Here is a 71225-nt window from a genome sequence, read left to right on the forward strand (position 1 = left end):
ATGTCACATTTTTAAGCAGCCTTACTTTTCTCTGCCTATCACATAACATCCCTCCAAAATGACTGGGCAACATTAAGTAGCAATGAAACAGGCATCCATGAACGTACCTTGTTTTGAGTTGTAGAAAAAATGAACACATTTCTCTTTTTACAGGTTCTAATTGAATGATGGGGTTTGATGAATCCTGGTTATTTGACTTTTTCTTCGGGGCATGTGGGCACTCATCAAGCTGAGTCTGGAAACCTTTAGAGCGACCGTTACGATCAGTCAACCTTTGCTCTCGTGTAACTATTGATTTCCAACTCAGTAAATCTGAAGGTACTGGAAGGCGGGCCGCTGTAATCCGCTCTACGTGCTCCCCCTTCCTCCATTTGTATCAGTCTAAGAACTGCATTATTAATGCGGCTATATTGTCTACAGTCTCCACTCCGACAAAGCTGCAAACACAAGCCGGAGCAGCTTTGAGCACAGCTGCTCTGCCGGAGTCTCTTGTGCAGATGTTGAATTGGACAGACCACCCTGAAGCACCGGGGCAAACCAGAACCACGAGCCCCGTCGCCACCAAACCCGTCGTGATGGATCGGCCCGCTCTCATGCCAGCTTCGACGAGCAAGAGGCGGCCCCGCTCCCATTGGTCCGACTCCAAGCGTTAATGGTTGTTCCCAGATTGTAGCGTGAAAAAGGCCCTTTAGCTGCTCTCATAAATATGGTAAAGAGGTTTGTAAAAAAGGACGGGGGTGGCGGGGGGTTTTCACACACAGGCTCAACAACAAGCCACTGATGATGTTTTTAAGGATTGTTGTATTGTTTCAAGTAGATTTTGCCATTTAAAAAAAAAAAAACAAAAAAAAAAACCTCTACCGCCACAGTGATGAGTGTACATCAGCCAGTTTAGCTTCCTGATCCGGGCCTTTTCAAGGGAAAAACTGTCAGCCGGCATGAAAACAGCCATAAACCAAGCATTGTTCAGAGGTGTTTTTCCTCCATTTTCAGATGCCAGATGCTGCATGTTATATGAAATGCCCCCGCCGTATTTTTCACAGTGACAGCGTCATAGCTTAGTCTGAGGGGACCGGGGTTAGTTTATCCTCAACTGGTGTATTACTCTTTGAATGTCTCTAAGTTAAACTGCTGGTGACAGCTTATCAGTCAATGTAATGCACAATGCCTCTATGTGAGCAGAGCAGGGGAGTAATTCAATATCCTTATATGATTCAAGGCAAAAAGGAGGGGAGAGGAGGAAAAAAAGAAAAACGAGATTTATGCCTCCTACGGTGGCAGGAGACATTAATGTTGGCGGAGTCTGAACTTCCCGCAAGAAAAATCTATCCCAGGCAACAGTCTTCCATTTGTAATTTATTCTAATATTAAATTGCTTTTACCAGCCAAGACAAATGGCGGGACTCGAGGATGCAAATCCAGAAAAGAGCGGGGACAAAGAAATAAGGACAGTAAATATTATTTGCATTTTTACTACTGCATTGAGCTTTTCTTCTCCTTTTTTTCCTCCTGGTTTCTTGTTTTGCTGTATTCCAGGACTTTCTCCCCTCCGACTCACCGGCAGACGGCGCGGTCGATTTCATGTTTTCCTCTGATGTTGTCATTTGTAATTCCTCTCTGTTTGTCCAGGGTTTCTATTCAGGACTCTCTTTGTTTTTGCACCTCTGCGAGGCCACACTCTCTCACAAGTGGCCCAAGCTCTGTCAGCTATGAAATCCCGATGTCCTGACCTCTGACCTAGCAAATAAACCCTTTCCCCAACACAAGCTCTGATAACAAACATAAGTATCAGGGGGCACATCTCTGAAAACTCCATGTGTGTCGATGTGTTTACTGCATGCCTGCACACTTTCACGTTTCTGTCTCTGTCCTGCTTCATGTAATCTGACTCATATATTGTATATGAACTTGGGGGAGGTGAAGAAAAAAACCCCACAGCAGACTGAAATAGCTCATGAAGGCTCGTCTCAATAACCCAAACCGTCTCCATCACCTTCATACGTGAATTTTTGAAATCGCTTTTAATCCACAGCACCTCCGGTTTACGACCTGTTTCTGGGTCGTTCGGCTCTCAGGAGCGACCTCGTCCCCTCTCACGATTTCCGACTCACAGAAAGCACTCGGATGTTGCCACTCTTGTTTAAACTCTGCACCTGCTCCACCACATGCATGAAAACAAAGATCTGATTATCTATTTTTAAATGCAACACGCAGATGATTCGGGCTGTTTTAACTTAAGAGCAACGTAACAGGAGGCGAGTGCGCTGCAGCTGTTAGTGGCTGATCAGAAATTATTTCACTTAGTTCACAAACAACTGGCTGAAAATGGTTGATTGCGATTTGTTACATCAAAACGTTATATTCAAACTTATGCAAAGTCGCATTTTGAGAATAAAGCACTAATTCATGCTTTATTAATTCATGCAGAATTAAATTTTAAAAAGTCAATACAATGTCCAAACAGTGAAGTACGCTGCCCAAACTGCAGAAGAATGGAGGCAGGTAAAAGAAAGTTTATCTAAAGAAAAGTAGGAATAAAAACAAAAACGTACCAACACTAAACTGAAGGAGTGAATCTGAAGTAAAACCAGCTGGTGGCCTAACAGGATGGGCTGAATATTTATGCAGGAGAGTAGATTGCTGAAGAAGGAGCAGGTGGATGATTAGAAACTGGGTGCAGCTGTGAAGGAGTGCAAGTAACTGAGCCTCGCTCAGGCGGTGTTGGCCTGTCCGCAAATGTACTTTGTCCTTCAGTCTAGGCGTCCACACATGTTGGGAGACCAGAAACAATCCTTTCAGCATCAATCAACAAGCATTTTCAAAAAATCCAAAATGTCAAATTTATGTTTCAGTGTGTGCATGCAAGCTGCGTCTTTTAGTGAAAGGATCAGATGGTAGTTTTATTGCTCTCTGTAATCTGCATGTGTTTGTGGCGCTTCACTCTCTCAAACCAAAATATGGCAGAGTTCAGTGTTGCATTTATGTCACATAACTTCTTTATGCATGCTCTGTTTGTTTTGTGTGTCATTCTGCGGCAGTGTTACAGCACCGCCGATTAGCTCAGCATTAGCCTGGCCATTGCCTTCCTTTGCTATGCTACTCATTTCTCATCTCCCTTCATAGCACAGTCAGGGCTTTTTCCCATTGACTTGGATTCCTCTGGTAGATTTTCCACTGGGCCAAACAGCAAACACGAGTAGAAATTATGAATGATGACACCAATTTTCTGTCTGTAGTTTTATCAGTAGCATCTTTAGCCACTCTTCAAAAAATGTAATAAATATTAACAGCCACCTCGTTCAGATGGGCACTCCTCTTTTCACAGTGGAGGATGATTGTTTTCCGGTAAGTTACACAATGTTGAACTGGTGCAGTGCTTCCTGGACAAATGTTAGTGACTGGGTAACATTTAAGACTTAAACAGAGTCCATGCTTCCAGCAAGCAATAGTTTCTTGATAGTCGAGGGTCCAGACCCTCTTTATGAAGCAAAGCCTAGAACAAGGAGCTGCTTTTTACCAGGCTAGCCCATCATTTCTGCCAGAAAGTGGCTATTATTGAAAGAACCAGCATGTATAGGCCCAGCAAACATTTGGTGCTCTAGTCAGAAAATTACCAAGAAGTAACTTTTTAACACGCTTGCCAAATGCTGTGCATCAGAAAATTGAGAGGTTCAAAATTTAACAATAAGAAAAATACAGGAAACTTACATAATTACTATAAGAACACCTTGATTATCCTCAAGCATTTTGGAAAAAATATTACATGAAACTGATGAGACCAAAGTTCAACATTTTTGAATACTGAGTCCCAGAGCTTCTTTTGTAAAACTGATGCAGCATTTCAGAAAAGAGTGTCACTAATGGCTACACAGGACTGTGGATGATGTGAAACTGTGTTTCTTCTTCAAAACTTATTCTTACCTCTCCTGATTGATGGAAACATTTATTTGCCCTGTAGCTGAAAATCTGAACCATTGTTGACGGTTGAAATCTCAAGCACAATTTGGTTATGCAGTAGAGTGTTGGTGCCCAAAGTGGGTCCTCGAGGGCCGGCATCCTGCACGTTTTAGTTCTCTCCCTGGCGGTACCAACAACCTTTTCAGCATGTCAATGTTCTTCTTAGGCCTTCTAACGAGCCATCATTGGATCCAGGTGCGTTAAACCAGGGAGAGAACTAAAACATGCAGGATGCCGGCCCTCGAGGACCCACTTTGGGCACCGCCGCGGTAGAGCAACAAAGCACAGGAACAAGTCCATCTCTGAATGGCTAAAAAACAAAAAAGAATTTAGGATGGTCTTTAAAAAAAGTCAGAGCGTAAATCTGATTGAGATTTTCCACCATGACCTTTTAATATGCCATACATGTTCAGAAACCATCCAAAGGAGGAAGATATGTCTTTTTTCCTCTTGCAAACTGTCTATTTAAAATCTGCCGCTAAGCACTTGTTTTGGTAAAAGTGAAAAAAGACATTTCTAAAAATCCTGACGCATCAAGAAACCTGAAAACTTGATTCTCTGGTGATGCAGAGGCGCTTGAACGCACCACCCACCCGGTGAGGCTGCAGGTGTTTGTAAGCTGTGTGTTTCTCCTGAGCAGCTGACGAAACATGGCCCACTACCTTCATCTAGCCTCAGCGATGAGCTCATGTAGGCAGCTTCTCCTATCTAAACATCTACAAGTGTTACCATCCTAACCTCGGGCCACCTTATAGCCTGAGAAAAATCAACACCCTGGCTCATGTTCTCAAGAGCAGCCGTTGTCCGTTTACAAGCCGTTTAAAATAATTGTGGTCAATGCAGATTGTTTCCAATGGAGGTTTTTGGACAGCATGCCTGCAAGGAAAGCAGATACTCTCTTAATCCAGCTGCCACAGAAGCCTCATTAATTCCCTTAATGAATCCGTAACCCGAGAGCTGGTAACCTGTGAACTTCTCATCCTGGACACACATTTCCAAGCAAATCACACCAAAAGATAAAACTGGGACTTATCGCTCATTTGTAAGAGAGTGGCAGCGGACCGGCTTGGCTTTCCGGGGGGATATGAGCGCAGCGCGGTCACACCCGTTAGTGGAGGCATTAGCAGAGCGCCGCAGCCGGGTCGCTTCCTGCCACGCAGGGTTACGGTGTCACGCCTTGAGCTCTGATTGAGTTACAGTGCAGTGAGAGAAGGTCACGGCGCCCCTCTGCATGTCTGCCACTCACATTTACTCCAACTCCAAAAGGCATAAACAGTCTCAGATTTTCGGACCGATACACGCACACACACACACACACACACACACACCTCACAGCCCTCCCAGAAAACCACAGGCTGTTTTAACAAGACGTGTTTTAGTTTGAGCTCTGACTCTTCATGTGAGACAAGTGATGCTGATTATTGGCCTGAGTGAAGATGGCTCCTCTTCTTCAGATTAAACAACATTGGTGTCAAAACATTTTTGTGCAGTAAAACTGCTTTGTTTGTGCCGCTATCATTTTAAAGACGTTAATAAGTATTTCCGGAGGTCATCAAAGTCAACCTCCCCACTTCCACAGTCGCAAAAAGATTTGGTGTCGATCAACCGCGCTACAAAACATTCATCTGCACAAACAGAGCTCAATTGATTCATGAATTTAGTTAGCAGGATGATCTTTGACCTCTGGAAAGTTTTTATTTTAAATCTAAGAAAATTATAATGACACCAACGATTGACACTAGTTTTGTTTAATTTGAAGAAGTTGTGAAGACCAACTTCACTGAGTATTTAGCTAAGACTGACCTAATTGTACCCAAAGCATAGAATAAGACTTTGATGGATTTTTTCCTTAAACGTAGACTGATCTGTAGATTTGCATGTTTCTAGTTGGTTTTTTCCGTGTCGTCTCAAGGTTCTTGAATCCAGACTTTCAGACCTAGTTTTCCTGAACTTTACATTTGTTTTGAAATGGAAAACACAAAAGTTTATGACGAAAGGAAAGACGGAAGGAAGGAAAAGACTAGTAGATACAAGGAAGGACCAACAAGCAGGGGGAGTGAGGACACAGGCAACGAAAAATGGAAGTAAGGAAAGAAATAAATGAGGTACAAAGAAAATGACACAACAAATAGAAGACAGAAAGAAGGAAATAAACACACAAAAAGGAAATTAAGAAAAGACAGAAAAATATATAAAAAAGATATAATTCAGTTTTTTTAATATCTGGACCTATTAAGTGGAAAGAGGAATCAAAATATTTTAGAAAAAATATGTTTCAAAGCTCAGAAAACATCTGTAGTTGGAGGAGGGAGTTATGGAGATATTATAGGAAGTTACAGTATTTCTGCAATTCTTTCTTAAAAGTGAAACTAAGATCTAGAGTGTAGATTCATTACAAACCAAGTGCTACATTACAAGCATTTATGTCTGTTTATAAAACAAGAAAACAAAGCATGTTTAATACAGAAACATTATTTTATGATGTCCACAATCGTTGGGAAGACTGCTGACTTGGCATTTGTCTGGCAGACGTTCACACCCTTCATAAAAAGGTTTCGCCACAAAACGACGTTGCCACAGAAACGAGCTGCTCATAGAGCTGCATCCAAGCAAATTAAGGGAAAACTGAGTGAAAGAAAAAAGATGTGCAAGTTAAGAGCTTGGGTAAGATTTACTAACGTTGGACTCAGAGATCGAAGAGCTCTGAGAGACATATTTTAAATTTTTTGGGTTAAGCCTCCCTTGAACCAGAGACAACGTCAGAAATATCTTACCTGGGCGAAGGAGAAAAGTTTCTCCACTGTTGGTCAGTGGCTGCATTTAATTTGGAGTCGAGGTCCCAGAGTCAGGAGACTGAAGAGGCAGAGCTGTGAGTGTGGAGCATTGTAACGTACATGAACAAACTCGTCAGTCAGCCGACATTTTCAAGTTTTAAAATCCGTTTTTGTTGATCTGAGGTAACATTCTAACTTTCTGAGTCGCTGACTTTCTGGGTTTTACCCATTTGGACCATAATCCCTAAAAATGACCTGAAAGGAATGTTTTAAACATATCGATCCATTGTGTGTTTGACTTTCCAAACTAAATGACTAAAAATGAACTTACATTCGGATTCATGTAGAGAACCCTAAATACCAAAAAAAAAAGAAACAATCTTTTAAATGTTCAGTTGTACATTTTCCGGTCAGGAATGAATCATTTGTGCCACTTGTTCACTCAGACAGTACATTAGGAATAATTCGATCCACTCCTCCTTCACAGCTGTATGTTCATTAGGTTTTAAGAGCTTGTTTATTGTGAGGAATCACTTCCGTCAGCAAATCCTCCATCATTCCCCCAGCCAAGCTGTGGAATAAGTGCATCAGCCGGACCTGGAGCGCTTGTAGATTCACCTGCACAATCAGACGATTGACTTCTCCTTTAATAAAACACTGATTCAGTGGAAACTTAACCGTTCGCTGGTGACTAAATTCCCAATTTAAATGATCACCCTGGGTCCCTATCCAAGGCTGATGTGATTCTTGAGCTTCAGTGTGACTAAATTATACTATGCTCTACCTCCTGTTATCCATCCCCCTTCCTTCATCCTCCACACACACACACACACACGCCCACGCCCACACATACAGACTCCCAGTTTCCCCATCTTTCTCCTCTGTACACCTCTCTCTCTGTGCAGCTCAGGTGCTGATACAAGCAGAAATCCTCCACACCCCAGTGCTCCCAGAACACATACCCGCTTACAAACACACGCAAACACACCCACACACACACGCACACACACGCACACACACCCCGCTCCTCCGTTCACCTCTCTGGAAAAGCCGAGGGGAGGCAGCATTCGTCTCCTCTCTTATTTGCTGTGTTAGCATGGAGCCGATATGAAAAACAGGAAAGCTGTAGTTTTTTTTTGTTGTTGTTGTTTTTTTCCCTTCTCTGCTAAGGGATGATGCTACGTGGGAGGCTGAAAATAAGAGATTATCGCTGTGATGCATTGGCGGCTCCAGCCTTAAGTCACCCAAGGTTGCGGCCCCACTGCCTCAATGAGGATGTAGTGTCCAGTAAGAGCACTTTGTCAGGGCAAAGACAGAGAGAGCTGAAGGAGACATGGAGGCGAAAAAGACAAGCAGAGGAAGAGTGAAAAGTAGTAAACAAGATAGAAGAGGTAAAAGAGGAAGAGGAGGACTGGATTGAGTCGGCCTGCGCCTCGGCTTCATCAATATCCTCTTATATAAATGTCAACTGTACCATTTCCCTCATCACTGTTTCACCACCCCACTGGCTTTATCCTCTGCTACAAGGGGAGGGACATCACTCTCTCTCATCTCTCTTTATCGTTTTTCTCCCTCCCTTCTTGCTAGATCTCCCTTTCCTCCATCGCCCCCCCCTTCAACATCCCCCCGTCCTTTCTCTCTTTATTATTCTTCATCCTTCCTTCTCCTCCCTCCATCCTGTCTCCTTGCCTCTCGTGGCAATGCGTCACCGGCCTGCCCCCATGAAACAAGTCAATTTTCTGCCAGCTCGGCGGATGAATAAATCTCCCTGGCTCCGCTCAGAGCGATGGGGATATTTATCTAAGTGGAGTGTGTCCTCCTCGGCTCAACGCCACCGACTTCTCATCTAAGCTCCCTCCTCCCCGCCCCCTCCTTCTCTTTTTTTTTTTATTTTAACAAGAGAACAAGAATTGAATGGGAGGATGGGGGTGCAGGGGGGTTAGGGAGATTTGCTAAAGAGAAATGCAAAAGGTAAAAAGGAGGAAAATGAAAGGGGAAAGGAATGCAGAGAGTGGTTGGCGACGGGGACAGAGATCAAGGTAAAGAGGGAAGAATTAGACAGTGAAAAATATGAAGAAGACGGATGGAGTTGGGGGAAGCACGGGAGCCGTCTCGAACAAAGCCCGCGAAGCGGCAGACGGAGGAGTGAGGCAGGGGCATTAGTCGAGCCTGCTCGGGTTTAAACGGCAGGAACGGGCGCAGATCTGGATGGATGGCGGCCCTCCTCCTTCAGGCCACGCTCATCTGGTGGCGAGGAGAAAGAGAGGGAGGGAAAGATGCAGCTTGTTTCGGCTCGCCGTGAACGACGCCATACAGAGGGAGACGGGAAGTTGTGATGGATGGATTAGGATGTTGTTTTTCCCCGAAAAAGTGCGAACGTATGAAAACTCAGGATTAGTAAATGCTCATCTTAAGGTGGGAAGACCTGGATTTTTCCGTCGTTTAGGCCATTTAATTGTTTTCAGGGGCTTAATGCTCATCGCCAACACAGACAGAGATACTTAATGATGAGAAAAAAAATGAAATAAATGAATGTATTGATATTTTACTTCACTTACAAAAGTGTCTTTTTAAAAACTAATTGAGCCTGAAATATTAATATTGAATAATTTGAGTGATTGACAAGTTTGATTTTGTTGCATTGTTATTGTTCCTGCAGCATCAAGTTGACCAACAAAACTCACACTCTAAATCCGTAGGACCAAAATAATCCGAGCTTCTGAACAGCTGCAATATGAATGTAAAATATTATTTTCTTACACTCTATGAACAGGTCGACCTCTTGAACTACTTTAGCCTCAAAGATTTATTGTTATGCTATGTAAACACATTTAACACTTTAAATCCTGACACGTTTATTCCACTCTTTATATAGAAAAAATAACAAATTGCTAAAAGGATTTCAATATAGTACGATTCTTGGGCATTTTTGTCAGATCCTGAGATGGGCTGATGACTGAAAGCACTGATATTGGTGCATCATTATTTGTTTTTGCAAAGACGGATTTAAAAGAAAACAAACACGATTGAGGTCCAAAGGAAAAACAATGTGAGCTTATTTTCTGAAAAAAATGCTTTGTAATGTAAACACGTCATTTTGTCTTTCAATTAGTCAATCCTATAAAAGAAATCCAGTCTGAAATATGAACACAAAAAGTTAAAGACCTGCATATTCACATGGCTCCATAATTTTTCATCAAGAAATCTAAGATGTCCAGAAGGCGGCCAGCCTTTCCAAATCCAGCACGTACCATGACAGAGAGAGGTTGAAAGGTTAAAAGGACAAAATAGGGCAACTTTGTTGTAATGCAAGGAACCCTACTTTAACATTCTTTAAAAAGGCATTTTCCATAAAAATCCCAGAAACTCGAAATCCTCGACGTTCTGCTTCTGGCCATTCATAAACCACAAATCCACCAGGAGTTATCCTGCAGACTTGAAGTTTAAAAATAAAACAGAAAACAATGTGGAGGACAACAGGAAGCATGGAGTGAGATTCAGCTGTGTCAACGAAGAGTACCACTTTGAAAATTGAAAACATCCCAATGCAAAAGATTAAACACATCGGTTGGTTCGATACCTTATCAGTTTTGTTTTACTGCTGCAAAAAGTTAATCACTTTATTCTCTTTTAGTTATCTTTTTTGAAGTTCTATGAAGAATTCAAATATGCAAAATACATCATGAATGCATTTATTTGTTGAAACACCAGTTCACAATGTAACGCTGAGAGGAAAATAAAGCATAACTTACAGAAAGTAATATTTTTAAAAATATTTGCCGAATTAGAAATCTTTTGGATCATTCTTAATGAGCTAGTAACTGATTGAGCATACTAGTGAACTATCAACCTGCTGGAGGAAAAATCTGCAGAGACTCACAAGCAACAGCAGTGATGTCACACCCAGTACCACAAATCAGCATCGATTCTCTGTGTTTGGGTCGCCTGGAAGCTACTGGTTTTTGGGAATCTTTTTGTTTACAGCTGACTGGGATTGGTTGATTGCGTTCTGGAGTCTTTCTAACACCGGCCACATCGACGTCACCTAGCATGAAAAGAAATGGCTGCCTCATGTGAGGCACTGAGAGAATGTTTGTCAAATATCCAGCTTAAAACTAACTTCACTGCATAAGTAAAAAGTATATATATATATGCAATAAGAGTAAAATTGGATATTTGGAGAGAAAGGAGAAGAATTGTCCAATGAAAACAGTTTGAGGGTGGAGTCAGACATCCAACTCCGCCCACTATCCGACCTTTCGGGTTTATGCTGAGTGAATTCAGAGTTTGTATCAGTCTCTTTTGTTCAGCAAAATCTGTGTAGACTCATCTCCTGTTTCGTTCTCTTCATACTTCAGATTATTTGAACCCTACTGAAAGAAATTAGTGTCCTCCTTTTAGAATATCTGCATTTTGCATTTGCAAGACAGTCAAGGATTTTAAAAGCTTTGGGCTGCAGCAGAATACTTGATTTACTCTCCTCACCCTGGCATTAAAGTAAAGCAAATAGCTGCTGTGTCTCATTACCCCTCATTTTTAAGGGGAGCTGTTAGCATAATAAATGCCTTTGCCAGGTTCTTCTTATAATATCATTCACAGAAGATAAAGTGCAGGAAAATTTATCTCCTTAGCAATTAAAAATGGTCAATTCTGCTTATATGCACAACAGGCCCCACATAACACCAAGTTTTGTTCTTAATTACCTACAATAACGGTGTGATATATGGAGTGTGCTGTACTTTGCCGGGAGAGCATGATATGAAACAAGACGCTTTTAATAAAGTCATAAACACGAGCTCAGGCCCCGTGGAGCTGATCATGTGTGGGAGTGTGCTGCTGTGTTTAATTTGTTTGCACACAAAGAAGAAACAAAGATGAGCACCTGCACACTCACGAATAGTCACAAAACAACAACGTCTCATTGTAAAACAAATCAAGTTTGAAGTGTGTAACCAGCCAGTGCTGACATGTTTCTCAATTATATCAGGGCTAAAGGTTGCCTCACCCTTCTCGCCTCAGGTTTTCTGTTGTTTATGTTCTTACCTATAGTTATTAACTCATTTGTGGAGCAGTCTATCAGTATATTGTGAAATTAGTGCTGATTCTGTTGCATCCAGCTCATGCGAATCCATATTATGCATCTGGAACAGTTTGGGTCACCGTTTTTAAAGAACATGATTATTTCACCTGCAAAAATATCCCAGATTTGATTTCATTGTTCAGGATTTTGCCCACTAATGCATCACAGAACAACAATTAAAAATATTGGCACAGCAAAATCATTATAATGTACATTAAAGCCCCTCCAAGCATTGTTTGGTGCTTATCTGAGTTTGGATCGTTGAAGAAGGTCCGACAGGGAAACCCAGATCTCACAGTCAAACTCTGAAGCTCGTTCTGTTTGATCCAAAAACCACATTAGGATTTTCTTTGGACCCCCAATTTGTCAATCCGTCTGCTGCTGCATGCTACTATCGCTTTCCAACAAAATGCAAAGATATTTATATTTTTCCACTTTTGGCAAAGAACAACCTCCAATCAGTTCACCTTTCATCGGTGAACCACGGACAAGCAAAATTTATTTTGTAGTGTCAGAATAAGCTTCTTCATTTACAGGCCGATTTCCAGATTAAGGATTTTAAGTCCGCCCAAGCTATAAATGGTTAGATTTAAAATTTGCCATCAAAAACATTTTCATTTAAATTAAGTAAATTAGTTTCTGAAATGTTTTTTTTTTCAATGCAATGCCATTTCAGTGGAATTTGATGTTTTCACTCCCTTTCAAAGATGCACACACGTCTGTCAAATTGAAATTTGAGCTCTCACCAGATTTTCTTAACTTTGATAAATCATTTCAAATCGGTTTCCACATGTAATAATATAAATGTCCCCTTGCAATTCACGATGCATTTGAGGAAAAACCTATCAAAAATAAAAACCTTCAATAATCTGGTTGTGTAAGTGTGTAAAGTAATACAGTTCAGTTTCATCGTTAGGCTGCTTTAGTGAGGGTCTATTAGCAGCCCACATCTTTACTTGCAAATACTTGTCCAGTCCAGGCAGCAACCTGAGCGAGTTGGAGAACTTTTTTGATTGCAAAAGCTCCCCAACTCTCTCAGACTGAAAGGATTTGTGCCCATATCCTCCAGTTTGGACTATATCACATCATCCCAGAAGGTTTTGGAATATTTTAGAGACATTTTCTTTGAAAGAAAAAAAAAAACATCCTACAACTCAAACCAGAAATTTGCAGAACACAAGAGATTGCTGTCACTTGTAGAACAGAACGAGTTCTTGTTGTTTTGTCGGCCTTATGGCTTATTAACAATCACCAGATTTATTCTCTTGTTAGTGTCTGCCTTTGTGCCGTGGTGTGTATGTAGTGGTGTGTATTTATCTCTTTATGCTGACTGACACATTTATACAATTAGAAACTGAACAACAAACCACTGAATTTTATTTTAGGTTCACCTGATTACTCTTATTTGATGGTGTGTCTGAACTCAAGAAGACTAAATGCTGGAACTGAATCAAAAATTGTTTCAACAAAGTGTTAGTTTTAGGGTGTGGTCTCTTATGCAACAAGGTTTTGGAAAATCTTTTATGCTTTCTTCAAATAAATGTTTGCTTTTTTGTTTTAATTGTCTTAAAAATGCCCAGAGACCCTGGAGATTTACTTGTCTGTCACACGCTAAACTCACATAATTTCTCGTCTGGAACATTGATTTAATGCACTAAAATAAAGCGCATTGTTACACCAGCTTTACTGGGCTGTCAAAGCTGGACACCTTAAGTCTAAAATCTTTACCTGTCAGCAGTAAATTGGATTTCTTTCTTTCCATCATTTGGGTAAAGTGGCTCTCCCATTGACCATTTAAGTGAAAATAAATTATTTATGACCGCAGAGGCCCAAACTGGCAACACATATGTTGTGTAATATTTACGCTGTCACCACATTAGCATGACGAATGCAGACACTTTTCATTAGAGACAAATGAAAGCCATCCTGACACAATTATGGCAAAAACAATAACAGCGCCGTGCGAGCCCCTCTGTGATTGATAACACTGCAGGGGGGGATTCAGCAGTGTTGGGCTTAACCAGAGTCTCCCTGAGGGGTTCTCCTTTGGCATTAGTCAGACAAATCCCTTTGTCAACCTCTCCCCTCGCCATTTTTATTCATAAGCATTTGGCCCCTAAGAAAGACATCAAACCAAGAATACAACGAGAGGTCAACATCATCTTTGCGCAATGTTAACCTCTGCATTGATGAAGCTAATTCACATTTCCTCAGTCCAGCCTACAGGGGTTTAGTAGAGGAGGAGGAGGAGCGAAGGGAGGTACTGGGCTGTGTGTGTGGGTGTGTGTGTGTGCGTGTGTGTGTATGTGTGTCTCCCTGTGTGCTTCTGTGTGTCAGCAGCCACTTTGTAGAGAGACTCCCTCTTGACCCAGGCCCCTCCACATGGGGTTTGTATTGATAACGCTTGCTGAAAGGAGGCGAAAGTGAATGTTGTCCAAGCTCATTGGAATGACAATGGGGGCATATGGTTGTGTGTGTGTTGGTGTATGGCCGTGGCAGCCACCGTATTCTGCTGTGCAGGGTTGCCAGGTGCTTCATGAACGGACCCACTGAGAGCTGACAAATCGGGCACAGACTCAACAGACTGGCTCGTGGCTCTGCGAACCAACGGGGGGCTTCCAGAGCCCAAACCGGTGCTCCTTCTTGGCTTTTCCCTGCATTTCTCAGAGAAAAATTATATAACAAACCTCAAGAAATAGTTTGCTGCTGTAAGTCTAAAAGCTGCATGCAGCATTTGAAGCACTCACATAACAGAAAAATAAGGTATAACAGCAAAAACCAACATAAGGTCAAAACTGAGTAAAAGCATCGCGTTGTTATTCAGTTTTTGAAATATATTTGGGAAAACTGTCTTTAGGAGAGATGTACATGTAATCAGTGTAAAATATTCTAATCCAGTTGCCAAAAATGAAGTATTGACAATGCTTTTCTGTGTTATTTTTACATATAATAAAGGTTTACTTAACCTTGAATTACAAATTTTAACAAACTTTAACTTAGAGACAATTAAGATAAATGCAGATTACAATTCACTAATATAAAACAGCTACACTACTATGGCTATATTTTTAATTCAGAATGTACGTTCTCTGTTAGATTTCAACCAAACAAATGTGTAGTTTCTAATCTACATACCATTACCATTAACTATTAAAGTTAAAAGAAGAGGATCCTGAACATGGCCAAAGCAGTACTAGGCTAAAGATTCTCCCAAATAAATTATTCAGTGCTATAAAAAAATATTCAGCCCCTTACATATTTCATTCAGTTTGTTTCTCTCTTTTTTGGTCACATTTACATGTTTCAGATTATCAAACAAATTTGGATAATCTTAAAGATATCCACAGTAAACACAAAACGTAATTTTCAAGTGTTGATTTTATTTATTTTGGGGAAAAGGCTTGACCTCATGAGAAAGGATAAATGCCCCTCCATGTCAAATCCACTTAATGTGACAAACCCCATCATTTGACTCAGTTTCACCAGTAACACCTTGACCTGATTACTGACAGAACCAAGTCCATTAGAACAAACCCGTCTACAAAGATGAAGTAGGCTAAACCTTCTCAAGAAGTCATAGTCATTAACATCTACCAGTCTGAAAGGGGTTAAAAGAAAACCAGTTATAAGGATTTGGGACTCTGGTGGCAATGGAGTGGACCTTCCACTGAGTTAGCTTGCCAACCAAAATTACTCTAAGAACACATCTGCAACTTATTAGGGAGGCGGTAATGGGACCAAGGATGAAATCTAAAGCACTTCATGGCTCAGTTATCTCAGTTAAGATCAAGCAGAGAGACTCTGCAACCGTGGCAGCCAAAGACAATACAAGTGCGCATTTCTCATTTACACAAACTCATCTAAAACCTGCAGGACAACCGGAGTTGAAGACCCTGATCTACACTGACGGTGACAGTGGGATGGTCTGGCGCTGTTTTGCTGATTCAGGATGAATTGATGAAACCATAAATTTTGCTCTTTTGCAAGAAAATCTTGAAGTAGCCATCAGTTTGGGATTTTAGACACCAGAACACCAGCTTCATGCAGCAATCCTCGCTGGACCTGAATCCAATTAAGGTGCTGTAGCATGACCTTAAGCAGCCTGTTCATACTCAAAACTAACCAACGTGGCTGAATTAAAACAATTTTGCATAGAAGAGTGGACATGAATTCCTCCACAGAGACTGGAAAGACTCATTGCCAGTTTATGGCAATTCTTGCTGCCAAATGTGGCACAACCAGTTATTAGGTTGAGGGGGCAATCACTTTTTCTCCGAGAATCGGGTTGCCAGTGCGGCCAGGGCCTTAGTTCAGTGCTGATTGGAGGCCGTGAATCAGATGCCAAGTTTAGTGAAGTTAGCGGCAAATACTTAGCCACTTACAGAAGGCATTACACCTTTATTTAATCTGGTCTATCATCACCTCCACTCCGTTTTCCACAGAGGACCAAAAATGCTCCCAGAGAAACAATTTAGACATGATGGAGTCTTCTGTGATGTTTTTATAAGCAGGTGTTGTCAGCCAGTCTGACAAAAACTCTTTAGCAGTCAATTCGGTTAATACAAAAACTACTCCTGCTCTCCACTCACTTCAACCACAATACAGGGCGAAAAGCTTAAAGCTCATATTTTTATATGCGGGGTACACACAGCTTTTACTCCACCAAATGACTGAGCTTCTGTAAGCTGCTTCAGATTACCTCAAGAAAACACAAGACTCAGTTAAAGCATCTATTCACATCAAAGTAAGTAATTGTAGAGCCATTCACTCTATGTAAGAAACTTTGGAAACACTGATGCAAAAGCACACATTTCTAATAAACTAGCATAGACCATAGAATAATCACATTAGTTGGAATAAGTGGATAAGTAACCGGAGTAAAGATAAAAGCAGACATTTAGGCTTAAATTATATAAAAAGCTGTAAAATGGAATCGTCTAAAAAAATCTCTTATCTATTTAACAGGAAGCCAGTTAAGGGCCATATAAACAGTCGTGTCTATTGTAAAATTATACACAAATCATAAAATATAGTTACCAGTAGATTATCTTGGGTTTTTTTTTTCTGTCACATCAGAGCTCAGAAAAAGAAGGAAAAAAAACATTCACAAAGAAGAGGCTGAAGATAACCTGCTGCAGCAGCATCTCCTCCCACAGGAAGTCACTTCTCCTGCCACGAATAGTCGGCTCCACCCTAATGACTATTCAATACAGTCTGCAGGCTGCAGATGAACGGCCCATCCGCAGCAGCATCTGCTGCGGGCCTAACTCGCCAGACGCCAGCCTTGTAAGAGGGCCATTGCAGGCTAATTGAAAGACAGGGGCCATCTCTCAAATGGAGTGCTTGTGTGTGTATGTGGACATATGCGAATTTGACGGGGCACAGAAGAAAGGGAGTGAAAGAAAAGAAAATGAGGAAAGGATTTAAAGAATGCAGCAGGGAGATTCCTCCACGTTTGTGTTTTAGATTAACCCTCGGGGTCTTTGAATTACCACAACCAAAGCCCACTTTTCTGTAACCATATAGCCTTTATTATACTTTCAAGGCGTGTTTGCTTAAAATACAATGAGAAACAGCAACTCTGCAACAAAATAAACATTTCTGAGACATTAGGCTGGGAAGACGCTGAGCAGGTAATTGCAGCCGTCCGTAAACATTAGGTAACAAGTCCGAAAAATCCAGTTTGATCTCCAATTTACCATATGAGTAATCATCAGGAATGCAGCTGGCATTTACACTTCTCAACGTGACAAATTGGGTTTTCTGTTGTTTTTCACCTCCAGGTCTCTTTGTCCTCCTTTGCATCCAAAAAGAAAGAAAGAAAGGCAAAAAAAAAAAAACAGCCTCCACAAATGAAAACTAAAGGATTGCTGTCATAATTCTCCTCAGTTCTCCTCTGGCAGTTTTTATTACCAAAGCCTCTGAATAATCTTTTCCGCTCCGGCCTTTCCAAATAACACAATCCTTCAGCCTCGACTGCTTACTCTGTTTTATGGAGAAGTGCAGATGAGAAAGGAGGAACATTGAAATGAAGCACTGTCTGCTGCTGCTCTGTGGTATTCATAATGCAGCGCGAGGATTCATCAGCGGGTCGAGCGAAGGGAAGAGGTGAGCGGAGGTGATGGTTTGATTACTGCTGAACTCCAAACGAAGAGGAGGAGGAGGGGGGAGAAACAAAAGCTGCAGTGGTGCAGGATCATTTTCATTTCCCTGCCACATATGTGCAGCTTTCAAGAAAAAAAAAGAAAAACACGTGCTCTGTGAATTAGGAATGCTTATGTTCAGGCTCCGCCAACAACAAGTGAACAGGCCCCAAACCACAGCAGCATGATCAGGGCCAGTCTGTTCCTGCTGGCAGAGCAGCGTGAGAACAACCCCGCCAGGTGAGATGCAGTCGGCAGCGCATCCTCCGACCCGAACAGATTCAGACTTTACTTTCACGATGAACCTGCGAGGAGCACAAAAAAAAAAAAACACCCTCAGTTTTAAAATACTTGTTTCAAACTGGACGATTGTTTTGCAGCTGAACAGCAGTGAGTAGATTTCACATTACCACAGCCAAAGACCCATGAAAAGGTTTCACTAAGGAGGGAGCAGCTCCACACTGAGCGCTCCGCGGGGGGGAAAACTCCTGCACTTCTTGTGTTTCTTGGGAGGCTGTGCACCTGTTTTCTGCTGGGTTCTTTTTTTAAACTGCTTGAAGAATAAAGTCAGGACTCGTAATTTATAGACGCAGTCAACCGGCACCGGATTTCTCATTAATTCTGTACTTTATAGTTGATTTAGAGGCAATTTTGATGCAGCACATTTTTAGACTGTGATTACATAAGAACATTTTCCAATTAATTTACCCTCCTCTCAGCTGGTCTCAAAACAACGACTTCTGTTCTATAACACATCAGATCAGCTGTGCATTTTTAAATGTAAGACTTTCAGGCACAATTGTATTGAAACAAATGGTTTACTTCTACGGTCATATTCACAAGTCGCAGTAGATTTCATTCAGATTAAATTTCACCTGTTTCAAAGTTCTGTAGCCAAGTTCAAATGTCGGAATGACTAAATAAGATTTTTACGTACAGCGCTCTTGTCCTGTTGCAGATTTTGTCTGTTTTTGCTTTTTTCTCTCGGTCACTTGCATGTTTCAGATCGTCAAAGAAAATTTCAACGGCAAACATGGTGAAATTACACAATGACAAGGCAGTTCTTCAATTCAATCCAACTTTATCTATAAAGCATCTTTAATTAACCAGCCGGGGACCAAAGCACTTTACAGTTAAAATAAGTTCAAAGCACATTAAAAAAACACACAAAACACAAGTAAACAGCTCAATTTTAAAGCAACATAAAGAAAAGCATACAATGGACTAGAAACAACAAATATAGAAATGAGTTTAATCAGTTTCTCACACGGTGTCAAAGTCCAAGGTGAAATGATGGGTTTTCAGAAGATAGAGAAAATGTTCATCTAATTTCCACTGACGAACCGTTTCACAAATTTGGGCTCCACAAACGGGAAAGAATGACCTGACCTGAGAGAAAGCAGGTTTAGAAGACCCAGCAAGAGAGGATGTGGCGAGGCCGTGCAGGGCTTCAAAAGGAAATAAAAATAATTGTTAAACAAATCCTAAAAAGCAAATGGGCAGCCAATGAAAGAAAAGCTAAAGCGGGGGGAAATGTGTGAAAACTTCAGTGCCAGTTTCAAGGCAAGCTGCAGAATTTTGCTCCCTCTGTTGAAAAGTGATGGATGAAGCACTGACCCCAGCATGATGAGCAGGACAGTGATCTGGATTGCCTTAAAGCGCTGCCCGGCTTTAACTTAGCCCGCTGTCTCAACTGGAAAAATCATAACAACTGCCTCAATCTGACTGTCAAATTTAAGATCAGTGTCAACTTTGGTTCGTAGCAACTAGCTTATTAACCCGGGCCAAGGAATCTAAAAACACTCTGAGGTTACAAAAACTGTCTGTTTTTTTCTTTTTGCATTTTAAAAAAACCAAGCGCCATGTACAGCACAGAGTATGTTTGATGCAAAAAGACGGTTCCACCAAGCAGGACCTGAACCACTTCAGTGCTGTGACCTTGATGCCCACTTATCGCTCCAAACTTGAGAGTAAAATACGATCCACTGTGCTAAACGCAGCAGTCAAACCTAAAAGCACACGATCAGCGGTCGCCACAAACAGTAGTTTAAAAGAGATGTAACTAAAGTCGTTTTAAAGGGCTGATTCTGCGCTGCAGAAAGATTTAAAACCAGACTGGAAAATCTGGAAAACATTTATATTTTGAGGACATAAATTGTTTCCAAATCTATTTAAGTGTTTTGAAGAAAATAGGTAATTTAGGAAAAGGCTATTAATTAGCAACACCTTTAGGTTGAAGAGTAGGTGTTTTGATTCTAGGTTGGGTTTCTCAGTGTTCTCAATGTTACACTAACTGATCATAATCTATATTACTTATCAGTTCAAGAAGGGACTGCATCATTTGGAGAGCCTGCAGGCTTCACATGACCAACAACCTACTCAAACAAACTGGTACATACAGTACAGACCAAAAGTTTGGACACACCTTCTAATTCAATGGGTTTTGTTTATTTTCATGACTATTTATAAGGCAAGAAATCCCACTTATTAACCTGACAGGGCTCACCTATGAAGTGAAAACCATTTCAGGTGACTACCTCTTGAAGCTCATCAAGAAAATCCAGAGTGTGAGTAAAGCAGTAATCACAGCAAAAGGTTGCTACTTTGAAGAAACTAGAATATAAGGGGTATTTTCAGTTGTTTTACACTTTTTTGTTTAGTGCATATTTCCACATGTGTTATTCATAGTTTTGATGCCTTCAGTGTGAATCTACAATGTCAATAGTCATGAAAATAAAGGAAACTCATTGAATTAAAAAGTGTGTCAAAACTTTTGGTCTATACTGTACATGAATGTATAATTTCTCCCTAAACTATAAAATTACACACTTGGTGGTACAATGGTACCATGTCTGACTGTCAGTATGGACACACATTCAACCTGACATGGTGCTTTGTGTTAATGTCATTAGTAGTGGTTTAGTTGTGTATTAAAATAAAAAAACAACACTAAATTAATATTGTAGATAGTGATATAATTTATGCCAAAGCATTTTAGCAGCAGAAAGAATAAATGTTGATTCTCCGGTTTTAATAAAAGCAGTGTGATATTGTGTTTTTGATCAAGATTTTTGTGACCCTTTCTTTTCAAACTATAACTGGGTCAGCTTGATATTATTGTCACTTTAAAGAAAAACCCAGATTTGAAACTTATATTTGAAGCCCTAATTTGGTAAGTTACTATGTTTTATCTGCAGTCTGCTCAATTATGAACACTTGGTCATCAGGAAAACTTTCTAATTCTAAGATTTCCGCCTCCTTTGTTGAGTCATATCATAAATATCCATAGAGTCATTGCCCTTGCCTTAGAAATAAATTTACAAACTGTTTTAAATAGAACAGTGTTGCTTTTCTAATTAGGGTTTTCTAAGTAGGCGTAGTGATGTTTGACTTTTCTTTCTTTTTTATTATGTTGTGTATTTTTATATTTCTATTATTCTTAGATTTTAACTTATTTTTCCTTCAAATAAGGATGCATGAAACAGTTTCACTTTATCTTGTCCAGGACTCCCTTTCAACAGATTTCTTGTTTCCTGCTAATTAAAATGAATGAATGTTATGATAACATATGTTGTGTTGTAATAAGCTTAATTATTCCTTTTGAATGATCCAGTATGCAAGTAAAATTGAATTTTTTCATTATTTTCTTTATTTTTTATTAACATTTCACCTCTTGGTGCTTATGTAATTTGCTTCAGGATTTTTGTTTGACTTTAGCTCTATATAACTAACATTAAATTAGGATTTTGTGGTTTTTTTATTACAAGTTGTCAAAGGTTTTTTTGGGTGGTTGTGTTTGACTTTATATTTTAATGCACTTCATTACAATAATGGTTTTTCCTTGTGTTGTAAACAATGAAATCAATACATTAAGTTTTGTTAGACAACAAATGAACCAAGGTGCAAATGTTTTAAATTGTGTGATTTTTAGCTGGGTTTTCCCCATGTATAGAAATATGTTTAATTATATTAATGCAAATTTAATTCACTACACCAAGAAAATTCATCAAGATCTTTGATATATTCTAAATAACTTTAAATATTTACGATATTTAAAGCTTAAACACATCTGTTTCATTTTTAAATCATATTTTGACTGCCAAATTGAGAATTCTTTAACATTTTATTTGTAACAATGTTAGTAGTTGAGGGTTGAGGTCAATATACTTCAATATCCTCGAAAAGTCAAATTATTTCTGTGGTTTTTGTCATTCAAAAGTTGGGACTTATTTATCATACAGATTTATTATGTACAGAATATGTTTCAAGCGTCTGTATTTATGTTGCAGCTGTTTTTTGTTTTTTGTTTTTTTGCTGGGTTTTTTTTGTTTTTTTAAATAAAATTTGAACATTAAAAAATACCAAAAGAAATGTGTTTTTTTTTTATACAAAAATGTTGAGTCCATATTATGGCCCATATAGTTCAACAGACAGTTACCAACACCATCCATAAGGAGGTCAAGTCAAAGTTCAGGTCAAAGAAGCTGTTCAGAGTGCTGGATCCAAGTAAGTGGAAAATTAAGTGAAAGGAAAAAGTGTGGCAGACAGAGGTTTGCACTTTGGAAGAATGACTGCTGCTTAAGAGAATCGAGTTCTGTATTAATAATCCAGTTATATTTGATTAACAATCCTTACATGTATATTTAATGTTGTCATTTTATGGGAAACAAAATTTGGGGTTTGAATTAGCTGTAAGGCATTATCACCAAAATGAACAAAAATTAACACCTGAAATATACCACTCTGTGCTTTAACAATGTATATAAAATATAATCTTACATTTTTTAAATTAAATTCCAAAATCAAATTTACATTTTTGTCTAATTAACTGAGAAGAACCTGTTATGTGTGACTGAAAAGCTTCTGACTTCTCGGGTGCCACCGTGTTTGTCTGAAGAGAGAGAGAAAGAGAGAGAGAGAGAAAGAAAAATACTTTGCTGAGTCTGTGCACATCATTCTGCTAATGGTGCTGCTCATAATCTGCTGTTCCAGCTGCACTGGCTCTGCGCAGCGAGGCTGCAGGAGCCGGGCCGTCGGGGATTTGTCAAAGGCCTGTTATTACATCTCTAGTCACATAAAATATGGCTGCCTCTCCAGAGATCCAACTGCCAGATAAATCCTCTCTCCTCCAACCAGGCTGGCCCTCGCGATCAAACCATCCAATGGTTGCTCCTCAGCCGCTGACCTCTGGTAATGACTTGTGATTTATACAGTACAAGTTTAAAGGACACACACGCGCGTCTGAGGCCGGGCTTTTTTCCCTCTGCTGCATCCATATCTGGTGTCACCGGAGATAACTGGCGGGCCTTTAGGAGAAGGGGAGATGTGACACCCGTCTGTGGCGTGTCACGGAGTGGCTGGAAAGGGGACAGTTACCCCCGCAGCTCGTCTAATCGCAGGTAGAGTCTGCAGCGGGAGCCGTGCCTCTCACTTACACACCCTCCCCACACACACACACACGCACACACACACACACACAAGCTGCATACTGTGTGGTGGAACTTTAAGCTCGCAGACCGCAGTGTGAAGGGCTCTGATCAACACCTGCTTTGGGAAGAAACACAAACGCTGAAGGCTGGAGTGGAGCAAGGAATTTACATCATCAAGTTTATCCCAGCCGGAACTCCTAAACTCCAACTAAAACTGCAAATATGGAGATCATGAAACAAAACATCTGAACAAAGAGCAGATTTCACGCTCCAGTAATCAAACGGATGAGGTCGTCCCCGGTTAGAGGAGAGGATGGAGGAGAGACCATGTTGACCTTGGTGTGAAAGAGGCAGAGATGATCCGAGAACACAACAGAAATCTGGATCCTCTCCAGCTCAGGCTGGAAATCCACACTGAATAAAAACAAAGAGAGAGAGAGAAATAATCTCTAGTCACATTTAAATTAAAATATAAAATAACAGTATCAATCATCATTTATTTTAGACATTCTTATTTTATTGATTTCACTTTAAAAAAAAGAGAGAGAGAGAGAGAGAAATTAGAGGTACATGTGAAGGAAATGTGGTCCAAGACGTGATGCTTGTTTCTAATAAACAACATCCTCCAGAGAGCTGTCACCACTGATTCTCCTGCAGAAGCATCAAATAAACACTGGCTGCATTTTCCTCTGTTAGGAAAAAAGAAAAAATCCAAAAATGAAACAAGCGAAGAGACAAAAATATTTTAAAATAAGGTTGAATTGGGTTATATATTTACTTCAGCTGCTCTACAAGAAATACATTAATCTAATTTGTTTTAATATACCTTGGGGAAAATAAAGTATTATCGAACACGCATGCAACCTTGCTGTTGTCACAGACAACGAAGTAACAACATAAAGAAAAATTCATATTAAAAAGAAATTTAGCTATTGAAATATTCTAATTAAAATTCTCATTTATCCATTTGTCATTTTAATTTTACGATTTTTTTTTTGTTTGATTGTTTTTGTAGAACATATTTTTTTATTACTACAGTGTCTTAATCTATCATTTTTCATAAGGATAAAAGCCATAGGTAGATAATTATTGAACTATTAATGAATAATAATAATAATAATAATAATAATAATAATAATAATAATAATAATAATAATAATAATAGATTATTTTTCTTAAAGCAAGGAAAAACAATAAACTTAAATTATAACAAAAGGAAAACTTACATATTTCTTCTGAAATGCGTTGTAAAATGTGTCTTTTTTTTTTCTTTTATGTAAAAAAAAAATACAGATTTTTTATTTTTATTTTTTTCTTTGTATTTTATTTTTTTTTGCGGCACAGCCATATGCAAATATTCGCAGTTCTGCGAGTCCAGCGTCAGGACGAAGCTCTCACCGTCGCAGCTGCAGGACGCTCGGTGCTCTGAGAGGAAATGAAATATTTCTCGGATGATAAATAAAAGGAGCCCTTTCTGGCTGAGTTATGGCCCGGGTTCGGCGTCGCTGAGAGGGATGCATGCCGCCGCCTCTCTCCCGCCCCAGAGGAGGTATCATCAGAACTGATATATGGTCCAGCTCTGCATTACCTTTACAAAAAACAAAAAACAAAGGATCATCCGCGCTGTGGGTCGTGGAAAAATATCTGAGTCTATGAGCTGCGGCCTCTAACGGAAGCCGAGTCGACTTGTCCGAATACGTTTAAATGAAAGCCTATGAAGTCCTGCTGGACTGGAGTTTCACGCGTAAAAACGCACAAATTGACTAAGAGATTGTGATCCTCTCCCTCTTCCTCCCTCACTCTATTTCCCTATCGCTCTCTCTCTTCATCTCTCTCCCTCGCTCTCTGCTTCCCCTCATTTACCCCACATACCTATTCTGGTGTCTCACCACACGACTAAATTAGACCAAAGATGATAAGAGCACCGAGCATTATAATTCCGCCGGGCTCCTCCTTCCAACCATGCTTCCTAATTAATGGGACCCCCCTCCCCCCAGTCGCAAAAAGCCCAGCGCTGGACTGCAACATAGTCAAAGAGTGAAAGGGAAGAGGGCGAAAGTGCCACTGGAGATAATTGATTAGCCACCAATCAATGATAACTTGTTAGTAATCGTCGACTCTTTGGACTTCGCCATTTTCAGGGAGGCACCTCATTCCTGCGGATCGAGACTTTGAGCGCATCCGATTTCGGAATAATCCTTCCCTTTATTTCTTTTTTTTTTTCTCTTTTTGTTTTTTCTACTTTACCTCCAAAGTGTTATGTGACTTTTTTGTGTCATACTTTCATCCTCGATTTTGTTTTGGGGTTTTTTTTTTCTTTGTTTGTTTGTTTTTTTTTTAAACCTATAAAATCTCAAAGCAACTATAAACTCGTCCTGCAACCAATGATGACATCCAAAGAGGTGGCCAAATGCGACGCGGCGGAGAACAGGAGACGCAGCCCGCTGGACCACTTGCCGCCTCCTGCCAACTCCAACAAGCCACTAACGCCCTTCAGCATCGACGACATCCTGAACAAGCCGTCGGTGAAGCGGAGCTACGCCATCTGCGGCACGGCTCATCTCATCTCGTCCTCCGAGAAGCACCGTCCGTCCAGCCTGCCGCTGTCCAGCCGCGCACTCCTCACGCAAACCTCTCCTCTCTGTGCGCTGGAGGAGCTGGCCAGCAAGACCTTCAAGGGGCTGGAAGTCAGCGTGCTGCAGGCTGCGGAAGGTAAATGTCTGCTGCTTTTACGAGTGGGGGAAAATACACCAGAAATATTGATATATTTTGATTTGACGTGTTGATGGAAAAAGGACATGTTTGTTTTTTTCTTCATTTTCTCTTCTTTTCTGCTCTTCGTGGACATATCTGTCTTGTACTTGTTACTGTAAAACTATAATTTTCGTTCTTGTATTCGAGGTGGAAAATTAAGTTTCAATTTAAGTGTCATATTCTTTATTTTGTGAGTTGGAACACTTTTACGCACAGTCTAAAAAGAAGCCCCTAAGCCTCAGCAGAAATCCTTGATTTTCTATTCGTCTTTAGCGATGACGAGGTGCAATTGTATCCCTTCCACTTCATACTCACTGCATATAGTTTATTTTATTTTTTGTAGATAAGCATTTTTAAACGCGTCGACACGTAAATTATGTATGATATATTTCCATAAAAATACTAAACCCTCCCACTTTTAATTCTGCATTATTTCCTGATAACTTTGTACCTCAAGATGTTTTTATTTTATTTTTGTTCTGATCCATGGTTGGGCCGGATGGCTCGCTCGAAATTTGAAACATTACGACCCCTGATCGAGCCAGAATAACTCAGCGACCTCCTGCTGCTAGAACACAATCATTAGATTGGTGTTACCACCTTTTTCTCGCAACGCACTACAAGTAGAATATAGAGAAAAAAAAATACATTAAATCTTCACTTGTTTAAAGTATAGGTACGAAACGTCCCCAATGTAAGCGTTAATGCATATTAACGGATCGAAAGGTCCTGTGGCAGACCGCTCCATTTCGTACCCGAATAATTATAGTATTTAAACGACTCGCTAAAACTGCAGAGGTACAACGTTAACAGATTTCTGTTATTTTAACTGTATCTTATTGTTTTCACTGCATTTTTTTTTTTTTTTTTTTGCAGTATCGACTTGGTGTTTTTAATCGAAAAACAGTGTAGTCTCAGCAGTTTTGTACTGCATAATCTCTTTACACCACATTCCTGTGGATTTAAAGTGCATTGTGGGAAATTTCTCGGTCACTACTGTTTCAGTAAGAGTGATATTAACTCACCAAAACAATAAGACACATAGACTGCTACTCTTGATCATTAAAGTTAAGCTAAAAGCACATTTTTCAGCAAATAATGATTTAAAATAAGTCTGTAACGGACTGGTTTTACTGTAAAACAGTATCGTTGCTATTTGTTCAAAACTGAAGCTCCACTGCAATTCATTGTTTTTGGTTTTATAGATGACTTAAAATGCAAGAACTACAGAATAATTGTCCCCACTGTGCTACTGTTATTTAACAATAAGTCTTTTTTTTTTCAATAGAAAGAAAGGGTCTACTTTATTGGGACTCAGGAGACACTTCATGAGACACACACCCCAAGATGTGTCTGCTGTGACCAAGTGAAACATATTCTGACCAAATTTTAACAAACAAAAAAGTTGCCAATGTTAAAAGAAATATTATAAGACAGCCTGACTGCATGGAAGGGAAATCTAAACGGAAACAGAGAAAGACGAAATGGCAGATGAAACTGCCACAAAATGCACCATGCTATGAATATTCAGAACATTTAAGAAATGTTACACGTACATGCAGGAAACGTGGAGGTGGTACATTTTCAATAATGTCCATTTCAACTCTGAAGGAGAATAAAGTTTTACTAAAACATTAGCATGAACTCAGCTCAATTCAACGTGAATATGCATGGAGCGTGTTGCTAACTTTTAAATGTCTATTTGTTTGAGCCCATTCCCAACCAAACCACATATAACACAGTCAGCTTAATCAAATATCTTTTCTCCCTCACCATTTCGTGCCTTCCGGTTCTTTGGCTTTGGTCGTTTCGTACCCCAGTTGTTCCAGGATGTTTTGTACTTACATAACATGAGAAACCCAGCAAAGGGACATATGGCACACACATCAGTAACCAATTATTTTAAATATTCTGCTAAAAGCTGGTTGAGTGAATAATAGGAGGTTGGTTCAAACTCATTTTAGTTTGAGGGTTTGGGGGTCCAGAGTCAACTGGACCAACCTAGATTGAACAATAACATTTTCAGACACTTGAATTTAATTTAATTATACATGAAGTTTTTTTCATAACAATTAATCTCCATCATTTATATAAAAAATGTTTTACTTCAATGAGAAGTGAACCCATAGTCCATGGTTTTAGGCACAGGGGTGTGACATGGTGGAAAGGAACGAAATAGTAATGCATTGGTACGAAATGGCAAACTGGCCTCAAGTCAAGTCTGGATGCTTCTTCAGCCCGTGCGCCCCAGAACGTCTTTTCGTCTAGGAGCGCCCCTGAATGTATTAAATGGAGAAGTGGCGAAACAGTCAGCACCTTTTTGTTCATGGTGCCTCTCCCTTTTCCTCCGTATAGGCCGGGACGGGATGACCCTGTTCGGCCAAAGGAGCACTCCGAAGAAGCGTCGGAAGTCCCGGACGGCCTTCACCAACCACCAGATCTACGAGTTGGAGAAGCGCTTCCTGTACCAGAAGTACCTCTCTCCCGCAGACCGCGACCAGATCGCGCAGCAGCTGGGCCTGACGAACGCGCAGGTCATCACGTGGTTCCAGAACCGCAGGGCCAAACTAAAGCGGGACCTAGAGGAGATGAAGGCCGACGTGGAGTCGGCCAAGGCCATCGGCCAGGTGCCCCTGGACAAGTTGGCCAAACTGGCGGACCTGGAGAAGTGCGCCAACGGCACGCTGGGACACCCGCGCGCCGAGTCGCCCGCGCGGGGAGGCCCGCAGGATCTCCAGCACGAGCTCGCTCAGAAACTGCGCAGCTCTCCGCTGTCTCCCTTCTCGGACCACACAACGAGCAAGGAGTGCTCGGAGGACGAGGACGTGGAGATAGACGTGGATGACTGATGGCTCACACACACAGAGACACACACACACACACGTACACGCACCGAGCGAGATGATGGTGGTGGTGATCCTGCAGAGAGGACTTGTAAACTTAACCGCTTATATGAGAACATGTACCAAAACGAAATGACTTTTTCTATCGGCACAGATTCACAGTAAAGCATGAGCGCAGAACTACAAATATGCAGTGATGTATTCATTAGCGAACTGTTATTGTTTCCATCAAAGCAATATGGTCTAAAAATAACTTCTTATATATATTTTGTTTACAGTATACAGAAACGAACACGCGTGGGCATGCACACACACACACACACACACACACACACACACGCACATCTGCTCTGTTGGTTTTCCTATAAGCCCCTCCATACTCATAATAAAACCACTTCTGTTTTCCATATGTTTGCATGGAAATGCATGATTTGATTTGTAAACATTATATATTTATTTTTTCTTTCTTTCTTTCTTTTTATTGTCACTGTTTTATTCCAAGAGCCAACCCCTCCCTCCCGTCACTGCCGGCTCTTCCTCCTCCCTGCCTCCGTTTTGACTGCAGACTCACACCGGGAGCTCCGATAAAGGTGGCGATGTTCGAAAAATCAGCCGAATACTAATGCGACGATTCCCCCCCCCCCCCCCCCCCCCCCCCCCCCCCCCCCCAAGCCTTTAGATTATTGTTTGAATACAATAGATTTACAGTTCTATACATATGTTATGTTTTCTACACCTGTAAGTGCCTTCCTAAAATCAGGACATTATCTGAAAACCAATGCACAGACTGTATTGTATATAGGCTACGATGGGAATAAAAATTGCTTTTCTGACTCCTTTTTTTTTTGTTTTAATTCTTGAGGGATTGGGGCGTGGGGGGGGGGGAGGGGGTTGTTGCTAAGCTCGTTAAATGTGGGGCCAGTTTGGAGTTGTTATTCTGAACTATTTTGTCCCCTTTGTTTCTCTTTCTGCTCTAAACATTTTGTGCTCCAGGAATCCCCGCGTCCCCTCCTTTTCACGTCCAATAAATGCGTATCGTGCCTTCTTGACCCTCAGACGTGTTTCCCCATTCGGGCTAAAAATTTATGTGAGAAACACAAATCTGGTGCAAAAAAAAAAAGAAAAAAGAAAAAAAGAAAAGAAAAAAGTTTTGGGCCAGTTTCTCTGAGCCCCCTGTTTTTTAAATAGAGCATGGCTTTTTGTTCCGCGGGACTGCGGGGCCGTAATTTTGAGCGCAAAGCATGAAAAGTGGGGACAAATGAGCAGCAGTTCCCTGATGGGACGAGCCACAAAGGAGCTGGGCCCCGGTCCCCCGCAGGCAGCAATACTGAGACAAGTGTGTCCCACCGCACAAAAAGGACGCAAACGTTTGGAAGCCATATGGTTTTTGAAATTTCCTCACAATTTCAGACAATTTGATGGATTGAGTTAACCCTCCTTTTAAACAGTTTAACTGGCTGCGAACAAAGGCCATAATGCCTACATAGACTCCCCCCTTCATGAGGGCATCTGCGGCTATTAATGTCTGGGCCCCTTTCTGTGCCTGCATGGCGTTTTGAACAAGTCAATGAATTACAATGAAAGTGCCTCCCGTCTTTCTTTCTTTCGTTTTTTTTATGTTTTTTTTTATTTTATTTGGTGAGCCGCTTGTCTTTATCCGCTTTTTAGCCCTGGAATAATATGTTTGACTTCTGTCCAAGAGCGTTTTCTAAACAAAAAAAATGGATTTTGTTGGGAAAGGGTTTTTTTTGTATGTGTGTGTGTGTGTGTGTGTGTGTTAAATAGGGAAGCCATAAAGAGTTTGGGCCTGTGACATTTCTGCCAGAGTCTGGTTAGGGAGTCCTTTTGTTTGTTTTCTTCTCATCTTGGCTCTTTATTTCTTTTGTCTTTAAGGAGTTTAATGAAGCTGAAAACATGGAGATGTGAGAAAGAGGCTGTCCGAAAGGGAAACTCAAAAGACCGGCCTCCCGTTTAACCCTCTTTGTTAGAAGAAGGGATAAGTTGAGCTGTCTTCTTGTGACTTGTTTTATAGTGTTTGCCTTTTTCCTCATTTCTTCAAAGGACTTCAAACAAGCCCGCCGAAAGCTTTACGGGCCAGCAGACACTTTATACGAGCTCGGTTCTGTGTAGGCAAATTAGACCTGCAATATGAAAAATTTAGATATTAACACAATTTGATATAATACTATATATATATATATATATATATATATATATATATATATATATATATATATATATATATATATATATATATATGAAGGGAGAGCGTGTTAAGGCAGGCTAAGTTTATGGATTTCACTTGCTTATTTTATGAGTGCTTGTCAGGCGGGCTCCGGCGATAAGTAATACTACAGTCTGAGGGACCACTTCGTGGTAATTAATCTGGAGGTCTTAAGTGTATTTCAGTATTTCACTTCGAGATAGAGGGAAAAAATCACTACTTCAATCGGCCGGAAAATTGAAGTTTGATGCATGAGTCCCTACTGAAACAATAGTACTGGCCTCTCTCTTTTCATCTGGTTCCCCTCCCCTTTTCATACTCTCCCCTGCTCTCTTTCTGCACCTCGTGGAAAGCGGTGTCAGGTGAAAGTGTAAAGTACAATTTGATTGATTGTCTGGTACTTTTCACCGTGCTCAAAAGGACTCTGTGAACAAAAAAAAACAAACAAAAAAAAACAAACAAAAAAAATAAATATATATATATATAGGCTATATTATTTATTATTATTATTATTACTATTATTATTATTATTATTATTATTATTCAACATCCTAAGGGGTCTTCCTCCTTCTTGGAACTACCGCGGAGCACTCCATATTTCTAAATGGAGCCAAAAAATGTAGAGTTTTAATCACGGCCTTCCTGTGGAGCCAGTTAATACTTCAAACTTCAATTTTACGGGCGATTGAACTAAGCATGTTCCTGACAGAATTGATGTATGTATTAATTTCCTTTAACTGTTGATTAATTAGGCTGCGCTGAGGGCTCAAATGGAACGGTTCCTTCTGAAATTTGCATATTAATCAAATTCTAGTTGATCATTCAAATAATCAAGGCTGTGTGATTTCCGGGGCGGAAGCCGGAGAAACGTGAAACACGGAGAATACATCCTCATAAAGACGTGTGCTGCAGAACTGCTGAACTCAAGCATCCAGGAGAGGAATAGTTTGTGTGTATGAAAGCATGAGGTCGAGGTTTTTTTTAGGTGATAAATAACATAGCAACAAAAATACTAAATATTTTCAATATTGTTAAAACTCTACATGAAGTTAAATCATATTATAATTCAGTGTTATAAACACTAGTTCTGATGGATGATAACGAAAACGGTCCTCCCTACTCTTTTTCTAGCATAAGCAGTGGTAGGCTTATTATTGTTATAAATAATAATAATAATAATAATAATAATAATAATAATAATAATAATAATAATAATAATAATAAAGACATTAACCGAATGTGAACATTTTGAAAAAAAACAAGATTGGTGAGAAATAAATACATTACTGATTATAAATTAAATAGGCCATTTTATTCTGACCTCTATGAAATCAGATTAAAAAAAAAAACCTGTTACAAAAATTATTCAGACAAAATTCAGTACAAAATGCAAAAAAAAAGATCGTCTTTGACTCCATTTAGCTGCGACAAAGAGACGAACAGAGACACCTGCTGGTGAACGGCAGACTACAGTCACTATGGTGTGAGACAACGGATGGATTAATTTATTAAAATCAAACGAATCAGTCCTTCAAATTGAAGCAGGGTTACAGTTATATAATGCTTTAACGTGTTCAAATTTTTAAGGCAGCACATTTCACATGGAGGCTGCAAGATTTAACATTTAACAAAACTGGGATTAAGCAACTTTATCGCTTGTCATATTAAACAACTGAATGTAGTTGCATTATATGATGCAAGTGATTTTAAGAAAATGAACTATTGCTGCCGCTAGTTTGAAGGAGCAGTGTGGGGGGCAGACAACAGGGAAGGGGTGTGCTCTGCTGGGGACTGCAGCTCCAAACCAGATCATGAGCTGGCCTTAACCCACCACCAAATGTCTCTTACAAAAGGTCCAAACATTTCTCAAACATGCATTTCTGAGTCAAAGCAACACTGGGTATGTTTTTGATGAGGGAATAAAACCATGCCATGATGTAATGCTAAAAAAAAATTTGATTTTGCATAAGACACTCCATCACCTGTCAAGAATCCTTCAAAACAGTTGTTATTCATTCTGGTATCACGTCAATGGAAGTAATTTAGGTAATCCTAATTAATTTAAAACAAGAAAAGACAGATTTGATGTCAAACAGTTTGGGGGAAAAAAATGCCTTATATAAAGTTTATGCAAATATCTGGCTTGTACTATCAGTGAGGAGTAGCTTTTGTCAGCGGTTGTTTGTGACAAAAAAAAAAATCAAACCTGGTCCCTTAAGGAGGAATCTCCAATCCAAATAAGAAAATATGGCCCCTACCTAAAAAAAAACTGCTTAGGGCCACGTTCAACTTTGGGGCGGCTCTGATTTCAATCAAAATTTCTTTATAGTTAGATGGAGAAATGACTTCTTCTTCTTCTTCTTCCTCTTTTTTAATAGCCGAAGCCAAGATGGCTATTTACTTGACTCGACGTGGTGGCTCTGTGGAAGGTTAACATGAAGGCCAGGTTGAGATTGGAGTTTTGTTTCCACAGAGCCACCGGGAATTTGAAGGGTTTTTTAGAACTGTGGGGTTTTAACAATGTGTTGTGCACCGTTTCTAATCAAGGAGAACTAAAATATAACAAGCTGTTATTGTAACTATTTATTGTGTTTTTTTTAGTATCCTTGACCTGATTATGTAATGTATTTTTAAATTATTACTATTATTAGCTGTCTAGAAGACGTTTTTGGACGGACTTTGTTTACATTGCATCTACTTGACCTGCGCAGTTTTACGCAACGCTCTCTACTTCGCTGACGTCATGACGCCATCAGTGTCGGCGGCATTTTGAAACAAACACGAACATTATACATCTTGTACGTTTAGAAAAGAGGTTTAGATTTCCTGAACATGGTAAGATTTAACCCCGTGAGTTTCACCTTGTTGATTTTCGTGTTTCTGTTTGATTCTGCGTTTCGAATGTTTTATGTTTATAACAAAGAACATCGGTCCGCGCCAACTGACGCCGCTCTCTAGTCAACTTTTCTCGACTTGTAATGTAACGTGACTTTGCGCGGACACTGTTAGCCGTTTGCTTGCGTCTTTCTGTGTAGTGAAGCGTGTACATGATTGTCATGTTTCGGCCGGTGTTGCTTCCTCCTGCAGGGTGAGGTCCGGGCAGACAGAGGAGCTGCTGGACAGCTCTCAGAGGCCGCCGAGTCTGAGCTGCTGCAGCAATGTGAGGAGCAGTTTGCTCGACTGGAGAAGGTAAACCATCTTTCCGCTCCGTGGTCCGACATGTTTCTATTGCTTCGGCGAAACTTTAGAGCAAACAAATAATACATATTGACGTCATGTTTGTCTGCAGCTGCAGAATGAAATCATACTGTGTGAGCCAGACATCTGTGAGAATCACCAGGAACAGGTCAGACGGTTGAAGGTTTTCATCTTCTGCATTCATCCTTGCATTTCTAGGAAAATAAGACATTTCTGTACATTTTCGAGGTCATTTGCTGCTTTGACTCACCTCAGTCAAATAATTAGGTTGACAGATTATTACCTTTGCATTTTGAAGGTGGGGCACTTCCCTTTGTTTGTTTATTTATTTATTTTAGCCACACTGCACACCATGCAAAGCTATTCCAGATTTCACTCAATGAAGGATGTATTAAAATAAATTAACATAGTTACACATTTACTCGTTTTACTCACACAAACAAAAGCATAACTTCACTCGCCTTTTTGCACGTAATGTGTGCAAATTGAGGATTGTAGCAGCAGGTCTCCCTTTAGCTTGATTTAGAGAGAATAACTGGAATGCACGTCACAAACTTCCAGTTTCCAGAAGATGACTTTTCCCTTTCTAAACCAGAACTTGTTAATGCGAAGACTGTTTTTAGTTTGTCACTTATTTTGCGCTTTGCCACTGTATCCGTTCTGTGATTGAATGATTTATTGTTGTGGTGCCCAAAACTGGTCTTTGGGACTCACTGTCCTGCATATTTTAGATCAGTTTTTGGTCCAACAAACGTTCATTCTATCAGTTGTTCTGATAATTAATCGGATAAAATTTCTGCAGATTTCTCGTGTAACCAATGAAACCTTTTAATATACAATATTACAAATGCATTAAAAGATGCAAAAATTTTAATTTCTTTAAAAAAAAACAACATTTAATTGCCTAAAATGCAGCAACATAGCCTTTCTTTATTGTAGGCTTGATCATCCTCGGTAGCAAAGCATGCATCTAAATAAATATTTCTGCCATCAACATGTGAAAAGCTCAGCACTTTCTGCTTGACTTAACATCTGTACAGTGTAGAGATAATATGTTGTTTGATTTTTGGATTACCCTATTACAGATTCGATAGCAAAAAGTAAATCAGGTGAAGATAAAACTATGTTACTTTTTCTGATTAGCACATATTTACAAATGAAGAAGGTTTGTTTTTTTTTTACCTTAAATACAAAATGTATATTTTTCTTTTGTACAATTATGGCTCAGTTACTGCTCTGAATATGTTCTTTAAACAGATTTGAGTCTGTAGTCTAATCGATTACTAAATTAGTTGCGGTGATTAATCTGATTAATCGTTTCAACCCCGATGCACCAAACGGGTGGTATGATGGAAAAAACATTTCAGTGGTGTTAAAATTGCGACTTTTAAGACTTTGCTTGTAACTTCACAATTGGTACAAGCTCATTCTTGCCTGGTTTTTAAGTTGATTTGTATGTTGTTGCTTTCAGGTTTGCTTATTTAACTTGACTTTTTTTTTAATTTTACCATGTATTTTCACATGAAACAGTCGGTAAACAGGCTGGCAGCTACAGATGCTGAACTGAAGCTGTGGATGTCCACACAGCCGAGCTGTAAGTCCTCACTTCTCCCACTGCAATGAAACCATGGCATCATTCTACTATTTACAGCCCGAATATTAATATTAATATCACACACCACAGTCTCATTGCTATCCTATATCTTGTATTGTTGTTAATTTTTTGTTGAGTTTGTCATGTAAGTAAAATAAAATGATGTCAAATTTGATTGGGTTTAAATGTTTTTGTTGACTGATTAAAAAAAATATATATATATATTTTTTTTAAATTTCCTCCACAGCGCTTTCGGCTAACGCAGAAATTTTACTTCATGCAGGAAAAGATGAGGTGTGTCCATGTGTGAAACAAAAATTCCTTAAAAACCATAAAACATTCCCTCCCTTCCTCTTTTCTGAAAACGTCCCACGTGTCGTTCTCCGCAGATGCTCAAGCTTTGCTCCGAACTGGAGATGGTTGTTTCTTGTTGTGAAGCCAAGAGAGACAAACTGAGAGAGACTAAAGAGCTGTGCGTGACCTTTCCATTACCCGGCAAAGCTTTCTTTCACTACTTTCTGCTTCATCAGAGCACATAAATGTTTCCCAGGACTGAATGGACGAGAGCTCTCTGTGACTTCACACTTTGTGTTTCGCCTCGTGCTTTACAGAGAGCAGAAATGGCTGGAGGAGAAGAAGCAGGTGCTATTAGCTGCCAATGATCATATCGAACGACTTCGAGTGGAAAAGGAGAAATATTCAGAGCACAAGTGAGTGTGATGGCAATGTGACGCCAAATGAAAAGAGACATTCAAGGTTCCCAGGCGGCCTGGAAAGTACAGAACCTGATTTATGAATTTTCCAGGTCTGAATAGGTGTGGAAAAAAATATGTTTCATTCCAGGAGTATTCCCTATTTCATTGACTAAATTAAATAGGGATCCTTCTATCACTCCACTGATATTTCTCTATGTGAAATTTTAGTTTAAAGTTCAAAATGTTGTCAAAATGTAACGGAAGGCATGGTGAAATTAAGCATCTATAGATTACCACAGTGATTCTCTGATTATATTTATGTTCCTCCAGCATCCTTCTGGACACAAAAGCCAAAATTAAGAAAATGAAGACTTATCAGGAACAGCTGATGGAGTCGCTGGGAGACATTCTGGGGAAACATGTCCCTCCCCCTCAGGAAGAGTCTACTGCCAGCAAAAAGAAGAAGGTGTGTTAATAAAGTGTGGATAATAAAGTGTTTGTTTCTTATATTCCATTTTTTTTAAACATTGTTGTTTTTATTTTCAGAACATTCCCCTGGAGATTAGTGAGGACCTTGTTTCCCTCAATACAATTCTTGAGGTGGGTGTGTGACGTAGATGTCGCTTTCTATTTTAACATTGACATGTTAAAACAGTCAATATTTCAATTGTGTTTTGACTTTTTTATTAGCAAAATTTGGGTTAATCGCAAACAAAATCAATATTGTGAATATTTAATTATTTTTTCCTAATGCCTTGCATCCCTTCTGTTTTACTTTGGAAGATGATGTAAGCTGTAGCTATTTGCGGTTTCAGACGGTCATAAAAATAGCTCAGACAGTGAAAATACATAGGGGTGCACCGATTTATCGGCCGGTTGATTTATTGGTGCCGATTTCCTTAATTTTGAAAGATCGGTGATCGGCTCATTTTTACATGTGAAGCCGATCTTATCCACCGATGTTATCAACCTCGGCAAAGGTCTAAAAAACAACCACTGTGCTTTTCTTTTCTCCTGTGAGGGAGGTCTGACTGACAAACCGCCCGACCAGGTCATGTCTGCACGTTTACAATTAACCATAGTCATCCCACTGTTGCCAATTCAGCAACTTTCTTGATACTGAGCAACATTTCAGACAACAAACTGGCAACGGCCAAAATCAGAATCGGTAGGTTAGGCCTTTTAAAAGATCGGTAATCGGCGATCGGCCAGAAAACTGCAATTGGTGCACTCCTGAGAATAAGTAATTACATCAACATGAGCTATAACATCTAGCTTCCTTTCTGGTTTAGCTAAATCAGTTCCAGTGCTAAACTAGTGCGAGTGTTTGCTTAGCATCAGTTCTGTTTTCACCGCCACAAACTATTACTGATAAACGGGCAGCTGGAGGCGCAACCAATCAAACTGTAGCCAGCGCCATATGTAAAATTATTTGGTTAGTTGCATTCTTGTTCTGCTTTTATTAAAGACAAAAACAATGAAAACACAAAGCTTCAGTATTATGAAAAGGTTCACGTTTTCTTTTTCTTCCTACTGTTTTAGTAGGAACAAAGTAAAGCAGAAATCCCCTCCTGTGTTACATTACTATTAAAGTAATTAACAACAAAGGTTTATCATGATTTTATTTTCTCTCAGGTCTTTAGTCTTTGCTTTAGCCCTAAGAGTGTAAGAATGAGAATAAACTTTTAGTTAAAATCACTCAATAAGCTGCATCGTGGAGGTTTTTGGTAATCTGACTTTGTTCAGTGCATGGCCTGTTTTTACTTGACGTGTTTGTTCCAGAACAGTCTGAGAAAACCCAAATACCTCTCTTATGTCGATAACACCTGCAGGTTCTTATGGACAAAGTAATGAACACGCCGCACGACCCTTACGTTACAATAGATCACACGTTCTGGCCACCGTACGTGGAGATGCTGCTTCGATACGGGATCGCAGTGAGACACCAGGAGAATAACTTCAAGATCCGCCTGGAGACCTTCTTCTAATTGACTGATATTCAAATTTGTATTTTTTAATTTTCTCAAGCACAACATGTCAGTCGGTGTCTTTCATTTGTGTGTATTCGAGCCCTGCAGTTCTTTGACAACCGTCTAAAGAAACGAGACAAGAGAATTGCTTTTTGTAAATATGTATTGGTTTTACAACTCATTTCTGTTTGTGTTAATTTAGTTCTTATTGCAATTTTAAGATATTCTGCATTTGCTCCATGTGCTATTTTGATAACTGAGATTTTAAAGTTCTTAAAGTTTTTGTGATCTTAGCAGATGTTTTATTGCTGTTCACCGAGCAATAAAATAAAACAGGATCTTCACTTGTTATTTTGGCATAAAAGTTGGTCAAGTAAAATTTTATTCAAACCATCAGTCACCTAATTCTAATACAAATTTTGTCTGTACTTTATTATTTCTTTCTGAATATTGTTTGCTTCTTTAATAAACACATTTTGTGCCTTGCTAGATTACTTCATTGATGTATGTGTGTGTGTGTATGTATATATATATATATATTTTAAAAGACAACACTGAAGGTAATTTCCAAGATGCATTTTTAGTCTTACTTATACTTCCAAGAAAAACCAGCAAATCAAATGTGTGCCAAAAATGATACTAAATATTGAGGCTTTATAGAATAATTTTATGCATAATAGTACTCGCTTGATTCAAAAACTAACTATAAAGACTTCTTATAACATCTTGGATTTATTTTCACCTGTCAGCCGTATCTTATCAAGGTAAGTGAGTAGTGGTAACTGCTTTACTTAAAGGTGATTGATCTAAAACTGATTTGCTGATCATTTATTTTAAAACACTGAAGTTAAATTAATTTCCAAATAAAAATACTTGGTATATGTTTTTATTGGTAGGTTCAGGTGATTCTCAATAGTAATTATAATTACTATCCAGAATTGTATTGTTTTATTATTTATTTTATGCAATGAAAACGTATGCCGGTCTAACCACTGCGTCAGATGACGTCAGAACGCTCATCCAATCCGATGCGTTCGCCTCGTCAGCTTTAGGACTTCTGTGGGCGGAGAGCAGATTCCGGTTCCGGGTGTCTTCGTTTCCCAGTCGGAGGTTTTCAGACCTCCGATTATGATATTTTACCATAAAACTTCTCTTCACTGACAACTGATTAAAATACCGATTGCTGCACTGCAACAAGCCCCGCCGAAGCAGCGACCATGACGACCCGCTCGGAGAGAGAGAAGGCCCAGAAACTTAACGAGCAGCACCAGGCCATCCTGTCCAAAATGCTGAGGGAGGAAGACAACAAGTACTGCGCCGACTGCGAAGCGAAAGGTACGGCGTTCACTCCGCACCGTGTTTTATTGATTTTGTGTAAATTGTGTATTTTTTTTTTTTTAATCTATCGGCAGAGAAATAACAGCACCGCCTTACCGTTGTGTTGCTCTTCTAAGCTAAACGGCTCAAACTGGTCAGCTGACATTTCTTCCCCGTAAGCTAAACTAAGTTGCTAAGCAGCGAGCTAACTTCTGTAAATCTGCCTAAGCTCCCCCGCTGCTCCCATATACCCGCCGCTTTAATGAGCAGCGACTCATCTTCCCGAGAAAACCCCGGTTTGTTTTCATGTTGGGACACATTTTTAAAGCTTTCCGTTTTGGCACCTCAACTGGGAGCATGATCGAGCATGTTGGTGTCGTTACTCTGGAAACGTCTCACATTATCGCTGTTTTCCGCCCTCAACAGGTCCAAGATGGGCATCCTGGAATCTGGGAGTTTTCATCTGCATCCGGTGTGCAGGCATCCACAGGAACCTGGGAGTACACATATCCAGAGTGAAATCAGTCAACCTGGACCAGTGGACCTCAGAGCAGATCCAGGTACTGTTTCCTGTCTGGGACTGAGGAAACTGAGCGAAGTTTTCAAACGCACTGGAGGAGCATCACCTCAAAGAGCCTTTAAATGATACCAGGATTTATAACATGAAATTCTGGGGAAATTTATTGCCAATTAATTCAGTTTGAAACGTGATAAATTTAAGACATTGCCATAAATCATTATTCTCAATATGACGTAGCTTTTTATAGTGGTTCCACATATTTATGTGTTGATTTCTAACATTCCTATTAATTGTCAAAGAGGTTACAGTAGTTTCTGGAGGATGCAATATTAGTACCGCAAAAATCGAGAATATTCAGACCTTGACGAAAAAGGCATTCAGCTTCCATTCATTTTCAAAAGAAGAAGAACTAAATTCTTAACATTAAATGAAGTATTTCCATTTTTTTGTGGAATCTACTCTTTGCATCAGCTAAATAGGTTTGTTCTTATGTATCCCTTTATTTGATGGAGCAAAAACTACAGAGACAAACTCACTTACACTGTTTGCCCTGTTTCTAATTATCTTGTCTGTCTGGTAAGCTGGCTATTCATGTCACAGTAATGCAATATTTAGCATTCATTTATTGTTTTCATTTTTGATGAGCGGACTCAAAATCAATGGAATCAATGCTAAACGTCAAATCTTTTATTTTGAAATGTCAAAAAAAGAAAAAAATTCAGTTATTTTCTGTTTACCAAATCCTAGAGCATCTTCTATCAAAAATTCTTGACGCAACGTGATTGAATATTGCAACCTGCTCTGAGGAATCTTATAGGAAAATAAGTTACTGCTTATGGCTTGGTAATTTAAGCTTACTGGTAAATAGAAATCATAATTTTCCTCCCAGTTCCAAATAAAACCACAAAACAACTTTGTATTGGCTAAATAAAATAATCTATCAGGAATATCAACCACTAGATAAAAAAATATAGACACTAGATTTTAAAAAAAATACAATGTCATGTTGTTTAGCCTCTAATTAAAAGCTCCAATTGTAGCTATGGGAATCTAACATGCAAACAACAAATCTTTGTTGTTTGATTTGTTGTGTCATTTGAAATGAAAGTAGCAAAGAAAGCACAGAACTGAACAGCAGCTGAAATCTGATCCCAGCGAAGAATTCAAAAAATTTTCACTGTCAAAACTATTGGATGTTGATTTTTGTCAGCAAAATTCAGGATAATCTACAGACAGAAAAAATCTGCATCTGCCCCTATCACCTGTTATTATTATTAGACTAAATATATTTAAAACAAATTATTATAATCCTGAATTGTCGATTTATAGTTTCAAACCAAGTTGTGGGTTACCCTGGGTATTTAAGTTGTGCTTTACAGAAATGCTTCTGGAGAAACAAAGAATGCAGGGAAGCATGTTGTTTTCTCAGTTATTGTTTTAACATTCTGAGATGTCAGCATTGATAAATATGCGCTGTCCATTAGTTTGTCATTTACTAACCACAAATAAACTTCTAAGACACAAGAATGGTCATCTACTGTAATATTGTGTTAAAGCCTTTCGATAAATATCTTTTAGCCTCTACAGTAAAGCAACACCTTGCATCATATAGCTTTTTAGTTCCTAGCTCTTCATTTATCATTTTAAATTTCCCCCTCATTGCCAGTTTTTTTGCAGTAAATTACAATCATAATGAGCACCGGAGCCATAATGCAGCTAAAAAACACCTGGTGAAACTTTTAAGCTACCTAACTTTAGGCTTTTTAATACAGACGTGTTGGAGAAAGAAAAAACAGTCCCACATTGACAAAGCTCTGCCAAACAAACTAGATGCAAAACTGCTACTTGTACTTTCAGACATGGTGGAGCAGCACAGACTCTGCGTCAAACGTTCCTGATAACTCCGATTTTATACTACTATTGAGCTTATCTAATGGAGTCTATTTGATTGCTGACTTTACACCTTTTTATTTCTCCCTTTTTTTTCCAGAGCATTCAGGAAATGGGTAACACCAATGCCAGGCAGCTTTATGAAGCCAACCTTCCAGACAGCTTCAGAAGACCTCAGACAGACCAGTATCTTTTTGCCATCAGCTGACACAGAGACCCAACGTTCCCATGCTCTGTTATGGTGTCTATGTTCTGCATCTTTGTCACTCAGTTTCCTCCTTAACTGCTTCCCTCAGAGCAGTGGAATTCTTCATCAGGGATAAATACGAAAAGAAGAAATACTACAACAAGAATGCAATAATTAGAAGCAGTGTACGTATTGAGCATCCATATAAAGCTCCCCCTACACAAGTATTGGCACCCCTGGTAAAGATGTGTAAAAAAGCCTTAAGATTATGTTTATCTTTTTTTTGCAGCAGAATAATCACTGAAGTTTTAAAGAAACTGTTTTGAACAAGATTGTTGATGAGGTCGGCAACAATTCCTATAAAATAAAACCTCAAAAGAGTGTATAAAATAAATGCAACTGAATCATTTTTCAAATGTATATTTAATTTTTTTACTTTATGAGCAGACTCCGCACAACCTTAAAAAGTCTAAAATTAATATCAACAATTAAGGCCTTAAAAAGTCTCAAATTTGTTAAAGTAAAGCATGTTGGCCTTAAATACGTTAAGGTCTTAAATTTTGTTGTGGCACAACTATTTTATCTCGTATGTAGCTTTTTTTTCTCGTGGGCCTTTTCTGTCAAGCAAAAGTTTGAGTCGTGCGGTGACATCTTCATTACGTTCTGTGACTCGCAGCGGTTGAGACTACCGATAGCTAGCTGCTAATATACGCTTTCTAGCTATCTATGGGACACAATCAAGACAAAAAGTTAGAACATATTTCAACTTTCTTGTGTCTCGTTGCAAGCCCCACACATTTACGTTTGCTTCCTGTGTGTCGAGCCCTTTAAGCGCAAATTTATTCATTCATTTTCACCACTGGCTCACTCCCATTGTCAACCCATGAGAGGCTAGGTTCATGCTCTGCAAAAATGCTTTTAATATTGGCACTGTAGGCGTTAAGACTGAAGAGAGTCATATGCAGTGTGATGAGAAGCACACTGCACATGCCACAAAAAACCACCCAGACATTTCACATTTGACTATATAGACACAGAAGTCAACATAGTCACTCCTAAAAATGGGGGAAAAACAAGAGAACTTCCCTTTGGAGAAAGAGGTTGATTCAAGAAAGTTGCCCGCATCTGTAGAGTAATGATTAAAAGTTTAAAACTTTGACCTCCCACAGTGAGGAGGATGGTCAAGGAGGTGAAATAAAAACTCCACAAGTCTCTGGAGAACAAAATTGAGAGGCACCTTAGGGGGCGTTGTCACATGGTTCCCGTAGCAACAGTTCGTCTTGAGCCTGTTTTACGCATCTTATCAGAGAAGGCTGGAAATAAAAGTGGTTTCAGTTGTTCAGGGTTTTTTGTGTCTGTGTCGTCAGCCAAAAGATAGTAAGAAAGAGAAGGAGCCGGACAGAGGGAGCAAGGTGTCTTCTTACACCAAGGTGAGTCTGGAGCACACATAAACTAAGCCCTTTGAGTTGTTTTCTGCTTTTGCTGCCTTTTAAGTTTTGCTTTAAATATATATTTTGCTTTCAGAGTGAAGAGTCCAGGCCAGCTCCCAAAATAAGTCCTGCAAAGTCTTCAGAGCCCCCTATGAACCTACTAGGCCTTGGTGAGTGTAAAATGTGTAAATAGTTAGAAATGTAGGTTTAAAAAAATGCTAATCCGCATTATTTTCTGTCTTATTTTCATTTTGCTTGTCATACATGTGTTGGGACTGTAGTTGAACTACTGCAGGAATATCTTTTATTTGCAGTTGAGCTTAGTAAAAATGTTGGTGTTGTGGCCGTAGTGGCCGGTCATATTGGAGGGGGAACATGTCATGGTGCTGCCTAACAGTTCCTGTTTACCCTGTGGTAGATTCATTTTTCACACTTTGTTTTGATCAAGCCAATGAGTCGGAGAGAAAACTTCCTCTGCCAAACCCGATCAGAACAGATACGCTGCTTCAGCCGGCATCATTTGCATTAAGCTGATATATTCTGATTCCTGCCATGATGCAGCGAAAGACTTTTAACTTCCAGCTAAACTTTATTCCTGTTTCTTTACATGAGAAAGAGCTGAAAGCTATTTTGTGCGTTTGTTTTCAGAAGAGGAAGTGCGAAAGCTGCTGACGCCAGACCTCTAACTTCTTGTTTCGATTAAAAACCCTGATGCAAGTTTAGTTTCACATGATCTGCAGCTCAGTTTCAAATGCAACAAAAAGCAAGACGGATTGGTAGCAGTGACCTGGTTAGGCTTGGTTAAATAAAATACAGGAGGCCTGAATCATGAAGAAGGTTCAACATTTAACATTGAAGATAGGTTTTTGGGGTGTCTGAAAAGCCTGCTCTCAGGTGGGAAAATTAACTCTGATCTTTCTAGCTTTATAAATGTGCATAATTATGCAAAATGGTCATGGTGGAACGAGGGAACCGATCCTATTAAAGAAGGAAAGGGGTGCTCCCTGAAAGGAAGCAAACCTCGAGTAACTGTGAAAAATAATAGGCTTCCAGAGAGATCACCAAAAAATAGAGGGATTGAGTCTGACTTTTTACACCCGGCATTAAAATCCATCCGGAGTGACCAGATCTCTGAGTGACCGGTTCTCAGTTACTTGCTTCACCAATAGGTTCTTTATTTAGTGGGCTTTCAGTAACACCAGCAGCAGATTCTCTGATGTTTTGGTAAAATCAGATGCTTAAAACCGACCGCAATATATCGCTATTTTGAGCTGCAATTTGCATAGTATATCAAATTACTGTCACCATGGTAATGTCAATATGGGCTACATTGTAATAGCAAAAGTATGCTTTGATGCAATATTTGATAGGTTGTATTTCATAATAAGTGTTGTGCACTACAACTCAGTACGCCAAAACTATTTATGGATGCTAAAGTTCACCAAGCGTGGCGTTAAAGTCCTGACAGTGGAAGACAAAAAGAAGAATGAGGAAAACTTGGGTTAGTTGTAGGTCAGAAAAAAACCCAGAGCAGGGGTTTTCTACACTCGTTGCCACAGTGTAGAAGAATGTGGCAATGATGATAAGACTTATCGTTAAAAAAAATAATTAGTTGAACAGTGTTCATGTATTTTTTTTGCTTTGGGTTCACTGCTAACATAGACTACAGCTACTGTGAAACTATAAATGATATCTTTCTCAGCAACATGGTTTTATTTAAGCGGTTGTTTGGGGATAATACTTGCTGCTATGAAACAACTTAGTTTCTCTAAGGGACTAAAATCCAAATGCCCTGCTAAAACAGTTTCTGCTACATTAAACAACAATTACAACCTGGTAAAACCCAGCCGTTTATTCTACACTTTGCTTCATGCAGAGGGCCTGGGCTCTCTGCTTTTGAGAAATGATTGTTTCCTGGAGACTCTTTTGAGGTTTTAAATTTTACGTATATCTAACGTTTGTCCATAATGTATGTAATGCGCCAGTTCGACGCTAAGAAGTATACTGGAAATTGCCTGCTCTGCATACAGCCGTTCTCCTTTGTGGAGAGAGGGTCCCTAAATATTTCCCTACAGCCAAGGTAGCTGTAGCAGCCTTTGGCGAGCCAGCTGGTCAGCAACAGGTGGGGGAGAGAATATGACATGCTTCTCTGTGCTCCTTACACCTCCTGTGACTTCAGCACTTTCTCTGCTACATCAGAAAATTAAACTTTTACATTTTTCGGTCCATCCTCAGCCCACGCAGTGTTTTTCTTCAGTGCTTCTTTTCTAACTGCACCGATTGGTCCGAGGTTGGCATCTCGATGTGCGTCGACCTCCTAAACCTCTGCGCAAACACGAACTGCTGTGAATCAGGTTAGGTTTCAGCCCCAAGTTGCCATGGCGACAAACAAACCAGCTTTGTCATGCTGAAAATCCCTGAACCTGAAGTTGCCTCAATAAGCCTCTAATCCTGCCGTGTATTACAGATCTGCGATCACACACAGACCAGCATCAAATGCAAACAGGAACAAGTAGTCAGTGTTAGCTTCCTCATGCCTCTGGCTTGTGCTAAACTATCTGCTATCAAGCCGAAATCTGTGTAAACGTGAATTCACTTGTTTTTTTGGGGGAAGGTTTTTCCAATTGAGTGGTGGGATATTGTCAGATATCATTCCAGTCTTATTGTTATGCTCCATTTCTAATGAATATAGGTCGAATGAAGTGAAGAAACGGAAGGCGTTTCACTGAGACGAGGAGGAATGCTGCTGCTTCTGTCGAGGCCGTATTCCTCCTGTAAAACCAGTTTGTTTTCCGTTCTGCCACAGACACGCCCGCCGCTGCAGCATCAGCTAACAATGGTAGCACAAGCACAAACCAGAACAATGACCTGGATATATTTGGCCCCATGGTGTCCAACCCTCTGCCATCATCCACATCTGCAGCTCAGTTTTCTCAGGTAAAAACACCCGATTCAGTCGTGACTCAGCAGCAGTGGTTTCCTGCTGGTAAAACTGAAGATAAATGCGTTGGAAAAAAATGGTAACTATTGATATTGGTTGATAAAATAAAAGAGCAAAATTTTACTCTTCATTAAACAGTCGATGAAGACTTTAATGGTGGATTTTCTTATTAGATGTCTACATTTTGGTTAAGGTTTGGATAAACAATTCAATTTAAAAATGCCATTAACTCTTCCACTTATTATCTTATAATGTATTTGATGCAGATGTTATGGGACAATATTTTCTGCATGCAAACTCATGGATGAGATAATTTAGCATGTTAGTGAAAAGACATGCAGTTCCTATAAGAGACACAGTCAGGCTTTTAAAATCACTGATGATACAACACACAACTTTTATGAAGTTTTTGAAAGAACATATGATGTTTCAAATAATTGTAACTTTAGTATAATTCACATGTTCATATATATACATAATTGTCCCCATATAAAGTTATACTCAGTCATATAATATTAGTAGTAAGTAATAAGCTTCAGGGATGATTCTGGTTTATATGTTTACCACTTTTTTGCAGGGTTTCCAACTCAGACAGGTAGATCCTAGTAAACACTATTCATGTTGTGTTCATCTGGTTTTGGAATGGATAAAGCAGGATGAAGAATATGGTTCAGTTCTTCTAAACCAGGGGTGGGCAACTCCAGGCCTCGAGGGCCGGTCTCCTGCAACTTTTAGATGCATCTCTACTTCAACACACCTGAGTCAAATAATGAGGTCATTAGCAGGACTCTGGAGAACTTGACTGCACTTAGGAGGTGATTCAGCTATTGGATTCAAGTGTGTTGGACCAGGGAGACATCTAAGAGTAGCAGGACACCGGCCCTCGAGGACCAGGATTGCCCACCCCTGTTCTAAACTATAGTCTGGCCATAAGAAAGTCTGAAAAAAAACAAATATTCATGACATTTTATGGCTCAAATGTCATGAATATTTGGTTTTGAATGGTGCTTTTTTTTTTAACAAAAAATGTTTAGTTTTTGTTTGTTTCAGTGCATCGCATGCTTTAAGTGAACTCTTTAGAAGGAATGCTTTTATTTTTTATCAATAAAAACAAACTACATTTATAGGCTTATTTTATATTAGCTTTCTGTCGTCCTTCCAGGGGAGCTCCGGTACCACGGCCAGCACTCCGACACAAGCTCCGGCTGCGGGATGCGTGGGAGGCGGAGCCAGCTCAGGCTCAGGGCAGGCCGACCTGGACCTGTTCAGCGACAACAGTAGCGCCACTAAAGCCGAGGACGGAACCAAGAAGCCGTTGTCCAAGGACTCGATTCTGTCTCTGTATGGAACAAACAGCATGTCCCAGCAAGTCCCTGCTGGTGAGAACCAACAAACCAAAATAAACATGTTGTTTTATGACTGAAATTACTCTAACAATGGTAGTCAGGACATATGGGGACATGCATTGGTGATGGCTTATAATTTATACCTACGAAAATCATGGTTAAATTGGTAATTCAGTTTCAGCTATTATATCTGATGAATACAGGTCAATGTTTATTTGCTCAGCGGAAACTAAGGATGCAAACAATTAATCAACTTACGACTAATTGTTAATTAATAGTTTATTAGATTAACATTAGTTCCAATCGCTTAACTAATAACATCGCTTAGACCTTCTTTCAGTGTTTTAGTTTCACCTCCATCCAGAAGAGGGCGCCACCGGTCATCCTTAAGCGAAGCCAGTTCATACAGAAACAGAGATGGCAGAGCCATACCAGAACGGGAAAGAGAAACAGTCCAATCAGAGTCTGTTGTGGAATGCAAATTGCACTTTATGTCATTCTGTTTTCAAATTTAAACACTGGAAAAAGTCATTAAGTTTCACCTGATTAGTGCAAGATGGAGCAGCGTTAACTTCTCAACCAAAAACTACTGATGAGCTACAAAGTCGAGGAAGTGGTTTTAAGAAAATGGCCGCTTACTAATTAATCATTAGGCAATCATAAGATCAGTCAAATTTATATAAACTTTTTAATCAATGACATGCATACCTGCTATGAACTTTTAAACTTTTTATTTTGAATGAAAGTCTGAGCTTTCTTTCACCGTTAAACTTCCTCAACCGTCTTGTTCTCTTTTTTTTCTCTTGTCAGCCGGGATGTTTATGGGTCCCTCTCAGATGCAGTTTCCTGTGCAGGCCACCCCGGGTTATCAGGCCTTTCCTGGCATGGGAGCAGCTGTGCCGCCCACCACCGTCATGGGTGCAATGATGGCCCAGAGCGGGGCAGCCATGATGGGGCCCAATCCCGCCATGATGGTGGGCATGACGATGCCGAACGGCTTCATGGGAAACGCGCCTGCCACCGGAATGATGGGAATGGCCCCCAGGATGATGGGACCTCAGGGTGCGCCGATGCCTGCAGGCATGATGCCCGCTCAGGGGATGTACGCCATCCAGCCGGGACAGCAGGCTCAGTGGAACATGGGTCAGGTACGGCGACCGCTAAAATGCTGGAGTCCGTTTAATTTAACTTCTTTAAAACTTTTTTTATTGAGAAAACATCTGTGTTTACAAATACAAAGAAAAACACAGGAATATAACATAGAATATGAGAAAAGTATGTCAGAGGTGTAGGTCTTTACAGTAAATATACAAGTACAAAAACAAAAACAGTAGAAGATATTACAGACATGACAAATTAGAAACATTTGGTGGAAATGGTGGACAAATGTAGTTCAATTTCCTTAACAAAAGCTGTAAAAAACAGTGAAGATGATGAAAATTTACATTTGGAAATGTGATATTTAATGTACCTACATTAAATATCACATTTCCAAATGTAAATTTCTACCTTGAAGGCATTTGTCTTCTTCCAGCATTAGTATTAGTTAAAAATCAACAATAATCATACTCATACCTTGGGGAAAATTGCATACCAACATTACAAATTAGCTAATGACGGGTGGAATTCGCCTCATTTGCCCACACTGCCACTCAGTAACCACTAAGTGGCAGCACTTACAGTACAGACCAAAAGTTTGGACACACCTTTTAATTCAATGAGTTTCCTTTATTTTTATGACTATTGACATTGTAGATTCACACTGAAGGCATCAAAACTATGAATAACACATGTGGAAATATGCACTAAACAAAAAAGTGTAAAACAACTGAAAATACCCCTTATATTCTAGTTTCTTCAAAGTAGCAACCTTTTGCTGTGATTACTGCTTTGCACACACTCTGCATTTTCTTGATGAGCTTCCAGAGGTAGTCACCTGAAATGGTTTCCACTTCATAGGTGTGCCCTGTCAGGTTAATAAGTGGGATTTCTTGCCTTATAAACAGTCATGAAAATAAAGAAAACCCATTGAATTAGAAAGGTGTGTCTAAACTTTTGGTCTGTACTGTATACAAGTGCAGCTAAGCCCTGTGAAGGCCTATTGTTTTTAGTATTATTTCTGTAATTTTATTATTATTTAGTCAAACTGCTCCACATATAAATGCACAAAAGAAATTAAAGAAAGCTTTTCATCACACTTTAGAGATGATTAGCATATATTCTGGTTAAAAAAGGAACTCGGAAAGTTGGAAAACAATAAAATATGGACACCCTCTTGGCAACCTAGTAAATGATGTGTGAAAAAGCATTTCTTGACTTATTACCTGGTCTGTTTTTTGTTTTGTTTTTTTGTTCTTTGTTTTTTTTGAAGGACTACTCTAACATATGTTTTCAGAACATTTGGTGTGCTACTAGTCAGCTACTTCATCATGGGTAAAGGGCTTTCAAGCCTAACCTTTCTAAATATTCAGAGATTTTAATAGTTGGCTAAGAATTTGAGTACTTAACGAAGTTGTAGTTTGTAAGACCAGGTTTAAATTTTAAGTTGACAAAATTACAATCAATTTGCTTAATTTGTATGGGGAAACAAATTATTGCAATATGTTTTAGACTTAATGTGGGTATTAAATTTAAATCATTTTGGTGTGAGATCCTGCTCACAGCAGCATAGTGATGGTGAGCAATTAAATGTTCTTTAATTTCTTAAATTAGATATGCTGACATTTGTAGAAACCTTCCATCTCATTCCCTTTAAACTATATGTATACTCTGAACAAAATACACATTTTATGTACAAAAAGGGGAAAAAAAAAGTCTGTCAGGCTGTGCCAGAAAACTGAAGAGGTTCAGATGTTCGGCAGAATAATAAATCACAAATATGCAGCACAGACATTTCTGCACATTCTAGCACAAAGGGAAAATGTCAAACATCCCTCTCTCAGTATAAACAATGATTTTCGCCAGCAGTTATTTTATCGTGAATTTTACCCTGTAAATAAAAAACTCAAAGCGTGGGATGAACTCATTTGAAAGTTTTTCACACATCTTTAACGGGGGGTTATGGTAAACTTGCCTGTGTCTGTATTAAACATGTGGCTGAATCTTGACACGGCTGGACTGGTGCCGGTTCTGTCTGATGTTCCTCCTAACCGCCCTCCGTGTCTTCCCCAGGTGAGCCAGCAGATGTCAGGGATGACTCTGAACGGCGCCGGGGGTCAGATGGCCTTCGGTCAGCCTCCTTCAGCCATGGGCGGTTGGGCCGGCGCCGCCGGATCCGGTCAGACTCTGAGTACGCAGCTATGGAAGTGAGCCTTGGACTGGGTCAGGGGGGGTCGGGCGGAGTTGGAGTCAAGGTCCCAGAAAGCGCAAATGATCATTTGCGCTTTTCTGGACCTCGCTATGAACTGATGCCCCTTTCCATCACGGACCAGCCTTCAGAACACGACAATTGTATCTCTTTCTTTTTTGTTTCCCTCTTTCTCCCTTTCTGTCTCTCTTTCTCTCTATTGTGTGAGTGAATTGGGAGTAATACAGGATTACATGATTGGCAGTTTCTGCCTCCTAACTTTTTATTTTCCTTTTTTGGAAAAAAAGACAACAACAAAATATAAGGAAACAGTCCCAACATTGACATATCAGTAAAGCTGCAGGACCAGTTACACAAGCTTTTATTGTATCTCTGTATCAATATCAGATTATAGAACATTTAAATAATTAGTATTTAAAGGGAGGAGATGACTATCAAGTCAGCCAGTGCGGCTCCCGGATGTACAGCGCTGTATAACCTTCTTTTAAAGTACCTGTGGTTCCCCTATAAAATTAAACTGGTAAAACTGATTGCACTTGTGCGTCTTCTGTGACTAAAGGTTTGATCTAAACCATTAAAAATTTATTTAAAGAAGTTGTCCAACTATTAGAAGTGACTCATTTTAATGCAACATGAAACTTTTGTTCACCCTTTGCAGCTATAATATCTTTGACCCTTCTGAAAAGGTTTTCCAGAATGTTTAGGAAAGTTTTGGATTGTTCCACAAATGCATTTGTAAGGTCAGACACTGATGTTGGACGGGGAAACTTGCCTTCTGGGTCTCTGCTCTGATTAATGCCAAAGGGGATACGTTTGCAGCGTTGTGCATAAATGCATTCAAATGTTCAGGAGGGGAGCTCGCATATTTTTTATCATGCAGACAGAGTGGTGGCATTTTCTTTCAGGATGTGCACTTACTGACTGCTGAGTGTGTGTGGGCATGGCGATCATTTGCAAGTAGTTTTAGTGTTGGAGCTGTGAACTTAGTATTTAGTTCAGTCTGGTTAGGTGGTGAACTTTGAACATAAATTAATTGAACTGCACTTCAAACACAGATCAAACACTCATTCATGCCTTTATAAACCTTGCTTTGTTTACTGGTAAACTCTCTCGGAGTCCCCTGGCTGTTCCAACAAAGCATGGAGCAGGAAATTGTCTGAAAATGTTATTCTTGGTTGATATTAACATTTGTTTGATCGAAAACATGCAAGTGTGTCAAAAAAAAAAACGGGTCCCATTTCATAAGGAGATGAATGCTTTTTCACAGAGGTGTAACATCAGATTTCAACACATCATTTCTGCTTTCCTTAACTTAAACCATGCAGTAAATGTTTGTTCTAAGGTCATATCATGAATACACTTCAGAGTTATCAGACTCTGTTTTAGGTACACATGGATCAATTCTGTCTGTGAAGTTTCCAGCATCATCTACCAAACTCATCCTGAGGTCACCACTTTACAGAAGCACTGTTTCACTATGAAGAAATCTGGACTGGATTTAGGATCCGTCAGTGAAAAGGTTTGGCATCGTCATCAATCATAAGAGAAAGGATTTGAGACGTTTTGTGGGTTGTTCCAAATGCCTGGTATGCAGAACTTCTCATGTTATCCAAGGACTGAAAACTGAGCTAGAAGCATCTGAGGAGCAAAGTTCATATGTTGCTCTATTTGGGGAAAAAAGCAATGCTCTGCTGCAGTTAGGAAAAAAGGACAAAAAATCATTCAATTTGTGTTTTTTAACTTTTCTGGGTGCTTCTGATTAGCGCTAAAATGTGGAAAGTAGGCTGTGGCTTGGTCCGATGAATCACTTTTCGGCTTTCTTCATTTGAGTTAACGGGGCACTTAGTTGCTTAATATGGAACAGTGTTTTCACAATATGCACAATTGGAAGAAGCCAGGATGTTTTCATGTTTAAACACTGTTATGGTTGCAAAGCCAAATATACCCCAGCATAGAAACAGTATCCACTAGAGGGAGGGAGCTTTTCCATGAAACAATGTATCCTGCACCCGATACAAAGATGGTTCAAGGAGACCAACAATGACTTTGACACGTTGGCAAGCCCTGTAACTTCCCAGGTCAATCTACCATCTGTGGGAAGTAACAGAGAAGTTCCTTTCCATCCCATCTATAGCGTACACATGAGAAGTATCTGGTACTGACTGTTTTTAACAATCTGCAACTGACTAATTTAGTAGCAGGATTCTTCAAATAATGGTTGGCTTGTTAAAACTGATTTATTGTATCTTTTGGAGAGTCAAAAGAAAAGGTCAGTGATCTCTAGAACGTTTCCTGTCGCTGGAATGAGGAGCTTCAGGACAGGATAGTATTTGTTTGAGGGAAAAGGTCAGTGGGGGGAGAAAGCACATGACATGTTTATCCAGGAAATGTTTCAACCAAGATGTTTTTGTCTGTCAGAGATGTTGAACCCCTGGCAGTATGTGCTAACGACTTTGATGTCAAGCACTCAAAGCTGCACAATGATTTAAATTCATGGACAAAATCCTTTAATACATGTGTGGTAATAGTTCAGATTATCATTCTCCATCGTAAAATTAAAGCTACAGTAACTGTTAAAAAATATTTTATTTTACATACTTGTTAAACTATAGTAACAAATATTTGTTACTATTTGGGTCAGAGTATAATGAGTTATACTTTGAGTTTGGGTCTCAGTATAATGAGAGACAAATAATCAAAAATCAAGCTCTTTTGCCTTCTTTATCTGAACAAATGCACCGCTCTGTCAGAAACAACCAATCAGAGTCAGGGGGAGGTTCTTGGCACAATCAAATACCCTTGTGTACCAGCTGCTCACATTCTCCCGGTTGCTCTGTGCTACGCTACAACTTCTCCCTTACCATGAATGCTCAGGCTAGTTAACATGGTCACCAATGGTGACGGATAGATGGTTTTCCTGAAACGGTAAGCTTTTTCTCAGCTGTTTGAATATTAAGCAGCATGTACATGAAGTTGATTGACACCACTAAGACCCTACTCCTGACCTTGATTGGTTGCTTTTCACTGGGAGGAGGAGGAGATTCTTTTCACAGATTCTGTCTCATATTGTCAGGATGTCGTGGCAAACAAACCCCCTCACATAAACTGGAACATTTGTGTATTAAATTGAACAATAATTTCTCCTCATTGACAAAACATTCTTGCTCAAATTAATGCTTTTTCAGTTTTACTGTTTGTAGGGATTTAGTGAGCTTAGAATAAAGTGAAATGATTTCTAAGCGGGTTCAAAATGACTGACATTTCAGCTAATGGCCTCCAGATGGCAGTGTTGTGATGTCGGAAACATTCAGCTGAGCTTGTTCTGGAAATAGATCCACACTGCAACCCCACACTGCTCTATAATCAGTACAGATAATAATCCTGCACACTGAAAGCGTAACATTGTGTGTTGGGGATTTCCTGTTGCACACCATCCAATTAAAATCCCTGATTGTGGTCACCTCACCTTACATTGGTTTCTTGGTCATTTAGCAGGGCTTGCAGGGCCAAAACATTCTCGTGAGGTTTATCTTATAGACTTTATTGTAAAAGTGACACATTTTTCAAGTAAAAGTTCTAAAAAATAAAAAATCCCCAGAAACCGTGTTGACTATGCATGCTGCTCGTTCACAGCACAACAAGGAAGAAAATGTCACCGGAAGCAACATCTGCCTCTATGAGGGTTTGAATGTGGTTCTAATATGGCTTCAGTCCTGCAAATGTGGATTTCTATCTCGGCCTCTGCTCTGTGTCTCCGCCAACTATCAGCTGGGGGCGCTGTTATTGCCGTGGTGGGAGAGAGTTTCTCTGTTAGGTGTTGAGGTAAAACATCTGTTTATTCTGTTCTCTTAATGCAAAACCTACGGAAACATACTTAGAGAACATGAAACTTGATTTATATAACTGCAGTGAATGCCATTATAGTCAACATTTAGGCCACACTCAGAAAATGAGGAAAAATACAGTCATGCCACGTGTTTACAGTCAGTGGCATTTCTGTGAGGGAAAGTTTGCCTCACCGGGCCTCACAGAGGATTTGATTCTGTACTTATATGGAGTAGTTAATACCACTCCAGGTTTTTTTGTGACTTGGGAGAGATTTAAGCAGATGCACTTTAAAAAACAAAAAACAAAAACACACAAGCAGTTTATGCTGTGCCCAGGTAAGCATCAGCTCAGGTAATTGGTGAAGTTTTAGTGTCACTCTGCTGCACTATAATTTGCCTTGTGCAAAGCTGCTGTCTCAGACTTGCAACAGCATTAGGTGTTTACTGCAGTTAAGTGTAGGCTTATGAAGGGCGTGGTTCTTTAAACCTGCTCTACCGGTTAACCTCCGCTGTCTCTCTCTCTCTTTCTGATGCCCTGTGATGCCAACAACAACGACTGGTAATAAAGAAAACTGACTGTGGAAGACAATGCGCCGAATGAAAAGTGTATTTTTATGGTTTGAATACACTGCTGGGAGGATCAGCAGGCTTGAAAATGTATGAAAGGCCATAACTGTTTTATGCTTGGCATCGGCTGAAAAGCCCTGATTGTGGGTTTGCTCCGGTCTCTACCTCTCATTTGTTCCTCCTCTTTGCTGCAGCAGGGAGTTTCGCATCGAGGTCCGATGCCATACGGTGCCGGACGCCTTTTAGCAAAGAGGCTAGGCATTCCTCCCAGCATGTGAGTTAATCTAACACTTCTCCAGAATAGAAACCCCCTCCCCAACTCCAATCCAAGTGAAAACTGCTTCTTCTTTTTCCAGCTGTTTAATCTCCTTCTTGACCCAGTGACATCAACATTCCTGGGGATGAGCATGCTGTCAGCCTCCTGCTTAACTCTTGCAGACATAACTAGCTTAAGCAAACATTTCACTGATATGACAGGTTAATGCGACCCGATTGTATTCCACACTGATAAATGGGCTACCACGCCTGCTAAGCGGATATTTTAAAGAAAACTATTTTCTTCTGTCTTCCAGTACTTTAAAGTTAATAACATTCATGTAAGTGACTGACTAACATAGTGGGTATGAAATATTTGTTTTTTAAAGTCAGATACAAAAATATATAAAAGTTCAAACATGAGATTCAGTTAAAGCTCAACTCATGTTTGTGTTTCAGCGTTTTCTCTGGCTGTAGACTCACACCTGTGCAAGACTGTAATTTGCCTTAAGTTATGCATTATTATGGAGTCTATTTAATCATATTTAGGCTGTTGCAGTGTACAGAAACGTACTGTAGTTACAAAAGTACAAATCTTTTTAATTAACTAAACCACTGTAGATGTCTATCATTCCCTCTGTTTCAATTTGGAAACTTTGCAAAGTAGCTCAGTTGTTGCCAGCGCTACTTTGATTTAGCATCAGTTACCTGATGGTTTCTGTTAAACCAGTGTTAATTGTGTTGACTGTGAACAAAAGTATAATGGTTGGGGCTGTAGCTCCAACAACAGTGGGGATTTTTGCATGAATGTCTCTCTTAGTGAGCAGAGCGCCTTCATCTTTCCCTGATAATTCACAATATTAGGTTTAAAAGAATTAAAAGAGGGTAGAAATAGACCAGGAGAGATATTGAGTCTCAATAATTTCAACTCATTGTCTCAATTTAAGATCATCTTCATGAAAAATGGGGTAAAAAGAACGTAGAGAATGAACTTGTTGGTGTAATTTTACAAACAGAATGAAGAGGCTTAGCAGCAACCACCTCCACACATAATGCAGCCCGGGACGATGAGTCACAACCCTCATATCAAAAACAAACCCTATCATCTACATTAGCATTCCAGCTGTTTAGATTGGAAACGTAACTTAGCTATTGTCCTCAGATACTGTTGGTTCTGCTCTGAAGTTTGTCAAATCAAGTTTTTTAAGGGTTTGTTGAGCTACTCCTTTCCTTCCTCTGTCTTTGCAGATATGATTTTTTATTTTTTTATTATTCTTGGAGAACTGATTCATGGCAACGTGAAAGGGAAACCCATAAATACAAAATTTTTCAACAGTAAACAGACATTGCATGTAGGAACTGTGGCTGAACTTTGGTTATGCGTCAAATATTTGGCATCAAACAAATTCTCTTCCACTCTCATGACTTCATCTTATGGCCCCGGGCTAGCTTCGAAAAGCAGGAAGCTTCTCGGGGAGAAGATAGATGTTTGAAACATACCAGTGCTTTCTGTTGCACTGCCTAACGGGGCCATGTCCAACCAGTTTTTTTACTATTCATCAGTCAATTGACATGACGGGTCATTAATCCAATCGAGTGAACCACAAATTGAATTAAATCACAAAACACGAGAGCTGTGGTTCTTGGCTTGTTGGAGGTTAAAGTAAATGTGGCCCCGAGTCAGGGTTCAGGAATAGTTAGCTACGCAAAGGCATGAGGTCATTTAAGTGCAATATTAAAGTAATTTTCATTTGGGACACTTAGGGAAGAAAACATTTTATTAGATTGTTGTTACTTTAAACCATAATACATTATTACAGTTTGCCTTACATTTGATTTTCTTCATTTACAACATGAAACAGAATATTAAATAACTTGCATAATTTTAATACGTTTCTTGCCATCAAGGCTGGTGCTCACTGGGACAAATGTCAGATATACAGTTGGAAGTGAATGCATCAGTGTATGTGCCACTTCCTGTGTGTTTTTTATGAATCTGTTATAGAACGGCGCTGTTTTCCATTAGCGTACCTAAGCTGAACGCTACCGTGAGAAAAATTTGTTGATTGATGCTCAAAAATACCTGTGGTGGCATGAGGCGTCCTGGTATGGTGAGAGATGTAATCACATCGTGACAGAACTGCATGTCAGCTGAGTTTTTAATTACTCAAAGTTTTCCTTTTGCTTGCCACATTTTTTATCATACCGCCGCACCGTGTCCTTAACTCACTTTAGACTTAGGTATTAACAATCTATCCATTTTGTCCCTGTCACAGGCTGGGCGACGTTAGCTAAATGTTTGCAGTTACTCTATTTATTTATTTTTTATTATGTCACACCTCAATTTAATCCAAAGAAAAGACAGTGGCATCTGACAGTTGAGAAAACCAATAAAACAAACAAAAAAATGAAATAAAATAATTTGCCTTCTACCAGTGATTATTTTCCAAAATACAATAATAAGGGGTTACTACAGCCTGGGATCCTAATTACAAATGAACCAAAAATATTGCCTGTCTATTGAACTGCACTCTGAAACAAGCATCATCTGGCTCCGTTTAAAGAGCCTTAAATCCTGTCTCTACTACTCGCGCAGCAACTTGTGAATGTTCAAGTAATGTCCCTGTGGCACTGAGTACGGCTTTAAAAGGGCAATAAAAGCATTAGTAATTGCTCCAAGTGGTTTTGTATATCATTTTAGTGGCTTTTCAGAGATAAACCTTTGCACTCCACCCATCTGTGTCTTCAAGATTTTCTATTTAAGGCAAAGATCTGAGTGATACAGCATCAAATGACAGTACAGGTAAATAAAAAAAAGTTGCAGCTCATAACTATTCAGTGTATTCATAACAACATTGTTGCCAAGTGTGAAACTGAGGTTTGGCTTCCCCTGGTGATACTGAATGTCGTAAAAGGCAGCAGAAACTATGTCGTTTGCATACCCGGCATATCTACCAGCAGATGTCAAAATAGTTACTCATTATAACAGTCAATTGCAATGTTTATGCCTCTCGAACTTTTTCTCATTTTATTGCAATGCAAGCACAAGACTTTTAATGTGTTTTATCGGGACAGACCAACACAAAGCAGTGCATAGTGGTTAAGTGGGAGGAAAATGGAAGTTGTCAGAGGGTTGTTGGAGAAAATTCATGAACACAGCAGACAGGACAAGGAGGAAGATGTGGAACCGTCCAATCCATCATCTGAAAATGCAGAGCATGGCACAAGTGCAGCCACACCAAAACACGACTGTCCACTTAAACAGGCGGGAGAGGAGAAAATGAATGAGAAGTCAAGAGGCCTGTGGTTAATCTGGAAGAGTTGCAGAGATCTACGGCTTATGTGTATGGGAAAATATTTTGACTGAACAACTATACTGAACAAAAATATAAACTCCCCATGTCAAATATTGTTGCCATGTGGAGTTAACAACTGTGAATGAACATTTGCTGACAATTTATTGTACAAAAGTAATATTTCTCTTGATTTGTGTATAATTTTTAATCCAGCTTGCTGTCAGTGAGCTTTACTCAGTGAGTATTTTTTCTACCCAGTGCATGTCCAGTGGGTGATCAGACAAAATGAGCAACAGCTGGACAATCCTTGGACAGGGGAGAATAAAAAGCCACGCCAAAATGTCAAATTTTGTCACAAGTCATACAGCCTCGGATGTCGCAAGTTATGCGTGATTGTGCCATTGGCACGTTGGATGCAGGGCTGTCCACCAGAGCGGTAGCTGCACTGCTCAATGTCCGTTATCGGACCATAGGCTGTTTAAGAGTTCGTTTCCAACATACTGGCACCATTGCAAATTGACCTCATCCTCGTCGGCCACGTGTGACCACTCCAGCACAAGATCGCCACATCCGGCTCGTCCATCTGCGGGATGGGCTCAGACCAGCGACACACACAACTGATGAGACTATTGGTCTGCACAACAGATGCATCACACCCAGACTTGTTCGTAACCGCTTACAAGAAGCCAACTTGCCTGCTCGGCTCCCCCATGGTGGTCTGGATCTTACTGCTGTCTGGTGTAGGAACCAACTCGCTTAGGCGAATGCACATGTCCGATGGCCCTTGGCACGCTGGAGAAGAGTGATGTTCAGGGATGAATCCAGGTTCCAGTTGTGTCGACGCGTGGATGAACGGTTTGCAGATGCAAATGTTATGCCCACCGTTGCTCAAGGAGGTGGTGGTATTATGATGTGATCAGGCATCACATACGGGCATAGAACACCATTGCACTTCATTGAAGGGAACCTTAATGCACAAAGATATCGGGACGAGATTCTCACCCCAATTGTTGTGCCGTTTGTGCGCCAGCATGACATCACCTTTCAACATGGCAATGCATGACCTCATGTTGCCCCCATCGGCATGGAATTCTTTCAAACGGAGGACATTGACGTTCTGGACTGGCTTGCATATTCGCCACACATGTCCCCGGTAGAGCATCTTTGGGATGTTCTGGATAGGCGTGTCCAGGACCGTGTTCCAGTTCCGGGCAATGTGGGTCAGCTCCATGTGGCACTCCAGGAGGAATGGAATAACCTTCCACTGGCCACCATAGACAATCTGATCAACTCCATGCGTTGCGTTGCTCTGAGAGATGCTGCTGGCGGACACACAAGATATTGAAAAAACTAATTCCTCGACCTGATCCCTATCATGTTCAAAGGCCCATCAATCCGCTATAATGGCCATATCACGATGTTATCAATGCCGACATGAAGATCAGTCATTACTGAAAATATATTTTGAGTTTCTGTCATGTTCCGTGTTTTTCTGTGTGTTTATTTTGAGTTTCCTGTGTATCTGTGTCTCAGTGTTGTCCTGTCTTCCCCTTGATTGTTCCCAGGTGTGTCTCGTTCTGTGATTACCCCCTGTGTATTTAACTCCACCTGTTTTCCTTGTTCCTCGTCGGGTCCTTGTCTTGCAATCGTCTAATGTGCGTTCGTGTTGTTCCGTTGTCCATTCCTTTTTACGGTTGCTACCGGCGTCTAGCCCTGGTTTCCGCTCGGCCGTGCTGCCCGTTATTTTGGACTGTGTTTTGCTGGACATTCCCCATTAAAATCATTCATTTATCACACCCTGGGTCTACAGCGTCTGCCTCACCACCTCAACACACCGCTTCATGACAGTTTCTCTATATATTGCATAACTCAAATGTTCATAAAACTCTTATATTTGACATGGGCCATTTATATTTTTGTTCAGTGTATTATTTATGCATTCCTTAGTATTTGCAAGTTTACGTGAATATGCGATCAGAATCAGATGGAGAGGAGATGTGGGAAAAACTTAGAACTGCACAAAATACAACAAACGAGTTTTTTTCTTAGCTGAGAGTAGCATCATGAGATTGGATATAAAAATGAATTTATTTCAAGGATTTGAATAATCTTTCTTTGCTCCTCACTGTGGAATGATCAACATTAAAGCCTGAGATGTGCAGAAACTGTTGGCAGAAGATATTGTTGGTTAGTGTTACTTTCCATAAAGGCTAAAGAATACTTTATCATTTCACTTCTCTCATGTCTGAATGTCTGTTTCTATGGTTACCTGTTAATCACTTTGAAGTGCCCTGTAAATGAATTATGTTGGACAAACAAACTTGCCAAGCCTTGCCCAGCCTTAGTAATCATTACTTTATTACATATTTAGAGATAATATGTTGTGGTGTTGAGAAGAAATGGGAAGGAATGCAAGATGAGGAAAGTTTGACCCACCCACCTTGTACTGGTTTGCTAAAGCTCTGCCTCGTCATCGTGCCACACAGTAACCCGCCCTGACTTGTTAAATGACTGAGTCAATCTCTGGTCAATGAAAATAACCAAATCCTTGAGATGATAATATTCTTCAGCACATGACACGAGGTAAAACAAGATGTTCACCATTACAAACTAAAAGGATTGGCTTTTTCAAACTTTTACCAGCTCAGATAGATCACTGAGGATGGAGAAGTGGGTGTACTCTGCATTACGCCACCACTCAATGTCTGTGGATTAGACCACACCTGCCCTCCTGCAAACACCTGGCACTCAAAGCTGCCTTTGTTCCTGACATGTTGGGTGTTTCCATTTCCTACTTTCCCTTGATGACACACAAAAACTTGCAACATCATAAATGTAATCCCAACAGCATTATTGTATTATCCGGTGGAAAAATGACAATTGCATTTTATTTCTTTTATTCTTTTGCTAAAACCTATTTGAGTATTTGATTCCCATTACTTTTTAAATACCTCTGAACTCAAATCACAGCTTCCATAAGCATGCTTTGACTAAATCAGATAATTTGGAGTTAGCTGATTTCACAAATTATGCTAAATTGATTGCAACAAAAAGATGAATATTTATTAACTTATTTGCACCTAAATATTCACCTAAAGAAGGAAAAGCTTTGCATTATCAATAGATAGAAAAGGTGGGGCCAAACATTATTCACATAAAAAGAAGTAAAGAGCAGAAGAAGAAAGGCATATAATGATGCCCAGTTAAACAAATACAGTGTAGGAGATGTTTTTTTGTGACAATATTCTAAGTAGTAACCATGTTCTTTGTTCAGTACTTTTCCATTTTTCTGTCAAATAGACCTTACAGACATTTGAGTCTACAGTGAAATTTGGATTTCTCTGAGTGGACCGTTGTGGTTCATGGTGACCCAAAAATAAGATGAAAATAAGATGAAAGTCACTCGCAACAGCAGGCATTACATTACAACATTACTCTTCCAAAAAGGATGCATCATAGTCCTTCGAGTGAACATTAAACTTTGTCAGAATATCCCAAATATTAAATTAAATAACTCTGTCTTCAGGGCAGGAGCGTCAAAGAATCTGCCCGTCAGAATTTGGTCCTTGGCCGGCAGATGTGTTTGTGGCTTCCTGTTGAGGATTGTGGTGTGAAGTTCTTGAAATATTTTGAATGATTCAAAAGTAGAAAAGATTTCATACTTGTCAGTAATGTGGCCCAGATGTTGAAGAGGTTTGGTTCTAGCACTGATGCCCACACATAACAATGGAAGTACAAGTTATTTCTCGTTATATATGTATTCTTAGTAGAAACAATCCCGTATCACTTCATGGTTAACCAGTGTTGTCTAGTAACTCATTGCATAGTGGAGCTCACATTTTTTGAGTGTTTTTAAATAAATATCTTGATGACATTAATGAATGATTCACTAAGGGGCTACAGGAGCAAAATTTGTATATTTCACCCTGAGGTGGGTTCTGAGTGACTGCTGGATGACTCTGTGTGTAAGCAGTAGTCACACTGTGAACAGTTTTTACCGTCTTTTATGAACCAATGCTGGTAATGCAGGCTATTATCTGACCTTACTTTAAATGTGACTCTGCCTTTGACTTTCTTTTATATAAAAAACATTGTAACTGTAAACTCCAGCCCCAAAATTTAATAGAAACAAATTAAACTGAGTTTATTTTGCACTCAAAGTGTCAGGAGGAGCTGTTACCAAGCTAAGTTTTGCCTTTCCGTTTATGTGATTAAAGATTTTGTCCTTTAATATGATTAAATGGAGTCTGGGTTTAATTTAGAATGAATGTTACGGCGTTTTACTCTCTTTTGACCACAAGTATGTTAAGGTAGCCCCCATTTATTTTATTTATGTATTTTTGCAGTTAAGAAATCATTTAAGACGTGCGGGAAATTAGTGCTTCTGACTCGTTTCAAAGCCAACTTCAACTTTCAATACTTCTGTTCAACTAAGGGTATTTCTATTGTATTCTGTCTTTAAGCGATGCATTGTTATTGTTTGTTTTGAGAAATAAATGAACTCATGTCATATTCTATCTTCTGCCAACTTGATGGTAAACAGAGGGTTAAAAACGATGTCAGATTCAGAAATAGACTAAAAGGAAGGATTTCCAGATGTGTTTTGCTTTCTGATAATGAAAGCCTGATAATTTATCAATGAGAGTGACTGCTTTGGGAATTCAGCCTTTATAAAACACAGTTTTTGTGAGTAAAGTCACAAGGTGGACATAAAATGGATGTTTGGCAATTTGATTGTGGTTCCACCAACCTTCACCCACTTGGCAATCCTCGCACCTTAAATTCCAGGAAAAGAGTACAGCCCACCTAAAGACTTCAACCTCATCGCCCAACAGGTCAAATCACCAATTTACTGTTTGCTGGCCCATGCAAAAAGCCCCACGCGCCAGACCCCAACACTAGACAACCCCTTCACCAGTGACCCACCCGTCAGGCCGCCAAGCGGAGCCACAAGATGGCGCCCAACGTAATGTGTTACTTTATGTTGGGCTGGGTGATGTACTATTACAGTGTAAGAAGGCCACAGTCACAGAGTTACAGGTCAAGAGGTCACTGCTTCACCTTGACTATTTGAGTGCTGGTAATACAACTGAGTGAGTCTAGCGTTAAACTGATGTAAAAAGGAAACACTCACGGCATATTTCAGCAGGCGGCTTGGCCTGATAAACAGCAGTTCAGGAAAAATGGACTCATCTTTTATGACCTTTACTTTGGATTTACCTACAAAATTAGAAAGATAAGTTTAAGTACTTTGCATTTAGTGTGAAAGAGGCGCTGATGTGCTCCAAACACTACTACATGAAGCACCTCTGAGAAAGTTAAAAATTGCAGTGAGGTCTTCTGTTGTTGTCTATTATTACTCCATCAGTTGAGAATTTTGAACCTCTCAAAGGATTTCTCTGAAATTTCAGGCCAGGCTTGCACAAGGGAAACATAGTCCATCAGCTTCAGACAAGGCTGTCCACCCAGAATGGCTCTCTGGTGTTTTGGCATCAATCTAAGTTAATAAAAGTGGTCCGAATCCTGCAAAGATAACACCTGTTTCCACAGTGACTTTCTTGTTTAGTTAGTCACTGTTTGCATTGTGTCATCCTGCGGGTTTCTGACCTCAGCTGTGTGTGTGTTCTTGTTTCTAGGTGACAGGAGTTACAAAAACTCAATGTTACGGTGCTGAGAAGCTGCTGGGGCCAAGATTAGTCAACCATTTGGGTGTGTCTTTCTTAAAAAAAAATTTAAAAACCCTCAGGGCAAACTATGTGGTCATTTTTTATTTTATTTTAGCCATTTACAGTGTCTTGCAAAAGTTCTCAACTCCTTAAAGATTTCCACAGGTTAACACATTACAACTATAAATGTAATCTAATTTTAAGGGATTTTACAGACTGGTATATAAAGTTTTTGACCCCTACAAATGTATCAGATCATCTGAGGAAAACATTCAGAACAAAATTATAAAGCAGTTTACAAAAAAGTTTCCCAAATAAACCTAACCCACAAAAAAACTAACTACCCCTAAGCCTGTTATCCCTTGTCGACCAAGACTGCCATTGAGTTTTTGATAACTGGTTATCAATCTGCATCACTGTGGAGAAATTTTGACTTACTCTTCTTTGTAGGATGGTAAGGTGGACGTGTTAGAGCCTTTATTCTGTTTAGCAGAGTTGATGGGTCCATTAAGTCCTCTGGACCCTAAAGCAGCAAAGCTGGACCAGACCATCACACCACTACCATATTTGACTGCGACCTTGATGTTTATTTTTCTGAAATGCTGCATTAATTTTACTCAACAGGTTATGAGACACATTCTAAAAATCTCCACCTTCATCAATCCACAAAATATTGTTCCAAAAGTATGAAAGAGGATCCGCAAGATGTTTTATTTTTTATTTTTGGCAAATATGACACAAGGTTTTGTTCTGCTTTTGTTTAGTAGTGGCTTTAACCTTGGAGCTCTTCCATGAAGGCCTGTCTTTTTCTTTTTATTAACACATGAACTCTGACCTCAACTAAAGCATGTGAGGCCGACAGTGCTTCAGATCTGGTTCTGGGTTTTCTTGTGACCCTCCGGATGAGTCATGGATGCATTCTTGGACTGGGATTCATCACTTTTCCATGTTTTTGCCCTTTGTGGATAATGGCTCTAACTGTGGTTCGCTGATGTCCCAAATCTTAAGAAATGGCCTAATGGACCTTTATTATAGAGTTAGACATCAATGACTTTGTTTCTTATCTGCTCTTCGGGTTGATGCATGATAAACTGCTTCTTGAGATCTTTTACAATACTTCATGTTATCAGAAAAGTTTTAATTAAGGGATAAATAAATTCTACAGTTCGTGATTGCATGTTGCTGGTAAGGTTTTCCCCAGCTTTTCAATAAGTGCAATTAATGACATTTAAATGATAATTTATCTTGGTAATATTACTTCCACACATGGGTTAAGCTGTTGTGGATAGCTTTTTCTAACTTAAAAAATGAAACAGGGGCTTTACAAGACATTATGACCAACTTTGTGTCCGTCTATCACATAAAAATCCAAGACAACACTTTGAAATATCTTGTTCTAATTTGATTAAATGTGATATAGTATGGAGAGAGTGAATATATGTAAAGCCATGTAACTTTTTTACTAAAACTTGAAGCAGCTGAATGGCCTTTCCTCCAGATCCTAATACTTTCCAGACTCCGACTCTTGACTATTGTTCACCCTTTTCCTGACAGCAGCCTGATTACGTAAGACAGATTTCCTAAAAAGAAAAAAGAAAAGAAAAAGAAAAAACTCCACATCCCACCTCCCAAAAAGTGCAGCTGTTGCTATGGTGACTGCATAAACACAAAACTATGTCATGGAAAAGCAATGTCAAAGTGAAGTCAAAGAAAATAGACCAACTCTTATCTCGACCAGCAGATTTTATTTGGCAAACGAGTCTTACATGAGAACACACACAAACACACACACAGTACTGTACATTGAGTCTTCTTCACCAAGGTTTTCTTTTTGGGAATCTTTCGTACAGTTTTTCATCTCATTGTAACAGCTTTTACTAAACGGATAGTGTGTGTGGGCGTGTGTGTGTGTGTGTGTGTGTGTGTGAGTCTGAGAACAGCTTGTCCTGCCAGTCGGGCCATCTAACGCACAGTTGTAGTTGTGGACACTGAGCCTCCTGCGACAAAGAGAAGAATTATTACAGAATTTATTCAAGGCTATCGTAAAAGTGTTTGTGCAGGTCTGTGTCTCTTACCTGTGCCAATTGGTCTGAAATGATGACAAGAAGAGAGAGAAGTTTAAGAAAACATCCATTGAGGACACATTACATGTTTCTTTATTTGGTGTAAAAATATTTGTTTTTTTAAAAATAGTCAACGCACCTTGTTTACCTTGGTTTACTTGGACTCTTCTGAATCCAGCAGCTTCCTGTAGGTGGCGATCTCCTGCTCCAGCCTGGTCTTGATGTCCAACAGCATCTTGTATTCCTGGCCCTGGTGTTCGATGCTAGCACGCACGTTGGAGAGCTCTGCCTCCAGCATGTTGATGGTGTTCTGGTAGCCGCAGAGCATGGAGCTGTAGCGGGCCTCTGTTTCTGCTAACGTATGTTCCAGAGCCCCTTTCTGTCACAGGACAGAAGAAGATGAAAAAAAACAGAAAGGTATTCGTTATTGTTTCTTCTTGCGATAAAGTCTCGGGGAATAAAAGTCTTTTCATTGGGTTTTCCGGCTGTTTTGAGTTATCTTCTGCTGCAGCCACACCCTGGATGCGGCAGGTTCATACACAAAGGCATGGCTGTTTGCTTTGCAGCTCCTCTGTCTTTATGAGAGGATAAAGAGCAGCTGGGTTTAAATGGGATTCTGCATGTATTTATGTGTTTGCAGCAGGGAGGTTTGTTTCAGGGAGTGGCGAGTGACTAACACCATCTGGGCACAGATAACCCACAGGATTACAATTTTTTCTGCATTCCTTCAGCTTTCCTCAAACTTTCTTTTTTTTAAACAACTTTCAAAATTTGAACAGATGTCTGTGAAATGTCTTCCTGCGAAGGAACTCCTCCCTTCCCCACTGCTAACTTCATTCCTCCAGGAAAGCCTCCGCTCTAGCTTATCCTCCCTTCATTACTTTCTGTCTCTTCCCTCATTTTGCCCTGACCAGGCTTGGATCTGGGAATTTTTGCTTAGATAAGGCAGTGAGTGATTTGAGGGTTTCAGGGGCTGGTTTTTGCTCACCATGCTGAGTTGGGACTGTAGCTCGATCTCCAGACCCTGGAGTGTGCGCCGCAAGTCACTGATCTCTGTCTTGGACGTCTGGATGGTTTCTGTGCTTATGGCCACCTCCTTGTTCAGGGCTGCCGACTGGATAGAAAAAAAACACACACATTCATAAGTCTCTATGATTGTGAAGTTTAAATACAGACTGCAGAGGGAACGAGCCTCCAAACATTTACATTAACTTGTTTTCATTGTGGGAACTTCTCCTCACCTTCTCATTAAACCAGGCCTCCTGGTCCCGACGATGTTTATCTGTGATGGCTTCATACTGGGCGCGGATCTCCTCCATGACTTTGTTCAGGTCTTGCTGAGGTGCGGCGTCCACCTCTACGTTGACTGTGCCGGTGAGCTGAGAGCGCATTGCTGCGAGTTCCTGAAAGAGTTAGGGACGGCACGGATTAGATCTGTTCTGCTTCCCTGTGTAGGGCTGTAGAAGAGATGTTCGGTGTAAGCCACCTCTGCGTGGTTCTTCTTCAGGTAGGCGAGCTCATCCTGCAGGCCTTCGATCTGCATCTCCAGGTCGGCCTTGGTCAGGGTGGTCTGGTCCAGCAGGCGGCGGAGGTTGGCGATGTCAGCCTCGACGGACTGGCGCATCATCAACTCGTGTTCGAATCTAATCAGGTCGTAGAAATCCAGATCATCAACATGGAGCAATTGGTACCAGTAAAGCGTGCTTGTTGGACCTCATTTGAAAGCTTTGTCTTACTTGGTTTTGAAGTCATCTGCTGCCAGTTTGGAGTTATCAATCTGAAGCAGGATGTTGGCATTTCCAATGGTGGCAGCGTTGATCTGGAGAGAAAGAAACAAATGAATACTTAGGATTCTTTGAACTGTTCATTAAAAGTCACATGACTTGGACTGGTTTTGATTTTGATCTACAAGTGAAACTGCAGAGTTAAAAAGATATTTCATGTACTCTGACTTCTTATGTACTGAGTGAACTTTTGTAGACCCAGAAAATGTAAAACATGTCTTTAAGACTCCTAAAACTTCTGCAGAACATCAGGTTCTGCATCCTATAAAGCTCCACCTCATAATCATTAACAACCATGCAAATATTTGACTTGCAAAGGCCGCAACACTCCATACCTTGTCTTTCAGATCGTTGATGATGGCCCAGTAGTGGCTGTAGTCCTTCACTGCTGCTGGGCCCTTCTTCTCGTAGTACTCTCTGATCTGCTTCTCCAGCTTGGCATTGGCCGCCTCAAGGGAGCGCACCTTCTCCAGGTAGTTGGCCAGACGGTCGTTCAGGTTCTGCATGGTGGCCTTCTCGTTCAGGTGGACGGTGCTCTGGTCCAGGCCTTTGGACAGATCAAAACCCCCTCCCATGCCGCCGAACCCAGAGGAGACCATCCGGGCGCTGGACGAGGAGATGCGAGGCCCACTCCTGAAGCTGAGGCCGGACACGCTGTGGGCCTTGTGGGGGGCAGCGCTGGAAGTGTAGCTGCGGGTCTGTTTGGTGACGACCGAGGGGCCGCTGCCGAAGCTCTGCTGGTAATACATGATGGCTGGATATCTGCTGGTCAGGAGACGACGCGAGGAGAGAGGACCGTTAGGCAGCTGTGAACTGAGTGGCTCTGTGGAGTTTGATAGCGGGAGGCAGGCTGTTGATATAGTGCAGGCTGGAGGCGGGACTGGACTGGAGCAGAGAGGTGGGGAGGGAGGAAAGAGGGAGGTTTCCTCACTACTTTATCCCTGGGCTTGGCAGAATCACCATTTGTTTTCTTTTAAAGGCCAGGGTTTGGTTTCTTTCCACTCCTGTGAGGAAACCGTTGTGGAATGTGTGAGAGGGTTCTGCTGGTTTGGATCTCATCTAGGATTTCTGCATGTGCTGCTGTCTCTATGCTTGTATGAAACATTCCTAAATACCTGCAGGCTTCGACTTGAACATGCCAGTCATTTGGCATCTCTGTGCAAATAGACGAGGTATAGATTTACTGTCTTAGTGGCCCGCCGTTAGTCAACATTAACGCTAAGCAGAATGCGAAATGTCTCTTGGGTTTTATGAAGCCATCATAATGATGATGAACTCCAGAGACAGCTCAGGAAATCTAAAGTTAAACAGCGAGTCTCACTGCAGTTTTTCAAGACATAAAGTTTTGATCAATCTCTTGTGTGCATCTATAATTTTTGAAAGTGATACAAACATGCCAGCAATATACTGTAAAGTTTCTGTCACCCAGAGACAAAAGACATATAAATGGGCGTGGAGCACAGCTTTACAAACCATTGATGTTTGATAAGATGCTTGTTTTATCTTAGTCTGACCTCAGTGTGTCTGATAAAAGGAGCAGGCAGTTAATGAGCTTTTGATTGATTGTGGCCTGAATAAAGTTTTTCCAGCCTTGAACCACCGGCCTACATTGTTTTTTTGTGCTTTCAGTCAAGGCTGCTCTTCAGCTCCTCATTGTTCGCTGTATCAAACACAACATCCCCCTCTCAGCCCAGTGCATCCTATGTGTGCATTTCCATATATTCACCGTCCATTTTCAATGGTTTTGGCTTGAGTTGTGAGCGTCTGCAGTTCTGTTTGTGTTTGGGTATGTGAATGCGAGTGTGAGAAAGAAAGAGATAGAGAAAGAGAAAGAAAGAGATAGAGGAAGAGAGAGAGATGTATCTTTATCTCCATGTTGGGCTCTGGCCAGTTTCTGTTGCGGAGAAACATCTGGCGTCAGGCAGGGGGTGGGGTGATGCCTGGGGTCAACCCGGGGTCATGAGGAGAAGAGACATATTTTTCTCCTGTACAGTCAGCAAAGTTTCATCAATCTTTGTTAACTTGCTCTATCTAGTCCACCTAAAGACCCGCTGATAGTTTGGGACAAAGGTTTGTTTCTGGTATGTGTTGACTTACTCCGACCCAAAAAATAAACTTTTTAAGACAGAGTTCACTCTTTAAACAAATGACCTACTGTGCTTTAGAGA

General features: G+C 40.1%; 4 protein-coding genes and 1 long non-coding RNA gene across 6 annotated transcripts; 3 read left to right on the plus strand and 2 right to left on the minus strand.

The window, feature by feature from the left end:
* Positions 1-21366: 21366 nt before the first annotated feature.
* LOC116719412 (uncharacterized) lies at positions 21367-24864 on the minus strand. The gene is made up of 2 exons (XR_004339176.1): positions 24782-24864; positions 21367-23797 (listed from the first exon to the last, which is right to left on the minus strand). It is a non-coding gene; the product is annotated as an uncharacterized LOC116719412 (long non-coding RNA).
* An 862-nt stretch (positions 24865-25726) lies between these two features.
* lbx1b (ladybird homeobox 1b) lies at positions 25727-29813 on the plus strand. Its single transcript, XM_032561919.1, has 2 exons — positions 25727-26095; positions 28493-29813. The coding sequence occupies exons 1-2, from the start codon at positions 25768-25770 to the stop codon at positions 28984-28986; spliced, it is 822 nt and encodes a 273-aa protein (XP_032417810.1). The 5' UTR covers positions 25727-25767; the 3' UTR covers positions 28987-29813.
* Positions 29814-33945: 4132 nt separating this feature from the next.
* Positions 33946-39160, plus strand: cenpk (centromere protein K). The gene is made up of 10 exons (XM_032561806.1): positions 33946-34039; positions 34292-34393; positions 34494-34550; positions 35933-35996; positions 36244-36290; positions 36386-36468; positions 36608-36706; positions 37022-37157; positions 37238-37291; positions 38524-39160. Exons 1-10 carry the CDS (start codon positions 34037-34039, stop codon positions 38677-38679), a joined length of 801 nt encoding a protein of 266 aa, XP_032417697.1. The 5' UTR covers positions 33946-34036; the 3' UTR covers positions 38680-39160.
* A 551-nt stretch (positions 39161-39711) lies between these two features.
* Positions 39712-52129, plus strand: LOC116720405 (stromal membrane-associated protein 1-like). The gene is made up of 10 exons (XM_032563658.1): positions 39712-39996; positions 40405-40538; positions 42489-42574; positions 42685-42760; positions 43943-44005; positions 44100-44175; positions 46812-46942; positions 48109-48325; positions 49103-49440; positions 51464-52129. Exons 1-10 carry the CDS (start codon positions 39879-39881, stop codon positions 51599-51601), a joined length of 1377 nt encoding a protein of 458 aa, XP_032419549.1. The 5' UTR covers positions 39712-39878; the 3' UTR covers positions 51602-52129.
* Positions 52130-66933: 14804 nt separating this feature from the next.
* On the minus strand, positions 66934-69902 carry LOC116719898 (keratin, type I cytoskeletal 13-like). 2 transcript variants are annotated; one of them, XM_032562695.1, is made up of 8 exons: positions 69393-69902; positions 69010-69092; positions 68760-68916; positions 68515-68676; positions 68262-68387; positions 67413-67652; positions 67286-67299; positions 66934-67207 (listed from the first exon to the last, which is right to left on the minus strand). In XM_032562695.1, the coding sequence occupies exons 1-6, from the start codon at positions 69804-69806 to the stop codon at positions 67428-67430; spliced, it is 1167 nt and encodes a 388-aa protein (XP_032418586.1). In that variant the 5' UTR covers positions 69807-69902; the 3' UTR covers positions 66934-67207; positions 67286-67299; positions 67413-67427. The 2 variants fall into 2 exon arrangements, with proteins under 2 accessions (XP_032418586.1, XP_032418587.1); XM_032562696.1 differs by having other exon boundaries at positions 67422-67652; positions 69393-69806.
* Between the last annotated feature and the right edge of the window lie 1323 nt (positions 69903-71225).

This window comes from Xiphophorus hellerii, chromosome 5 (assembly GCF_003331165.1).
Source record: "Xiphophorus hellerii strain 12219 chromosome 5, Xiphophorus_hellerii-4.1, whole genome shotgun sequence".
NCBI classification, from domain to species: domain Eukaryota; kingdom Metazoa; phylum Chordata; class Actinopteri; order Cyprinodontiformes; family Poeciliidae; genus Xiphophorus; species Xiphophorus hellerii.

Bases quoted from the DNA above. Each gene is read 5' to 3' on its own strand.
- cenpk (XM_032561806.1), top strand. The intron at 34,394-34,493 runs GTAAACCATCTT...GTTTGTCTGCAG, and splicing joins AGTTTGCTCGACTGGAGAAG to CTGCAGAATGAAATCATACT. The intron at 36,469-36,607 runs GTGCGTGACCTT...CGTGCTTTACAG, and splicing joins CTGAGAGAGACTAAAGAGCT to AGAGCAGAAATGGCTGGAGG.
- lbx1b (XM_032561919.1), top strand. From the start codon at position 25,768: ATGATGACATCCAAAGAGGTGGCCAAATGCGACGCGGCGGAGAACAGG. The intron at 26,096-28,492 runs GTAAATGTCTGC...TCCTCCGTATAG, and splicing joins CGTGCTGCAGGCTGCGGAAG to GCCGGGACGGGATGACCCTG.
- LOC116720405 (XM_032563658.1), top strand. From the start codon at position 39,879: ATGACGACCCGCTCGGAGAGAGAGAAGGCCCAGAAACTTAACGAGCAG. The intron at 42,761-43,942 runs GTACGTATTGAG...CTGTGTCGTCAG, and splicing joins ATGCAATAATTAGAAGCAGT to CCAAAAGATAGTAAGAAAGA. The intron at 44,176-46,811 runs GTGAGTGTAAAA...GTTCTGCCACAG, and splicing joins TATGAACCTACTAGGCCTTG to ACACGCCCGCCGCTGCAGCA.
- LOC116719898 (XM_032562695.1), bottom strand. From the start codon at position 69,806: ATGTATTACCAGCAGAGCTTCGGCAGCGGCCCCTCGGTCGTCACCAAA. The intron at 69,093-69,392 runs GTATGGAGTGTT...CTTTCTCTCCAG, and splicing joins TCAACGATCTGAAAGACAAG to ATCAACGCTGCCACCATTGG. The intron at 67,653-68,261 runs GTGAGCAAAAAC...GTCCTGTGACAG, and splicing joins TACAGTCCCAACTCAGCATG to AAAGGGGCTCTGGAACATAC.